The sequence below is a fragment of the Grammomys surdaster genome, unplaced genomic scaffold (genome assembly GCF_004785775.1).
Source record: "Grammomys surdaster isolate TR1022 unplaced genomic scaffold, NIH_TR_1.0 125877, whole genome shotgun sequence".
NCBI lineage: Eukaryota > Metazoa > Chordata > Mammalia > Rodentia > Muridae > Grammomys > Grammomys surdaster.
The window spans coordinates 646,975-714,220 of NW_021620702.1; the positions used below are offsets into that span (position 1 = coordinate 646,975).

Consider the following 67,246-nt stretch of genomic DNA (forward strand, 5'->3'; position numbering starts at 1 on the left):
CCCAGGTATTCACAGTGGGATCTGTGTTGTTGTCCACGTTAGCTCCTTCACTGACAAGAACCGAGAGAAAATGCCCGGTCTCTTGCTGGACTGCATTAGGCCACATCCCTCTCAGGCTTTCCCTGGACAGTGGTTCAAGCAGAAAAGCAGGAAAGAGAGAGAGAGAGAGAGACCTGTTAAGGGGGAGAGGATGCTGAGAGGATGTGCAATGGAGAAGCATGGGTTGGATTGGCTGGACGTGGGGGTGGGGCCAGCTTCGTGGAACTATAAACCAAAGTGTGTGCAATGCTGTCTGTTCCTACACAGAGGCTGGGTCAGGCTGCCTCCTCACACCCTCTTTCTCTTTCTTCCCCAGTTTCTAAGAGGGACTGAGGCCTCTTCTCTCAGCATGCTGCAAACCTGTGGCCTCTGACACTAACTCCCTCCCCAGCCCGTGTTGTTGGACTGTTTGATGTCTCCTCCGTACTCTTTGTACTCTGTATCTATATATCAGAAGCTGCTGCTATGTCTCTCCTCTCTGTCCTACCCTCTAAGTATCTGATGATGTATTTAGCAGTTTTTAGGCATAATCTTCCTTCCTTGTTGGGCATTAGGGAGGAGGGAAATGTTTCTTCTTTCTTCCATATACTCGTTTCTTACACCGAGTGATGTCAGTCACTGAGTAGAGGTCATAAAAGATAAAGGAAACATGGGAGCAGGAGGCTGCCCTCCTCTCTCACGAACACACATGTACACGTGCACACACATACACACACACACACACAGTGTATATACAAAGCCTTAAGCAGAAGAATGTCTTAGCATCTACGAAAAGAGAGAAACAGACCTCCCCCTTTACACGGAGCACAGAGGAGGACCTAGTGGAAGGTTCACAACATAACCCCCCGCCCTGCACACACACACACACCCCTCACCCGAGTCAGCAGACTGCAGGTGGTCTCCTCCATCCTGTGAAGTCTGCCTTTTGCTCCCTTCTTCCCCGAGTTTGAGAGCTCGGTGGATTGTTTGAGGGACTATTTCCCTTTCTGGCCCAAACCTCATTTGATACTTTCCACTACAGATATCACAACCAGAACTTAGAGTTGGTTTAAAGCATCTTCTGAAAAGTTGAGAAGGCAGATTACTGAGAAACAGCTGCTTATCTCTCTGTGTGTGCCAATACTTATAAGCAGGCGGGGTCAGGATGGTTGGTTCCCTGGGTCTGGGTAGAGAGCAGGCTGGGGGACTACCGTGTGCTACTCTGTCACAGAACCCTCAGGTTGAAGCTAAGAGCTCATTCTTTCTCCCATATTGGGCTGCATGTGCTTCCCTTCTCTGACTTTGGTTTGGGGCTTCCAGTTTATTGGCATAATAGCTGTTTCTAGATGCCTTCCTTTCAAAATGGACTCTGGCTTGTCCCCGGTATACCTTCCTCCCCCTAATAGAGTTCCTTCTGTAATCTCCATCTGGTCCCAAGTGCACTTTAAGACAAGGGTGGAGGGGCAGGAGGGAGCATGGCAACAGGCAGCGTCCCTGACACATGGAAAAGCTCTGCTTTTGATCCCAGCACTGCAAATGCAAAAGCAAAAGCTGGGCTCACACTTTCGAATGTTGCTCTCAGGAAGCTGAGGTATTGGACTAAATAGTTAGAGCTTGTGCTATGACGGGAGGAAACCCTATCTCAAAATGAAAGGAAGGAAGGAAAGAGAAAAAGAGAGAGAAAGGGAGGGAAGAAGGAAAGGAAGGATGGACACACGAACAGGACAGATTTTTTCCCCCTGAGCTGACAGGGCCTAAGAGCTGGAACCTAATGCTCTCCCTGTGGCTATCTCAGCCCAGGTCCCCTCCAGCCCAGTAATAAAGAGAACGTTGCTTTAGTTCGGATGGTCCTTCCCGGCCATCTGCTAAGGTAGTTTTCCAGGTAACTGCAGGGATGAAGGTCAGTACTCAGCCTAAGCCAAGAAACACAGCCGAGTATCCAGATACCCAGTCTTACCCAGGATGGGAGACCAGGACTCTCCAACAGCGTGCAGCCTGCTGTCCAGACCCATCTAGGCCTAGGAGGAAAACTCCCTGTAGGTGACAGCTGGTATGTATGGGCTGTAGTGCCTGTGGCTCCCTCAAGGGAACGTTTCCTCTCTTTAGGGAGAGATAGAGATGAAGACAGTATCAGACTGGCATGGGAGAACTCCCAAGTGTTGATTTTCAAACACTCTGGAATAAATCTGATATAGGATGATGTAAACAGAACCTAGGGCTTTGACCGTGGCTCAGTGGTACCGGATGAAGACACGTAGTGTGATGAGTCTCAGGGTTCAGTCTGTCTCTGGAACTGCATAAAACACAAAACAACCAAAATGATAAAGTAATTCAGAGCTAAGAATGTTATAATTTCTTTGTTTTCATATACCCTGCCCAGTGGAAAATGCTTAATTAGTTGGAGGGCCCTGAGATAGCCCTAAGAGCTTAGAACTCACTTATTTGCAAGAGGGGTCCAATATGCTCCCCCAACACCCTAAAAACCACAACTCAAAAGAAAGGTCAGGAGGTGCAGACAAATCGCACCACCTCAGATGCAGCGGGCAAGGAAGAAAGGAAGCGTCCTCTGTGGTTCATGCCGGCAGGACTCCTGAGAATCTGAGGGAGTTTGCATGATCTTGCCACCAAATGATTCTTTCAAAGTACAAGTAAGGAGATGGTGGAGGTGTACAGCAGAACAGACAAGGAAGGAGGTGGCAGTGGGAAAGGCCATTTGCTATGCTAAAGAAACAGCCCTTCACCAGAAGGTTCTCACCACACTCTCCCCCCATATGTTCACTACATCCCTTTCAGAGAGCCAGGCCACCACGAGGGCCCCTGGCCCGCCCACTTACATCTGCCAAAATGAAATGTTGCATGCCGGCGTGGAAGACAAACCAAACTGCACAAATCCCAGTGTGTATTTACTTGGTGGACACAAATACCTTTAAAATAAAATAAATTCGATGACGACTTGCTGTTGCTTTTTATTTATTTTCCAAAGGGCTTTTTGCTAGTTTTTTGTTGTTGTTCTTGATACATGTTTGGCCCGCACTTAATGTATGTGCACCATGTATGTGTCTGCTGCCCTCAAGAGGCTGGAATAGGACACCAAATCCTCAGGAACTGGAGTTACAGACGGCATGATATGGGTGATGAAAATTGAGCCCAGATCCTCTCTCTACAAGGGGAGTGCTCCTGTCACTAACCCAGGGTGGTGGTTTGAATGAGAATGGATGGGCCTTACAAGCTCATAGGTTTGAATACTCGCCCCCCCCCCATCTGTGGAACTGCTTGGGAAGCATTAGGAGGCATGGCACTGGAGGAGCTGTGCCATTGGGGGCTGTCTCTAAAGTTTCAAAAACACACAGCATTCCGTTAGCTCTCTCTGCCTCATGATGTGGATGTGATGTGAACTCTAACCTGCTGTTGCTGGAACAGGCCTCCCTGCCCGCTGCCACAGTCCCTGCCATGATGGTCATGGACTCTAAACCTCCAGAACTGTAAACCCCAAATTAAATGTTTCTGTACAGATTGCCTTGGTTGGGGTATTTTGTTACAGTAATGAAAAAAGTAAAACGCTCAGTTTTTATCTGTTGAGACAAGGTCTCATGGAGCCCAGCGGCCTCAAACTCAGTATCAGAATCTGTCCTTGATCTCCTGACCCTCCTCCCAAGTGCTCAGATGACGGGGACCTGCCACCATGCCCAGTTGAAGATCTTTCTCTTCCCAACTCCCTCCTTTCAAACTTAGTACTTAATATATAAATCACACATATGTGTTCGCAGACATATATTCACACATACGTCTATCCTTGCAGACATGTATGTATCTAAATATGTAAATATACAGTCATCTTTATATCCTTGTAGATGTTTTTCTACATATTCCTAAAATATGGGACATTTTCCCCTTTGACCATACATTCTGGAGATCTTTGCATGTCAATATGTGTGTATCCATTTAACTTGCTGAAAAGTATATAGATGGGGCTGGAGAGATGGCTCAGTGGTTAAGAGCACTGACTGCACTATCAGAGGTCCTGAGTTCAAATCCCAGCAACCACATGGTGGCTCACAACCATCTGTAATGGGATCCGATGCCCTCTTCTGGTGTGTCTGATGACAGCTACAGGGTACTCATACATAAAAATAAATGCTTTTTTTTTTAAAGCATGTAAATGTTTATTTATACCAGAGTTTATTCAACCATCCCACTCTTGGTGGACATGCAGGCTGGTTATGAACTTTAAGAGAACATGTATCCTATTCTCTTCATATTCTTGCCCAGACCCTCATGGTACCTATGCCAGACAGTTTCCTCCCACCCCCATCCCCAGTGTCTCTATGCTCCCATTGACAACAGTTTGATTCTGCTGCACCACCATCAGCTAGCACGGTCATTTTTCCAATCTCCACCATTACCTCTGCTCCTCTCTTAAGGCATCTGTGCCTGAGGAAACTGTACGATCAGAACGTTGGGGTCACCGAGGGAGGAAACTGTATAGTCAGAACGTTTGGACCACTGAGTATGAGTTTACAAATTCATCTGGCCCTTGGTACAGCCCCACCCCCACCCTTACTCCCCCCAATTTGTTCCTATTCAGTTGCCCTGCCTGCTGACCAGAGCAACTGGCCCAGATCCTAATTCTTCTAGACCTCTTCAACACTCTTTGTGGAGACAACCTTGCTTCTTGTTTAAAGGAAAAATCAAGGAAATCAAATGTGAAGTCCCCCTGTTACATGATACTTACTGGAGAGACATGAGCAAGTGTCTACTTACCCCAAATAAGGGGATCCATGACAATGAAGTAGGGATACTACCAGTGTGTGACTTGGCAGACCCATGCATTTACTGGGGTACTTTAGTGAGTGAGAGCTTACTTACAGGAGCAGAAATGACTGAGAGACAGCGGCATCACCAGAGCCCACTGTAGCTCATGAAACCTGGAAGCAGCTCTACCTCTCTCTTTCAAGCAATTCATTTGTTCTGAGCCTCTTCGGGCAGCTCAGGGGTCTGTGCTCTCTCAAGGCAGCTCGGCCCATCTGACTCTCTCAGCACTCCTTATTGCTTACATATATGCTTGAGGAGGGAAGGACCAAGTGTACCTGCTCAGTTTGAGGGACTTCCTGAGCCTAACAGGTTTCCCCGTGAGATGGAATCTTTACCTCCGTATAGAATGAGCATCCTGTCTGAAGGAGCTTTTCCCAGATGGAAGGTTTTTCTCTTGTGCACACAGATCTCCATGATCACACCTTCAGGTGTTTTGTTGCTATTTCCTTCAAATCTCTCTTTGAGAGAGGAAGGAAGATAATCAGTAATTTGTCAGGCTCAGAACGCTATAAGGAAAGCCTGGCATTTGGGAGGCAGAGGCAGGTGGATCTCTGACCAGGCCAGCCTGATCTACAGAGTGAAGTCTAAGACAGCCAGGGCTATGTAGAGAGACCCCACCTCACAACAAACAAACAAAAATAAAAGAAAACAACAACAACAAAAAAGAAAACTAAGGGAAGGTACAAGACTCAGGAATCTCAGAAAATTATGAGTTGCCAGGTTCCAAGTTTGTGTCAGCAAGAGAAATTGCCCTGGGAGAGGGGACCTTAAGAGAGTTGCCTGCAGGGACCTCCAGAGGTACAGCCTATGAGCAGCCACTGCTTGGCTCCTGGGTGATACATTTGTCTTTGAGTCACTCCTGCACCCTCTCACCCCTACTTCTATAAGCAACTCCTACCCCTACTTCAGTGAGCAACCTCTCACCCCTTTTTCACTAAGCAACCCTTACCCCTACTTCAGTGAGCAACCTCTCACCCCTACTTCTGTAAGCTGTGCCCCTCCCCCAACCCATTAGCTCACCAAGCTAGACTCAGGCGGAATTGTTTCTTTAATTGATCTAGAGTGAACAGGCATCCCTTCACATCCTGAAAGGCAGCATAACAGGTGCCCAGCAGGGACCAGCAGGGCCAAAGATCAGCTGAGGGGCAGTTACAGAGTCCCAGTGAGGGGTGGTAAAGCTGCAGCCACGGATGATGTCTGAGGTGGAAGAGCTGGGAGAAGATGCTGAAGTGGTTACCTTTCCCGTGTTTGGGGGGATATGCTTCATGCCGTAATGACACTTGTACGCTTTCTTGTTTTGGTTTGTGCTTTGTTTTGTTTATTCGAGACAAGGTTTCTCTGTGTAGCCCTGGCTGTCCTGGAACTCACTCTGTAGACCAGGCTGGCCTCGAACTCAGAAATCCACCTGCCTCTGCCCCCCAAGTGCTGGGATTAAAGGCGTGCGCCACCACCGCCTGGCACTTGTACACTTTCTGTTATCTTGGTTGTTACACAACCAAGGCTGAGGTGCCATGGGGGTGGGGGTGCGGTCTCATGGACGCTGTCTTCCTCCTTGATGGGGGGGGGAAGCTCTACATGAGAATAGGGATGCCCTCAAAATAGCTGAGGTAACCTGTATTGTCATCCCTGAATCCCTGAAGCAGCGGGAGAGAGAAGAATGGTAAGCAGCTGTTGTCTGGTTGCTTGGTTTTTGTCGTGGATGGTTAGTCACCAGATACAGTTCAGCTGTCTACCCAGAAAGAACTTACCATGTAAGGGGGTTAATTATGAGAGCAGGGTGGGGGTAGACTATAGATGTCATACTCTGCTGAGCTCTGATGAGGCAGGAAAAGTGGATAAAGGGAAGGAAAAATAGGGGTGTTGGCTTGCCATTCCTTATAGACGGTGAGCTGTAAAGAGAAGGAGAAAGACATTAAATCTGCAATAAAGGGCTGGAGAGATGGCTCAGAGGTTAAGAACACCAGCTAGTCTTCCAGACATCCTGAGTTCAATTCCCAGCAACCAAATGGTGGCTTATAACCTTATATAATGAGATCTAGTGTACCCTTCTGGCCAGCATACATGCATGCAGACAAAACAATGTATATGCAATAAATACATAAATCTAAAAACTAAATTCTGCACCAAAGAGCTTTTCCTGGGATAAAAAAAAAATTCTTAGAGCCTTGAGGGGAGAATTAAAAGTGAGGAAGGAGGGATAGAAGATGTCCCTGGCCAGATGCTTAATGCCAAAGAAGAGGAATCTATGGGTCAGGGTGAAATGGGGCCCTTAATAATGGTCGAGTTCAAGAAACTGGAGATCAAGGTATGCCGTGCAGCTGAACTGCTGGCATTGGTACAGACCTGTAAACAAGAAACGAAAACGTGACCCACAGCCTGGCTGGGGAAGCTGAGGGACACCTGGGAAGCGGCAATCTGAGGGCCGTGGAAGTGAAGAGTCTGAATATAACTACCCAGCACTGCCTGAGATGGAAACTGCATTGTCTGAGGTGATAGAAGAACCCATGTTTAGTGGGAGGGCTATCATCAGCTGAGGTCCCCATGAATATCAGAGAACAATTAGAAGGACAGGCATTCCTGTGAACCTTTGACAAGCAGTAGTATGTATGTGTGTGGATGTATATGTATATATGTATATATACATACATATATATATATGTATGTATATATACATATATATTCACATAGTTACATCTAATACATACTAATGTAATATATAAAATATATGATAGATATGTCATATATATATATACATACATATATATATGTGTGTATGTGTGTGTTTACTCAGCACAGCTGTATCCACTGGAAGCATCTACAGTCATGAAGCCAGCACAGCTGTTGGTCAGCATTCTAGCCATGCTGAGCCGGATGCTGTGATTGCTGTCATTCTGTCCCTCGCCTTTAGGCTTTGGTCTCTTCTCTGCGTATTGTCTTCTTGGGGAGTTTCTGCGTTATGATTCATTTTAAGTCTCAGTCTTTTTAGGAAAGTCCTAAACTTACTGTCTCTTCTGTTTTTAGGGAGATAACTTTATCTGGCCCTGTTTGGAAGTCTTCCTTATGCCCTGGCGTTAGTGATGAGAAGCTCACAGAGAAACACAAAGCTAGGAATTTCTAAATGAGGCCATGACCCCAGGAATCTTCTTGGGGTATCCACGGCTAAGCAAACTCAGTGTCATTGGAATAGGGTAAACTTAGAAATGGTTGACGGACTCTGACTGGCCAGGAGAATTAGTAACAGATTCAAAACCTCTTTTTACAATACGCTTAGAGTTCTCTGAAAATGTAAAGACACTATATGGAGGCACACCCCTGGAGGAATAGAACTCAGTCAATATGATCATAGACTAAAATAACTTTTTCCTACTTTACGGCAAGGATGATGAAAGAATACAGGTAAGAGGTGTTAGGTATTCGTCTGCTGTTATTAAAAAGAGTCGTTCAGATATTTACGGGGAGGGGGTGCTCTACTACAAACTCTGCCAGCCTAAAAGCAAGCTGTCATATAATAAATGTGTTTGCTGTGTGTGGAGAGCTTTTGGGGCTACTTCTAGGAATTTGGTAAGATTTTTACTTTGGGCTAGGACAAGAAAGTAGGCTCAAGGTAAATACAGCTGAGGAATGTGTTCTTTGTATCTTGATGGGTCTTGTTAAGACCCTGAATATAATAATCATGGGACCTTTGTTCATGCCTTAGGATTGACCATATTCTTTGTATGTACCTAGAATGATATAAAAGCAGTCTGGAAAAAAAATAAACCCACTTCTGCCTCAAAACTTGCTAGGGCCATACTATAATGTTGTCTAATCGTCTTTTTTTTTTTTTCTTTAATCCTCCCTCCCTCCCTTGAGACCCTGTTGACTGACTGAGCTGGCTTGGTCAGCTGTGGCAGAAACATTCCTTACATTCTTTGAATTGGAATTATAGGGCTAGTAATAAAAATAATGTCTGTTCTATTTGTGCTTTCTAATTGTGACCCAACTTGTTACCCCAGACATGTAATGAAAAAACCAAACACATGTCCAGAGATAAAATGATATAATCTGTACTTCTTAGAGAATCATTGGTCTCTCTTTGTTCTGTGAAACCCCTTTAAGTAAAGAAGCATCCTGATTGCTTGTCAGTCAGATCTTCAAGATTCCCCGGACTGCAGCGCCTGACTCACTCTTCCCTCTCAGACTCCTCATCTCCTTCGGGAAAACTCAGTCGACCCTGGGGCTGGGCCCTAGCATTTACTTACTTAAACTTTTGGAGACGGAGACTGGCTGTCATTATGTAGGGCTGGGTGGCCTGAAACTCACTTTGTAGAACAGACTTGAAGTCACAGAGATCTGCCTTGCTCTGCTTCCTGAGTGTCACGAGACAGGAGCATGCCAGTGAGTGCGAATGGCTTATACTGATAAGTTATTCTCCACTGGTTAAAATGAGCCAATTCGAGCCAGTTGGGAAGTGAACTCAGGATCTCTGGAAGAGTAGCCAATGCTCTTAACTGCTGAGCCAAAGAGAATCTTTTATAAGCATTGCCTGTCAATAAAAAAGCCAATGGCCAATGAGCAGAGGCAGGAAATGGGAGGTGGGACACTGGCAGGAAGTGAGAGGATTCTGGGAAATAGTGAGAGAATAAAAGGAGATTGCGGAGTGAGGGAGGCAGGTGAAAGAAGCAGGATGAAAGGAGAGGTGACGAACCATGTGCAAGACATAGAATAGTTTGAACGGGTTCAATAAGTTACAAGCTAGTCAGGGAATGGGCTGAAGCTTGTGGCCAAGGCATTTATTATTAATTAGTCTCAGAGTCGTCATTCTGGGAGGAGGGGCTGGGAAACAGGAAAAATGGATTTTAAGGTTTGTTTTTTTGTTTTTTTTTTTTGTTTTTTTTTTACAGGAGACAGAGGGGAGGGGGACGAGAAAGAGAAAAACACACATGCAGAGAGAAGGAAGGGGAGAGAAGAGAAAGAGCGAGCGGGAGCACGCACGAGAAAGAGAGAGAGAGAGAGAGAGAGAGAGAGAGAGAGAGAGAGAGAGAGAGAGAGATTGAGAGCCAAAATGTCTGGACTATATAGGAAAGAGCCTCTGGGGGAAGGGCAGCCCAGCTCCTGGGCTGGAGAGTTATGCCGCGTAGGGACTGAGGGATGCTGGGAGAGCCTGGAGGTCAGGTTTGCTTTGGTATGTAAAATATTCATACCAAAAAGGCGCTTTAGCCCCTCATCCCAGGGTCTGAACCAAATAGGACTCGTATGTAAGTTGGGCTTATAAAGTGCTAAAGCAGTTTTTTTAAGGAAGAGAGGAAAGGAGTTGCAGTATTTAATCCCTGCACTTGGGAAATAGAAGCAAAGGGATCTCTGTGAGTTCAAGGCCAACCAGGTCTACATAGAGAACTCTAGACCATTTAGTGAGACCTATTTCAAAAAGGGTTGTGGGAAGGGGTGGTGGAGAAAAAGTAGACAAGGGGGTTTGGATTGGTTTCTCACTTAGGGTTTTATTGCTGTGGACAGACACCATGGCCAAGGCAACTCTTATAAGAACAACATATAATTTGGCTGGCTTACAGGTTCAGAGGTTCAGTCCATTATCATCAAGGTGGGAGCATGGCAGCATCCCTGCAGGCATGGTACAGCCATAGCTTTGAGTTCAAGAATTTGTTCCAAAGGCAAACAGGAGAAGACTGGCTTCTAGGTAGCTAGGACTAGGGTCTTTTTTGTTTTGTTTTTGGTTTTTGTTTTGTTTTGAGACAGGGTTTCTCTGTGTAGTCCTGGCTGTCCTGGAACTCACTCTGTAGGCCAGGCTGGCCTCGAACTCAGAAATCCACCTGCCTCTGCCTCCCATGTGCTGAGATTAAAGGCGAGCGCCACCACTGCCCGGCTAGGACTAGGATCTTAACGCCCATGTGCAGAGTGACACACTTCCTCCAACAAGGCCTCACCTCCAAATAGTGTCACTCCCTGAGCCAAGCATATTCAAACCATCACATCTGCCCTTGTCACTTAGGGAAATATAGCTAGATGTGTGTGGATCTACCATTCCTGGGGGAGAAAACTGATCAGAAGCCAAAGTCAGCACTGTGAGACTCTAAGGATATAAAATTGAGCAACAGTTTACCAAGGGATGCTTTCTAGGCGTGGTGGAAACTGCTTGCTAAGCCTGGGACCCCTTCAGCAGCCAGATGTGGCTCATGGAGAGGCAGGCCATGGCCACCGAGCTGGAGAGCCGGCTCTGGTCGCAGGCATGGCAGCAGCAGACCTCCAGGACGAGGTCAGATGACTCATAGGAAAGGACTAGATTGTGAGGGGCTACACAGAGAAATGTCCTGCATCCACGCCACTGTACCCAGCACTTCCGTTTTGATGAAGATTCGTTCACGATACACTGGTCCTTGTTGACATTTTTGAAGTCTCTCCTTAGCCACCTAAGACCAACTGGCATTCCCTCAGAACAGATGGTGGTGGGCCTTCAGAGAACTTGCCTATCCTCTTTAGAAAGATTCTGTTATGCAATGCTACCCCTGGGCGTAGTACAGATTTGGAAAGCATCTTAGAAGAGTTAAAGCCACGGTTAAAGAACTTAAAGGAAAGTCTCCTGCATGGGTGATGTCTTGGTAAGATTACTACTATTGCTGTGATAAGAAACACCATGACCAGAAGCAGCTTGGGGAGAAAAGGGCTATGTGGCTTACATATCCTGAATCACAGTCTATCGTGGGAAGCGAAGGAAAGAACTCAAACCAGGCAGAGATCTAGAAGCAGGAGCTGATGCAGAGGCCATGGACAAGTACTGCTTGCTCATCATGGCTTGCTCAGTTTGCTTTCTTATAGAATCCAGGACCATTAGCTCAGGGATGGTACCACCCACCATGGGCTGGGGCCTCCCCCATCATCAATTATAAAATGCCTTACGGGCCCCGCCTACAGTTTGGTCTTATGGAGGCATTTTCTCAGCTGAGGTTCTCTTCTCTCAGATGATCCTACCTTGTGTCATTGACATGAAATCAGCCAGGATGGGTAGAAAAGGTTATTCCCAGAATCAATAAGGTTAGTGAATAATATCCCAGTGATAGGAATGAGATAGTTTCTTATAAATTGAGGCCAAACTTAAATGCCAGAAGATGTCAAGATCCTGCTATTGGAGACACTGAATTCTTTGTCTATAGGGCACAGGGAAGCCCAATTGGGACTGATAGGGATGTGTCTTCCCTGACAGCTGGCTTTCACAGTGCCAAAAGGCACTATGCATTCTCTGGGGGTATGATTCTTACCAGCAGTTCTGCTCAGTTATGGATCCTGTGTTCTTATGTTACCAACATCCCAGGAAAGATGTACCCACTGGAGCAACAGTTGTGTAACTAAGTGCTTTCCTAAGGGAGTGAATTAAGCTTCGGTGCTGTAAGCCAGGCAAAGATCTGTGGCCGAAACTTTCAGCCTTCTTAGAGGGAAACTTCCCTTTCCCCCAGTGGCCACTGTGGAGAGTCATAATAGACCAAGCTTTGAGACTGCTGAAGTGGCCCAATGCTCAGTGGTAAATGGGAGGGAAAAAATCACACATCGGTATCACCCCTTCCCAAGACTCGGGCAACATCACAGAAAAGAGGGAAGCAAGGATCTAAGAGTCAGAGGAAGGATGAGGTGTTGTGTAACTATTTCCTCTGAAGGAAGGAGGGGGGCTCCTAAGACTGGAAGTTCCTAAAACTTACAAGATTCAGGGATCACAGAAAGTTCTGATGTCTCCAGCTGCTCAAACAGTTCTGTAAGCCTTTAGCAAGAGCTGCAGGAGAAGAGAGTCTTCTGTTGAGCTGTTGCAAAGTGGGCAGGAGAGGAGAGATGTGGCTTCACCTGGGGATGGGCCTTCGGTGACACAGCTGGTGACACAGCTTGCTTGGAGTCTTTTATACTCCTTTAGGTAACTCCTCACTCCACCTCCTTCCGTTTGCTGTTTATATCTTGCCGGAAAAGTCACACAGCGGGACATATCCTTCCCTTCCCCTTACACACAAATGATGGCTCTCTTTTCTCTGGACGTATTTGTTTTTTGAGACAGGGTCTTACTGCGTGTCTCTGGCTGGCCTCAAACTCCCTATGCAGACCAGGCTGGACTTGAACTCAAAGATCCACCTGAGTCTACCTCTGTGTGAGATCCACCTGACTCTGTTTCTGTGTGCTGGAATTGAAGGTGTACGTTACCACCACGTGCACAGCTGAATTTATTTTCTTACAGCCAACTCTCCAGAAGCAAACTGCAACTTCCTGTCCTGGAACTAGCTAAACCCTGCTTTCTCTGCGTACAGTGTATCTAGAGTTGCCCTCAGTCAGGATGTGCCCAGTACACCTAACCCTACTGACCAAGCCAGCTCAATCAGTCAACTGAGTCTCAAAGGAAGGGAGTGAGGATTGAAAGGAAAAAAAAGACAATTAGACAACATTATAACATGACTCCAGGCAGTGCTGGGGCTAAAGCGGGTTTATTTTTCTCCAGCCTGCTTTTATACTATTCTAAGTACAAGCAAAGAATAAAGTCAGTTCTAAGGCATAAACAAAGTAGTTAAGGGACAAAGCATAAACAAAGATCCCGTGATTACTGTATCCAGAGAATTAAGACCCATCAAGATACAAAGAACACATTCCTCTACTGTTCCTCTTAAGCCTACTTTCTTGTCCTAGCCCAATGTCAAATTCATGCCAGATTACTAGAAGGTGGCCCCCAAAACTCTCCACACCCCACCTTTTCTGTCTGTGTGTCTATGGTTTCTTCAGTCTCTATCTGTCCTTTCTTCATCCCCACCCCAAGTTAGGTTTCCAGGACTAAGCTATGCAGGATGAAACAGGATCCCTGGCAAGTGGGGTTACAGGTGACTGTGAGCCGCTGTGTGGATGTTAGGAACCGAACCCAGGTCTTCTGGAAGAGCAGTTAGTGCTCTAACTGTTGAGCCATCTCTCTAGCTCTATTTTAACAGAGTCCATGGCAATCCTTAAACCTGTATTCCCAGCCTAGAGTGCTCTGCTAAACATTGGGCCCATATGTCCAGTTCCCTGGTGGTGCTCTTTTCCAATCACCACAGTCTCTTGGTGTAGCCACAGCCGGGGCTTTCAGTATCCTCCTTTCCTTCAAATTCCCTCAGTGAATTTTCCAAACTGACCTTGAGCTGTTTTTATTTAGTCATGTACTTCTATATTAAGGAACTGGCGACTGAGCCCAGGACTTGCACATGCTAGCCAAACACTGTAGCACTGAGGGACACTTCCGGCCTCAAACTATGTCCCTGTAGATGCCATTTCCTCCTCACTGGGTTAGCTCACCATCAGCACACGGATTTTGGCAGTGTTCGTCATCCACTGGAATGTCTGAACAAACACACTAGCAGTGTGAAGCGAAAAGGGTCTCCTGTACCCACCTCCCCTCTCTAACCTTATGTCTTCACACACTTGCTTTGAGCTGACAGTCACCTTACTACCTACAACCTAGGCAAACTAGGCTCCTTTTGGTCTTCATCTTTGTGCGCTGTTCTCTGCCTAGGAAGCCTTTTAACATCTTGCTCTGAACTTACCTTTCTATTTATTTATTTTGGTTTCTCGAGACAAGGTTTCTTTGTATAACCCTGGCTGTCCTGAAACTAGCTCTGTCGACCAGACTGACCTGGAACTCAGAGATCTACTTGCCTCTGCCTCTCAGAGTGCTGGATTAAAGTCGGGTGCCACCAAACCCTAATGGATTCAGCTTTCTACGCCTAGTCGAGAGGCTGGCTCCGCCCCCTCAGCCCGCGGCTGTCACCTGGCCGGGGTTGCCTCTTGGAAGGCACCCTGACCAATTACACCTCCCTTTATGAGTTATCACTCTTCAGCACACAGCTTTAGCACAGTCCTTATCTCTTAATACTGCAGCCTTCTCCTTTGCTAGTCGGTGCCTTTAGACTTTTAATTACTCTAGGGTGTAATTTTTTCTTTGCTTCAGTCAGAGGAGAATCAGCCTAAAAACGGTAGTGGGTTCAAGTTATGTCCTCAATAAATACTTGTTGAATAGATGAATTAATAAACGAATTCAAGCCGGGTGGTGGTGGCACACGCCTTTAATCCCAGCACTTGGGAGGCAGAGGCAGGCGGATTTCTGAGTTCTAGGTTAGCCTGGTCTACAGAGTGAGTTCCAGGACAGCCAGGGCTACACAGAGAAACCCTGTCTCGAAAAACCAAAAAAAAAAAGAGAGAGAGAGAGAGAGAGCGAGAGAGAGAAGAGAAAAAAAATAAACGAATTCAAAAGGAACTTGGGGCCATGACCAAAAATTTTATACTTCCAGGAGATAAAGAGGTGACTTAGCGGTTAAGAGCAATAGCTGCTCTTCCAGAGAACCATGTTCGACTCCCAGCACCCACATGGTGGCTCACAATCATCCACAACTCCAGTTTGGAGCACCTGAGGTCTTCCTCTGGCCTCCGGGGCACTGCACTTACACCGTGCCAGCCAAACACCTATATACATAAAACAATTAAATATATATACATGTATATATACATATGCATATTTATAAATACACATGTATTTAACACACACATATATATGTATATGTACATGTGCATATATATTTATATATACACATATATTTAATACATATATATGTATATATATATACATATATATTTAAATTTGACATGTCTCTTACTTTGCAGCCCCAACTTCACGGAGGAGCAATCCACACCTCCGTAATACCCATACTTGGTATGAGAATGAGGCAGGAGGATAGCAAGTTTGAAGCCAGTCTGGACTGGGCAAGGAGACCAGTCTCAGAGTCTCGGCGTCTGTCTATGGACAGAGCTCACTCACTAGAAACTGGACAGAACCGGAAACGGCGGATAGCGCCGCCCTGCACAGCGCCAACCCCGCATCCCTGCGAGCGCAACCCGCGCCAGGTGACCGCCGCGCTGCCGACGGGGCGGAGCCAACCTCGCCGGCCCCGCCCCGCCCCGTTCGCGCGCCGGGGGGAGGGCGGGCCTCCGGTCACGTGACGGCTGCGCAGGTGAGCACCGCTTCCGGGTCGGGCTTCGGAGTCGCGGCCGGCTCCCGCTTCCACTCGCTCGGGTGCGCGGGAGACTATGGCGTCCTCCTCCGTACCTCCCGCCACCGCACCCGCGGCAGCTGGAGGCCCCGGCCCGGGATTCGGCTTCGCCTCCAAAACCAAGAAGAAGCATTTCGTGCAGCAGAAAGTGAAGGTGTTCCGGGCCGCCGACCCGCTGGTGGGCGTGTTCCTGTGGGGCGTCGCCCACTCGGTAAGAACCGACCCGGACCCCGGCTCCTGCTCCTCGGCCTGAGGGTCTCCCGGGTCCTCGCGCTACCGCCTCTCCCCCGCCCGGCCTGCTTCCCAGCGCACCATTCCCGGGTGTCCCCAGGCTGGCTTCTGGTGTAGACTCTTGTCTCTCCCTACCCTTTACTCCTCCCCTAGAGTTCCATCTTCTCCACCTGAAATCCAGCTCTGTTCCTTGACTCCTTCCTGTCAGGTCCAGCCCCAGGCTACAGGGACTGGCCAGGATCCGGCTGCAGCCAGAGGGACATTAAGGGGAGTGGCTCTGAAGGGTTATTGGTGAGGTCTGGGTGCGACAGTGCGTGAAGCGTGTCTGGGTACTACTGCCTGGCCTAAGAAGTGGTTTGATTTCCTCTCCGCCTTGCTTTCGAGCCCCAGTCCTTGACTTTCGAGCCTTGGCTTTTTTCTGGGAATGCCTCTAGGCTTTTTTGGTTCTTCTAATCCTGCTTACCCTTTCTAGAGATTCAGCATTTCAGAGACGTTACCCCACTCTGACCCTAGGGATGATGCACTCAGTGAGGTCGATATGCTAATATATGTCTTTGGGCTTAGCTGCGTCCCCATTGTTGGAGGGAATGATGGCATTTGGTATAAATGGAGACATCTGTAACCAGGGAAAGGCGGAGGAGCTGTGGTCGCAAGGACTTTAGAATCCAGAAGGGGCTCGGAGAGGTGAAGCTAAGACCAATGGGCCCAGTACACCTCCTGTCCTGAGGATATCGTAGAGGAGCCGGAGCTCGTGAGACATAGCTGGTTCTCTCCTTTAGATCGGGAGTAGCAGTGGTCTTGATCTTGACAGGGACTATTTTGGTTATCAACTAATTTGGGTTGTAGACATATGTTGTGGAGATGTAAGGGACTGAGGAAGAATGAAACATTCTTGTTTTCTGATTGGCACATCACTGGTGGGTCAGTTAGCTCCCTTCCGCCTTGGGTGCTCTCTCAGGGGTACTCTCTTTAGTGAGGATTCCGTGTAAAGCACTTGCTGTGGGTAAGACGAGTGGGGAGCAGATGACTCACACGTCCCTGTGGAACATGTACATACAGGGGAGGGGTTTCCTTTGGTACGAACTGGAGGAATTACCTGTAAGCCCCGCCTCACACTCTTTAGGTAAAATTTAGGCTGAAGTTCCGCTTTAGCGGCTACACCTCTATTTCCAGCCGCACACATGTACCTCAAGTGTGTAGGTCAGAGAAATTTCTTCAACATATGTCTTAGCGATGATTCAGCGAGCTTAGCAGGTGGCGAGGAACGGGCAGGAAAAGCTGAATTTCAGGCTGGGAATCTCAAGTAGTTTTTTTTTTTTTTTTTTTAATTTCTGAAGGAATATGTTCTGTCCTCTTTTTCTCCCGAGGACAAGAGCAGTTGCTTGCACTGCAGCACGTGGGATTTAGGTTAGACTGCAATCTGTAACCTTTGTCAAGTGGGCAAATGAGGACAGACATCATCTATCCATTTAAGAAGCCGTTCGGGACCACTGTGTGCCAAACACTGTAGTAGCTAAACCTCCGTAAGGTGCTGATTAGAAGGGGCCCTTGCCCTTGCAGAGCTCAGAGCTAGGAGAGGGACTTAATATAAGCTGGAGATTAGAGTTCTGTGCAGATGTACTGTTGGGGGGGGGGGCTGTAGTAATACAGATGAGAAAGGACGGATAAGAGTCTCCCCTGAGTTAGTGGGCTGCAAGGCTTGGGGACCCAGGGAGCTTATGCCCCCTGCATCCTGCCCCGTGTCCTTCCTGCTGTCGACTGACCTGCACCAAGGGAGCAGACACCTAAAGTGTACTTCGTCTCGGAGATCACTCCTTCTCCCTCCATCTTCGCTTAGGCAGGTAGCACCTACTGCTGAGAACTGGGTCAGAGTGATCCGGAAGTGTCCTTTCTGTAAAGAGCTACTCAGTCTGTAGGGACATTTCATTCTGCATTGCCGTCAGCCCCTTGGAGTTCCACTAACTCTCTGCACCTTAAAAATACATTTTTTTTAAGCATGCAACTGTCTTGGGGTTCTCTTCTTTTCTCTTCTTTTCTTTCTTCTTTCTCTCTCTCTCTCTCTTTTTTTTTTTTCTAGAATTTCTCACAGCTTTAAAAATAGTCCCGAGTTGCTTGCAAGGCTTGCCAAATATAAAATGGCTGTTGTGAGCATGAAGTTCCATGGGGGCGGGAGTGTGAGGAGCGTGAGGGAGGCTGACAGCAGTTCTTGGGCAGCAGATGGGGTAGGGCCTTTCTATCACTTCCTGCAGATGTGCAGCCGGTCTTGTGAGGGAGCTTTGGGATGCTCTTTCTCGACTCTCGCCCAGACCGGCCCTCCTTGTGCTTCACTAGATCAACGAGCTCAGCCAGGTACCGCCCCCAGTGATGCTGCTGCCGGATGACTTTAAAGCCAGCTCCAAGATCAAGGTCAACAATCACCTTTTCCATAGGTGAGTGGTCCTTAGCCTTCTCACGGAAATCTAGAACAGCAGAGGGCCGGTAGGGTGGGTAGGGAGATCGCCTCCTGAGGAGGAGGCGGGTTCAGTACCCAGCACCCACACAGTGAAAGGTGGAAGAGTTAACTGACGGCCATAGGATGACCTCTGACCTCCAGATGAGCTTTCCAGATGACCTTTCCACACTCACACAAACTTAAGTGTTCAAAGGAAGAAAAAGAAATAAGGCCTGGAGTGGTGGAACAAGCCTTCGATCTCAGCACTCAGAAGAGAGGCAAGCGGATCTCCGAAAGTCCAGCCAGGGCTCCATAGTGAGACCCTTTCTCAAAAAAAAAAAAAAAAAAAACCAAGAGAATAGCAAATAGTCTTAAATTTTTAAATGAGTTAAAGAGTTTAGGTTTAGAAGTCAAATGCAAAAATTCAGTTTTGCAAAAAAACAAAACACAAAAAAAAACAAATAAAAAGCCATCTGAGGGCTCAGCAGGAGAGGGCTGTTGCTTCCATGTTTAACAACCTGAGTTCAGTCTCTAGGACACACATGGTGGGATGAGGTGAACAGGTTCTGCAAGTTGTCTTCTGACCTCCATGCACACGTGTAAGCACGCACACGCACACGCACACGCACACGCACACGCACACACACACACACACGCACACACACGCACGAATAAATAGCTGGATGTGGTGGTGCACACCTTTAATCCCAGCACTTGGGGGGCAGAGGCGGGTGGATGGGCCTCTGACTTCCAGGTAGCTTGGTGTACATACTGAGCTACTGGCCTACATAGACTACACAGAGAGACCCTGTCTCAAAAATAACCAATTAAATAAATAATTAAAATTTTAAATTTGAATATTTCCAAAGTTACCTACATTCTTGTGTATATCTGCTGCCTTTCTTCTAGTTTGTTCCGTCGAATAAATACATTCAGAAGCTTCTGATAGGAATTCTGTGACCAAAAAAAATCGACCTCTAGTACCCCTCTAATATATTCAAAATACCAGTAAATACTAATATTTATTTGGTTGGTTTGTTCTTTGAGACAGGGTCTTTTTCTGTATAACACTGGCTGTCCTGGAGCTCACTCTGTAGACCAGACTGGCCTTGAACTCACAGAGATCCACCTTCCTCTGCCTCCCAGTACTGGGATTAAAGGTGTGTGCTACTACTACCTGGCTATTTTATGTTATTTCTACTGGGCTTGGGATTTAAGGAATGCTACTGTTTGGGTGTACAGTGAGTCCTGCTTTACTTACACCATTGACCAGCAAAGGGACTTAGGCAGGTCACTCGATCCCTCCGAGACACTTGCCCTTTCTGTGATGTGGTAACAGTATACCTTCCAAAGCAGCCAAAGGCTGAGGCCGGAGTATAAGGATTCAGGGCTAGCCTCTGCTGCATAACATTTTAGGGCTAAACCTGGGCTATATGACCCTGTCTCAAAAACCAAAACAACAAAGACAAATGAAGTTGTAGCTGGGGAAATGTCTCAGTCGAGAAGAGCATTTGTACAGCAAGCATTGAGACCTGAATCCCAGTAAACATAAAAAAGCAGGGTTGGCTACCTGTTCCCGTGATCCTAGCATTGGACAGTCAGAGGGAAGTGGAACCGGGAACTTGCTGGATCAGCGAGCTTATTAGACATGGTGGGCTTTGGGTTCAGTCTCAAAGCATAACGTAGGGGCAATAGAGGAAGACACTGGACATCCTCCTGTGGCCTCTGTATTCGAGCACACAGGTGTGTGCACCCATACAGTTACGTGCATGCACCACACATGATACCACACGTGCATACAGTTGAGCACACCCCACCCAAATAAATGCAGTAAGTACTTCACAGGGTTTCGTGAGACTTAAACCAGGCAGTAGTGTAAAGGTGCTCTATGAACAGGCAAGCTTCATATGAGTGTAAAGCGATACTGACTTCTCACCTTGGAAAACTTGTATTTCAGAGAAAATCTTCCCAGTCATTTCAAGTTCAAGGAGTACTGTCCCCAGGTCTTCAGGAACCTGCGTGATCGGTTTGCCATTGATGATCACGATTACTTGGTGAGAGTCTGTTGTGGGGTGAGGGTAGTCTCTGGCGACCAGAGTCTGTTGGCCATTATGATTAGAGAATTGAGAGCTTTGGGTATTACTGGTGTGTGTGTGTGTGTGTGTGTGTGTGTGTGTGTGTGTACATGTCTATGTGTCTGTGTCTATATCTGTGTGTCTGTACATGCCTGTGTATGTGTGCCTGTGTGCATGTCTGTATGTGTCTGTGTCTATCTGCCTATCCCTATGTGTGTGTGTGTATGTGCCTCTGTGTATCTGTATGTGTGCCTGTGTTTTCCTGTATGCCTCTGTGTGTGTGTGTGTGTGTGTGTGTGCGCGCGCGCGCGCGTGCCTGTGTGTTTCTGTATGTATCTGTGTCTGTGTGCCTGTGTGTATGCTTGTGTATGTGTTTGTGTGCCTGTGGATGTCTGTATGTGTCTGTGTGCCTGTGTCTGTATGCCTGTGTGTATGTGTCTGTGTACCTGGGTGTGTGCATGTGTGTGCGTGTGCGTGTGTGGTATGTGGCCATGGGCATCTTTTGAACTGTGGTGGATAGTCAAGCTGTCCTGGTGGGGCAGGATGTCCATACATTTAGATTTGACATTCAGTTGCACTCAGTCATGTGTGCTAACCAAATTAGGAACCCTCACTGAATCTCTTCCCTGAGGGTTTATTGCGTTATATTTACTTATTGTGCGTTTGGGTGGCTTAATGGATGTGCGTGTGTGGGAGTCAGGAAACCTTTCTGGAAGTCATTCTTTTCTTCTACCGAGTGTGTCATGGGGATTCAATCCCAATCGTCAGGCGTGGGGGTGAACACCTTTCCCACTGAGCCCTCTCAGCAGCCTGCTGCAGACTTTCATCTTCTTTGAGAAGGGGTTGTTTGGCCCTTTTCCCTGTATGTTTATATAGGATGGAAAGCGGTGATTCTAGCCTGCTCTTTGTCTGTCTCCAGGTATCCCTTACTCGAAGCCCCCCAAGTGAAACCGAAGGCAGTGATGGCCGCTTTCTTATCTCCTATGACCGCACTCTGGTCATCAAAGAAGTGTCCAGTGAGGACATTGCGGACATGCACAGCAACCTCTCCAACTACCACCAGGTCAGGCCTCCCCAGCCCTGCTGTCCCACTGTGTGCATGCAGCTGCCAGAGCCCACAGAGCTTTCCTGCTCTTTGCTGTAGGCCGTGTCTCTCTCCAGGAAGCCCTGCTCATCTTCTCATTGAACACAGGAAGTACTGTAACACAGAAGAGGCTCGCATGCCTGCTTGTGTTTGACTTGACAGAAATGGGAGGTGTCTCTCCCCACTGGGCTCACATTGTCTAAAACCAGTTTGTTTTGTATGCATGAGCATGGAGGTCAGAGGACAACTCTCTGGAGTTGGTCATCCTTCCATCATGTGGTTATTTAAAAACTTATTTTTACTTTATGTTTATGGGTGTTTTGCCTGCATGTATGTGGTACACCATGTCAAAGCACAGTACTGGTGGATCCCCTGGAACTGTAGTTATAGACAGCTGTAAGCTGCCACATAGGTGCTGGCAGTGAACCCACGACTCTGCAAGAGCAGCTGGTGGTATTAGCTGCTGAGCCATGGCTCTAGTCCCTAATATTTTTTAGTTAAAATTTTTATTTTTAAGCTGGGTGTGGTGATGCATACCTTTAAGCACAGGACTGGGGAGGCAGAGGCAGACAGATCTACCGAGGGAATTGCAGGACAGCCAGGACTACACAGAGAAACCCTGTCTTGATAAACCGTTATAAAATTTATTTATGGATGCACCTGCCACAGCGTACTGATGGCGATCGGGGTAGCTCCAGGAGCTGACTTTCTCCTTTCATCATCTGGCCCTAGGGACCGAGCAGACTGCAGGCTTAGAGACAACCACGTCGCCAACCCCAGAACTGGATTCTGAGTGGTTACAAGTAGAGGTTAATCACTGCGCAGGGTGGACAGGGTGGCAGAGAGAGAATTCTAGGCAGAGGGATGTGGTGTTTGTTAAAGCACAGTACTGTGAAGGTGTTTGGTAGTAGGAAATAGCAGGAATCCTAGTGTATCTGGGAGGCATGGTATTAGGGAAGTTAACCTAGAACCAGGTAATGAAAGGGCCTGTAAGTCAAATAGAAACCTGGGCCTCATCCTGGAGGTAGTTTTTAAGGAACTGAAGATACTGTTTAGAAATGAAGGGCTGGCGCCAGGCAGTGGTGGCGAACACCTTTAATCCCAGCACTCGGGAGGCAGAGGAAGGCGGATTTCTGAGTTTGAGGCTAGCCTGGTCTACAGAGTGAGTTCCAGGACAGCCAGGGCTACACAGAGAAACCCTGTCTTGAAAAACCAAAAAAAAAAAAAAAAAAAAGAAAGAAATGAAGGGCTGGACACTGACAACTACAACTGACACTGAGCATGTGTGAGGCCCTAAGTTCTGTTCTCGGTACCGTAAACAAAAGACAGAGAAAGGAAGGAAGAAACAAAGAAAGCAGGCAGGAATTGTGGGACCACCCCTCTGACAGTGTGTAGAGCGAGGTGTTAATTGTAGCAGTCTAGGTGAGAAGGCGGAGAGAATGGAAGGGCCAAGCGGCAGGCTGCAGGGCCTGTGAGGAGACATGTGATTGGGAAGCAACAAGGAAGCGGCTCTGGAGGGGGACGGGGCAGATCTGGACATGGCCGCTCCAGTTCATCCTGCTTCTGTTTCCTATGTCTGAGACGACTGGAGAATCCAGGAAAGAAGAATAGGTTAGGAGTCCTGCATCAGTAAGTGCTCACCAAAACCACTGATCCGCACTTAAAATCACTATGGTTTTGAAGAGAAAACTATGGAGAGAGACACACAAATACAAAGAAACAAAATCTTTCTTAAAAAATACAAACTTTAAGAAGCACGTAAAGTGTCCATGAAGGAGACTCACATGGATGGGCGTCTGGACTGCTGATGCCCTAGTGCATCCCGTGCAGGACGGAGGACAGAGGAGAGCACAGTGGGCTGAAGGAGAGGTTGGTCAGCAGGACCAAGTGCACAGATGGAGTAACCCAGCGACTACAGTCTATGTGTGTGGGGGGGTACCTGCACACAGACGTGTGCCACATGAGGCCAGGTGCCCTTGGAGGCCAGAAGACTCGGTCAGATGGAACCTGGGTCCTCTGGAAGAGCAGCCAGTACTCTTAACCACTGAGCCTTCTCGCCAGGTCTCTGCTGATGACTTTTGTAAGGTTATCTTTTAAGAAATTGGACAGAGAGAGCAGTTTTGTTTTTGTTTGTGACTGAGTCTCATGTAGCCCAGGGTACCTTTGAACTTGCTGTATAGCTGAGGATGACCTTGGACTTCAGGTCCTATGACCTCTGCCTCCTGAGTGCTGGGATTGTACAATGCAAGCCACACAAGGGCTTTCTGCCAGCTGTGCGCTATCCCCAGCCCAAGAGCAGTGTTTTATCTGAAGGGGATCAGGCCCAGGACAGGATGGCCTTGAATTCATATCTCTCTCTCCTCAACTGCCCCCACCCCGAGTTCTGGAATTACAGACATGTATCACCATACCCAGGTGAGGAGTTCACACTGTGGGCTGGGAATGGAGTTTTCCTGGTAGAGTGCTTGCCTACTATGCATGAAAACCAGCACCAAAGAGATCAGGCATGCTGCCACAAGCCTTGAATCCCAGCAACCCGGAGGGGGAGCAGGAGTTTGAAAAGTTCAAGTTTATCGTGGCTACAGAGTGAGTTTGAGACCAGCCTAGGCTACCTAAGACCCTGTGTCAAAAAGAGAAATAAATTCAAATTGCAAGCTAGGTACCTGTGATACTAGCACTTAGGGATGGAATGAGGAAGACCAAGTGTTTATTTGATTTATTTTTAGTAGTTAACAATTATTAATATTCTATTGTTATATTTTATGTGTATGGGTATTTTGCCTGCCTGTATGCCAGGCACATGTGTGTCATATGCATGCCTGGTGTCTGAAAAGGTCAGAAAAGACCTTTCTGTTTCCTGCAATTGGAGTCAAATATGGTTGTGAGCCACCATGTGGGTGCTGGGAATTGAACCTGGGTCCTCTGGAAGAGCCATCTCTCCACTCCAAGTGTTTAAAGTTAGCTTTATTAGAAGACAGCCTGGCAACATCTGACTCCGACTCAGGGAACAGAGCAGACATGGGCTAGAGCGTCAGCTCAGAGGTGAGCAGAACCTGCTTTCAGCGCTCCCAACTTTGGTGATGTCAGGTGGCTCACCCCTGCCTGGAGCTCTAGTTCCGAGGGATCCTCTCCTGGGGCATTTACACAGACACATAAAGATTTTTAAAAAGTCTTTGCTGGGTGTGGTGGTACACACCTTTAATCCTAGCATATGTGAGTTCAAGACCAGTCTGATCTTTAGATCATTTTCCAGGATAGACAGGGCTACATAGAAAAACTCTCTCAAAAAACCAAACCAAAATCAAGATAAAACAAAACCACTGAGAAATTTAAATAGCCTGGAAGTGGTGGTACATGCCTTTAGTCCCAGAACCTGGGAGGTAGAGGCAGGGGATCTCTGTGAGTTTAAGGCCAACCAGTCTACAGAATGAGTTCCAGGACAGCCAGGGGTATACTAGGAAACCTATCTAAAAACAAAAAGCAAAACAAAACAAAGGCTGGACATATGGCTCAGTGGTTAAGAGCACTGTCTGGTCCTCCAGAGGTCCTGAGTTCAGTTCTCAGCAACCACATGGTGACTCACGACCATCTGTAATGGGATCTGATGCCCTCTTCTGTCACGCAGGCACACATGGAAATAGAGTGCTCATATATATAAACAAGTAAACCTTTTGAAGAAAAAATAATCCAAATTGATGCAGATCTCCCTGTAGACATCTATAGTACAGAAACCTAGCCCACCAAGAAGTAAATCTAAGTTTAGCCCTGGTTCTGTGACTTGCTTGCACAGAGACTAAAATAAGAGTAACAGTACCTACCTCCTTCTTGAAAAATTATAAAGGTAGCTGGGTAAAGTGGCTCATTCCTGTAATCATGACACTTTGAAAGGAGAGCTAGGAGGGTCAGGAGTTCAAGACCAACCCCAGCTATGTGAGACTCAGTTTCAGACAGCAAACAGAAGAAATGAAAAGGTGGTTTAAAGTTAAGAGATAGTTGCAGGCAGAAGTCAGGGGGTTTCTTGACTTTGCCACCTCTGAGGGTTTTGCCTGGCTGGGGTGGAAGCACCCGGATCCCTGCCCCTGTGCCGAGTTGTCTCTCAGCTCGCCTTTCTTCACCCCTTGCTCTTGTTCTCTTCCCTAGTACATAGTGAAGTGTCATGGTAACACGCTCCTGCCGCAGTTCCTGGGCATGTACCGCGTCAGTGTGGAGAATGAGGACAGTTACATGCTCGTGATGCGTAATATGTTCAGTCATCGCCTTCCCGTGCACAGGAAGTACGACCTCAAGGTAAGAACGGGGTAACCTGGGCTAACGAAAGTCTGCTCATGGACTCATTCTCATGGTGGTAGGCTTGGCAGGGCACTGGGTAACCTAAAGGAGCGGTCCCTGAGGGCCTGTCGGCTGCCCCGCTAGCCACTGCTTCTCACTTAGTGTCCTCTCTCTCCACAGGGCTCTCTCGTGTCCCGGGAAGCCAGCGATAAGGAGAAGGTACTGTTCCTTTGAGGTGATAACTGCAGGGATAAGGATGGGTGAACGGGGTCTCCGTAGGATAAAGAGGCGGCTCTCCATACTGGGCACAGGTTGCCAGACACTTATTCTACCTTAGACTACTGAAAAGGAACTAGATGGTAAACTACCGATGTTAGGGCAGCAGGGACAGCTGCCATCGGCGCAGGCTCGTCTGTGTGGCCGGCTGGACTGTGCTGAAGGTTTGGGGATAGGCAGGAATACCAGGCTCACAGAGCCACGTGCTCATTCCCACACCTCATCCTGGGCGCTTGTGTTCCAGCAGCTATTTTGACTGAAGAGGAAGGAAGGAAAGTCAATATGGAGGGCATTGACTGCCATCCGTCTGTAAGCAGACAGCGGTGGGTGTAGTCTGAGGTACAGCTGACTGTGTGGGTCCAGGCATAAGGCAACTGCAGGGCTGCTGCTCTCTTCAAAGCCTCTGGGGTGGAGAGAGCCCTGGATGGAGGCAGGGATCTGATAGGAGATCCAGTCCCAGGACTCCCGTATTCCCGTGCTAGGTTAAAGAGCTGCCAACACTGAAGGACATGGACTTTCTCAACAAGAACCAGAAAGTGTACATTGGCGAGGAGGAGAAGAAAGTGTTCCTGGAGAAGCTGAAGAGAGATGTGGAGGTGAGCAGGGCGCTCCTCCAGTCCCAGACGTCGCCTTCCATCCGTGGGATGAGGTGGATCCGCCTTTATTCTCTTGGATGGGGGTTCTGAATGGAAGGTTGGGAATGAACCAGGAGAAACCCCTAGGCCCCTCGGTAGGTGGGCTGGGTGCTTTTGGTTCTAGGACTTGGGCACTGGTGCAGTGGGCCACCCGGAGATGCGTGGGTGGTCCCTGGGCTGGGGAGACCTGGACCTCTGACTTGTCTGTGGGCCTCAGTTCCTAGTGCAGCTGAAGATCATGGACTACAGCCTCCTGCTGGGCATCCACGACATCATCCGGGGCTCTGAGCCGGAGGAAGAGGGGCCGTCAGGGAGGAGGAGGCAGAGTGGGATGGAGACTGTAACCTGACTGGACCGCCTGCTCTGGTGGGCTCCTATGGCACCTCCCCTGAGGGCATTGGAGGCTACATTCATTCCCACCGGCCCCTGGGCCCAGGAGAATTTGAGTCCTTCATTGATGTCTATGCTATCCGGAGTGCAGAGGGTGAGAGAGAACCTGGGAATGTTAGGGGGGCGGGGTGGGGCGGTGGGGATCCTCCGGAGACAGAGATCAGGGTCGTCTCCTGGGGAAACGGAGCTGGGGCTGCTGTACCCTGTCCTCATTGCTAGCCTCTCTCCCCAGGGGCCCCCCAGAAGGAGGTGTATTTCATGGGCCTCATTGACATTCTGACACAGTACGATGCCAAGAAGAAAGCAGCTCATGCAGCCAAAACCGTCAAGCATGGGGTGAGAGTTCCTCACAGCCTTTCCTTTCTTGGCTTGACTGTTTCTCTGGAGAGAGAGCTTCTGGGGTCAGAGCAGTGGGGTGGCTGCTGAGGAAGGGGGTGGTGGGGTGAGGGAGGTGGTACTGCTCCTGTGACACTGGTCCATGTTTCCTCTCTTCCCACAGGCGGGGGCAGAGATCTCCACTGTCCATCCTGAGCAGTACGCTAAGCGGTTCCTGGATTTTATTGCCAACATCTTTGCCTAAGAGGCTGCCTGCCTCCAGGGTGATTGCTACTTTATGTTGGAGGTGGCGGGTTTGAGAGGCTTAGGGAGCTGGATTTGGCCATTACTTTCGTCTTTGCTAAATTCAGGCTGCAGGCTCCTTCCATCCAAATGACTTGGTTCTGGTGGATAGGGCTTTCCTGCCCCAGAAACACACTGTCCTTTCTCCCCTCGTCCAGTTCTCTGCCCTCCCTCCTTCCTCCCAGTAAATCCTCCTGCTTCATTAGAGTGTTACTGTCGACTCTCCTAAGTGCCTTGATCTTTGAAAAATATCTTGTTTCTATGAAATAGGAGGAGCTGGGGTTAGGGGTTGTTTGCCATCTTCGGGACCTGACTGGACAGTGGACATGGCTCAAGCAACTGCCCTGGATGCGCTTTGCTGTGTGGAAGAAACTGAATGTCTGGATTTTGCTGACACCTTGATGGGGCACTCTGTGGCATGCTTCCTTCCTGGTAAGCCCTGGAATGGAGGGCTTTCAGGGTGCTGCAGATGTGGGTGCAGGCATTCACATGTGGACAGTCTGGCCTGGAGGTCAGGTGGGGAGCGGTCAGCAGGCTGGCACCTCACAAGGCAGGACCTAAGCGGACTTTTGTGACTATGCAGAGGATGGAGAAGGTCCCTGTCGCACATTGACTGGTCCCATTTTCCCACCCCACCCCACCTTCTCCTCTTCCCATGAGCACTTCTGGGTGCAGGAGCCCAGAGGCCAGCGGTGCCCAAGCTTAGGTGCAGGTGTGAGACTGGTGCCGCACTTCCCCATGACCCTGTGCCTTGCTGGTGAGCAGGGAGAGCAGTAGAGGCCGGGAGGACAGGTCGCAGTGCAGGGTTCATTCCCTGTGTGACATCCTTTCTTCCTGTCCAGTTACTCCCGGCTCTCTAGCAGAGGGAGTAGCTCCATCTGGTCTGCTTCCATAACTCTGAGAGGATAGAGATCTCGAGTGCGGGAACCTCCCATCCCCAGGACGTGAATACCTAGCACTTTCTCCCTCCTTCTCAAACCCTTTTCGGGTTGGAGTTGTTATTCTGTCCCCTTCTGTCCCATCTTCCACTGCTAATGTGTCTCCCAGGGGACAGATGGCCATCTTTGTCATCTCCACTCTCCACCCCCAGAGAGGAGTCAGAGCCATAACTCAATCACCCAGACCCCTCCAAAGATAGCTGAATATTAATGCACGATATCCTCAGAATGTAGAGTTGCTGCTAGGCTGCTAGGCATAGTAGCTCGTGCCTGTAAATCCAGCACTCAGGAGGTTGTCAGAATTACTCAAGAGAGTTCAAGGCCAGCCCGGGATACTGAGTGAGACCTGGTCTCAGGAAAACTCAAAACAGGTTTGGGTTTGAGCACTGGAAATTTTAGCTGAGTTGGTAGTGTGCTCGCCCAGCTCGCTCGAAGCTCTGGGATCCACTCCCAGCACCACATAAGCCTGGTGCAGCCGTGCGCATCTGGACTCCTAGCCTTGGGAAATATCGGTAAGAAGGGGCGGGCATTCAAGATCATCCTCAGTCACTTGACTAGGCTGAAGCCAGCCAAGGAAACGTGAGACTATCTTGGGGAAAACGATTCTAAGATGAGATAGATTGTCTTTGACTCTGCCCAAAGCCTTTGGAAGCAAGACACCCACCCTTGCTGTTCTGCTCCCCTGCGGAGTTCCAAGCTCTGGAGGTGGGGTAGCCACTGAGGGCAAGAAGCTGCTTTGCTGTGTGACCATGAGACCCTCAGGGAGAAGCCCACCCTTCTTCCTCCACCAAAGGAGACAGCAAGAGTTGTGCCCATTTGGGGTGGGAGGGGCCTGGTGGGCCTCCCATCCCACAACCAACCTTTCCCTGTTGAATGCAATAAAGTGACACCAGCAGCTGTTCTTTTCAACTGGGTTTCTGACCATGAGGTTGTGGTCATGGGCAGTATCGCCATCTTCATTTATTGCTTCTGTTTTCCATTATCTTTGTTTTGTTAATATCTGTATTCACTCCCAATATCACAATAAAATAAATTATTTGATCTGAATCATTCACAGAAGTTTTTTTTTTCTTTTTGAAAACTCTAAGGAATCCATCCTGCGTTTAAAAGATGCAGAGACCAAGGGAAGGATATTGGCTCCTGAGCATGTGTGTGTCGGGGCAGGAGCATATTCTAAGATGACTGTGGACTTAGAGGTGTGGGGTGGACATGGGAGCGGAAACCATTCGCCAACCTTGTGGGAACTGAGCAGTAATGGCGGCCAGGGGGGAGTGGGACGATGCTCTGGTTCCTCCATCTGTTAACTTTAGTGAGCCTCTCGGGGTACCAGCTATGTGGGAAGGAATTCTCTGCTCACCCAGGCTTCCTGGGAAAGCTGTCTGCTTAGAGGACAGGAAGAGTACAGCAGGGTCCTGGGAAAGTGAAGGGGTGACCAGTCCTCCAGTTCTGGGGGAAGGGATGGAGAGGGGTGGATGACGTGGTTCTTGCTAGTCTGGGAGATTCAGTAGTCCAGGCTGAGGAGGTCTTTCGGCTGGTGGAAAAACCTGGCTTTCTGTGGCCCTAGGGAAGTGAGTTGGAGGAGGCGGAGACAGCCCTGGAGGGAAGCAGAGCAGAGCAGAGCTTTTTTTTTTTTCTTTGGGAATTTTTAACTCTACTTGAACCACGTACTTGACACTAACACCACCCCAAGCCATTTTTAAAGGATCTATCCACCTCACATTCTGCACCGACCTGTGTCCCTATTTGTGGAAAACTAGTCACCAGCTCCCATCTGGCAACAGGCTGCGCGGGGTGGGGGTAGGGGTGGGGGTCACTGGAGGTAACAGTCTGGAAGGAGGCAAGAGTTGAGGGAGGGGATTGAAGTAGTTTGGTCACAGGGTTTATTTTGTAGTACCGATGTTTTTCCTTTCTACTAAAACTTCCCATCCAACATTTTCCAGCGTAAGATTTAAAAAAAATTGCCCTCCCCTCCAAATCCATATACCCAACTGCTCCCATCCCTGGCAGTTCCTAAAGGTGCCACGCAGTTGGCTGGGAAAGAAGTGGGGAGAGGGCTCCTCCAGGAGGGGGAAGCCAAGAGAGTGGTGTTTCTGAGGGATTTAACCTCCTACCCTCGGCTACATGACGCCACCCCTCCCTCCAAAGACTGGAACTGCGCCTCCATTTTTGTTTTGGGGCAGAGGCAGGGGCTCCTGGGTAGGAGGGGGTCAAAGGAAACGTTGATGATCACCGCCAAGGGGAGGGGTGCTCCCCCCTCCTTTCTCTCAGTCTGCACCCCGGCATTCCCTTCCACCTTCTCGGGGTCTCCCCCCCCCCCCCCGCCCCTTGTTGCTAAGGCCCGGACCGTCATCCCAGCAACAGCCTCAGTCATGTGACCGGCAATGGCGGCGCTGACGAGAGGTAGGTGAGCCCGGCGCCCCCACACCCACCGCGTGCCCCCCAGGCCGGGTCCGCACCCTCACAAGCCCCCCGCTTCCCTCCGCCCCCTCCTCCGCCATTGGCCCCCCACGCGCGCGCGGCAGGAGAAGGGGGCGCCCTCGGGGCCGGGCCCATCATCTTTCCCGCACCTCCAGCCCTGGCCTCCATTTGGGGGTTCTAAGGGCCGCAGTCGGGTGGACACACACCCTCACCCGGCGGCGGGACTCCGGGGCTTCCTCCAGTAGGGATGCGGGAGTTGATTTCGGGTTGGATGGATCCGGGGGCAGTCCGGGGGGAAGGGTGGGGGTGCCTCAGTGGACACCCCCCAGGGGACCCCTGCCCTTTCTCGCCGTCCCTGCTAGCGGCCGCTGTCTGGAAGAAGAGGCTGGTCTGGTGTCCGGCTTGGTTTGCCCCAGAGGAATGCTAGACCCAGACTAAACTGTGGCCCCGCCTCCCTGTGCAGTGCCAGGAGGACTTGGAGCTAGGACACCTATATCCTGGGTTCTCTCTGGTGGGGAGGGGGCATGTCACCGTGCGCAGACAGACCATGAGGGTTGCGACTCTAGGTTTTCATCTCAAGCATCCTAGGATGGAGGCACAAACGGACAGCGGCTTCTTTTTGGATCACAAGGAATTGAGGTCACGTTAATGGCCCCTCTTCCTAATTGAGCTGCACTTTGTGTTGTGGGAAAAGGCCCTGGAGCTGACTGTGACAGGGCTCAGGGGAAAACCTCGGGTCCCTCTAGCTGAGCTCCTGCTTGATTTGCAGCTGACAACAGCTCTGCGGGCACGGGGTTTAAAGGTGACAATGAGAACTTTGTTATTGTGGGACTGCTAACACTTTGCTGGCATCCCTGATAGACTTCCGGCTCTCAAGGAAAGGTCCCTGTCAACAACAGGGACTTGAACTATTCGAGAACGTAAAGAAATGAGGCGAGGAGCATAGGAGATATTTCTGTCAGTGTAATCTGAGGGAGGTGGCATGTACGACCTTCATCCTGTAAGGCCCTTTTTTTTTCTCCTTCCTTTCTTTATCTGCACCTAGGTTCTCCCTCTGCACTGGGGGAAAAAGAGGAGTTAAACTGATGAAGTTCCTTGAGCACCTTGGAGAGGCTTCTGCAGGGGAGAAGAGGAAATAGAAGAGCGGTTTCTTTCTGGGCTGAGGAAATGCTATCATAACTCCTTACCTTCCTCGTCCCCAGCTCTGGCCAGCTGAAGGTGGAGGTGGAGGGACTTCTGCTACCTTCATCTCTGTGGTCTTTTCAGGTACCTGTGCTCAGGTTCCTCCCGTGTTCCAAGAAATCCCCATTGCCCAGTACCCCCAACCCAGGTTCCTGGCTGTTTCAAGGGCTCCTGAGTTGGAGCCTGTGGAGGTTGGGGAATAGGTTTCTTACTTTGTTTCCTTTCTCATCCCACCAGGCCACGTCGTCTCCAAGTATCAGGGGGGAAAGAGAGTGAGCCTGCATGCCAATTCTAAGCTCTTCCGGATCAAAGTAAGCAAATGGGGGGTGGGATGGGGTGGGGGTGAGGAGTCTCCTTTCCTTTGGAGGAACTTTTTTTTTTCCACCCTGAGGGGAAAGGGCAGGTAGTTGTGCTGGGGGTGGGGGTGGGGGGAATGAAAGAAGCAAGCAAGGCTGGTGCTTGACTTAGATAAGGATGAAATGTGGAAACTTGTTCCCAGAAGGTGCTGGGACTATGGGACAGAATCGAGAGATAGAAAACCAGTTTGCAGCCAGTGTTGGGGGTTGGCTTTGAGGAAAACAGAGGTAATTCGGGGTTTGGAAGGAGCCTGAAGTAGGGGGCACTTTTGTCTGTCAAATGGGGACTCCCCACTCTGAGTCCCTTTCACCCTGGGGGCAGTGTCGTTCGTCCTGTCCAGAATGGCAGCCTGTGGAGGCTCCTGCAAGAACAAAGTGACTGTCTCCAAGCCTGTGTGGGACTTCCTGAGCAAGGAGACCCCAGCCCGGCTGGCCCGGCTTCGGGAGGAGCACCGAGTGTCCATCCTCATAGATGGCGAGACTTCTGACATCTATGTGCTCCAGCTGTCCCCACAGGGTCCTCCCCCAGCCCCTCCCAATGGGCTCTACCTGGCCAGGAAGGCTCTCAAGGGGCTCCTGAAAGAGGCAGAGAAAGAGCTGAAGAAAGCTCAGAGGCAGGGGGAGCTCATGGGTTGCTTGGCTTTGGGGGGTGGCGGGGAGCACCCTGAGCTGCACCGCCCAGGCCCTCCTCCTCTCCGAGCAGCCCCACTCCTGCCCCCTGGGGCAAGAGGGCTCCCCCCTCCTCCTCCTCCCCTGCCCCCTCCACTCCCTCCTCGCCTCAGAGAGGACGCCGCCGAAGAGCAGGAAAGCACCTGCCCCATTTGCCTGGGGGAGATACAGAACGCCAAGACGCTGGAGAAGTGCAGGCACTCCTTCTGTGAGGGCTGCATCACTCGGGCCCTGCAGGTGAAAAAGGCCTGCCCCATGTGCGGCCGATTCTACGGGCAGCTGGTGGGCAACCAGCCCCAGAACGGGCGGATGCTGGTCTCCAAGGACGCCACCCTCCTGCTGCCCAGCTACGAGAAGTACGGCACCATTGTCATCCAATATGTCTTCCCGCCTGGCGTCCAGGGGGTAAGAGATCACAGTCCTTACCCGTTGGCTTCCTCCAAGTTCACTCTCTCTGATGTAAGGGGGGAAAAAAAAGGCTATGTAGAGAGTATGTTGTTAGACATGGTGCACTCTTGCTGCCTCCCAGCCTTATGACTTGGTGTTCTGGAGCTGTGGGGGAGGGGTCGTCTCCTTGAGGTCCCACTGTTTTATCTCCATGACCCAAAGGCAGATGTAAAACTCAGGTGTAGTGGATTTATGAGTTGCCAGCCTGGTCTACAGAGTGAGTTCCGGGACAGCCAGGGCTATACAGAGAAACCCTGTCTCGAAGAACCAAAAAACAAAAAATAAAAAAATAAAAAAATAAAAAAATAAAAACCTCAGGTGTAAGGGCTGGACTGTAGGTCAGTGATAATCTTTCTGGCATCCCTGAGTTCAGTCCTCACCCCCCCAGAAAGCCAAATGAAACAAGGGAAATACCTTAAAACCCGTTATGAGAGAAAGGAGTGACCGTGAACGAGTACCCTGACTCAAGTGTATGTGACAGACTCTTTGTGGAGGCAAAGCCTGGTGTCAGTGACCCAAGTGAAGGAAGACAAAGCAGGAAGGGACCTGGCCCTTCTAACCATTGAGAGTGCTGCTCTAACCATTGGAGGTGCTGCTCTAACCATTGGAAGTGCTGCTCTAACCATTGGGAGTGCTGCTCTAACCATTGGGAGTGCTGCTCTAACCATTGGGAGTGCTGCTCTGTTGTAGACTACTAAGAGACAGCGGAAGCTGAAGGCAGATGTCTTTCCTGCTGGACAAAGAGTCATGTCCAGCCGGCTCACTGGAACAGAGACACTCTGAGGAGGAAAAAAAAAAAAAAAAAAAAAAAAGGAGACAAGAGGCCCAGTAGTATTTTAGGAAGAGTAGGGAATGAAAAAAGATACATCTTTCTTAGTTGTAGCAGTTTTGCTGATTTATCTGGAAAGTAACTTCCATCACTTCTGAGAGTGTCCCTGAATTGAGACGTAGCGGATTAACAATAAGGACTGTGTCCAGAAACAGCCTCTTACTACCCAGGCCCCCAAACCATCCTCTCCCTGAAGGGCTGTCTGGCTGTCTGTCTGTCAGTCTGCTGGGAATGACTGACGGACCCCTCACTGGTATCCAGGCCCTTGAGACAGCCAGCTGCTCTCTGCCTCTTCCTTTCAGGCTGAACACCCCAACCCAGGAGTTCGGTACCCTGGTACCACACGGGTGGCCTACCTCCCGGACTGCCCCGAGGGCAACAAGGTGCTGACCCTGTTCCGAAAGGCATTTGACCAGCGTCTCACCTTCACGATCGGCACGTCCATGACTACGGGGAGACCTAACGTCATCACTTGGAACGACATCCACCACAAGACCAGCTGCACAGGGGGACCCCAGCTGTGCGACTCCTCCTCATCTCCTTCTCCGTGGCTTCTCCCTTTCACCATTTCTAATTTGGGGGAGCCATCCACCCTCTCAGTCTGTTTTCATCCTGGTCCTGATGCATTCAGCTTATCACCTCTCCTCCACCTTCCTCCCCCCCCCCCACAAAAAAAAAACATACTCTAGCTGGGTTATCTTGTTTTTGGTGGTCCCTCCTCATGGGGAAGTGGGAGGGGAGTCTGAATTTGGCCCCAACTGAGTCACTCAAAATGAGGGTGGGTGAGGACGATCAAGTCCAAACAACTAACTCTGACCCTCATTTCTCTTTGCCCCAGGTTTGGGTATCCTGACCCAACCTACCTGACTAGGGTGCAAGAGGAGCTGAGAGCCAAGGGGATCACAGACGACTGAAGGACAGCTCTTTTGCCAAGGACCCCCTGCTGTCCTCTACTAGGATCCAACGGAAGCCTCTGCTCCTCTCTCTCTGGCCCCCACACCACCCATGAGGGGATATGTCTGACTGGGGTGGAAACTCAGAGGTTAAGGGGGACTGTCCCTTCCCCTGCCCTCCACTGGCCAAGTGCTTCAGTGCCCTTTGAGCCACTCCCCTCTGGCAGAGGCTGGTTTCCAAGGCTCCTCTCCCTGCACTCCGTGTACATATTCTCTCTGCCCCTGCTTCTCCAGCGTCCTTGGCTTTTTCCTGGTATGTACCGCGCTCCAGGGACTAAGCTGAGAAAGGACCTGGGTAGGAAGGACGGGCTCTCTCGAACTCCAGTCCCTGAGTACTGTCTCACCTTGGACTGATATTAGCTGCCTCCCCCAGCCAGCTGTGTATTAAGATAACAGTAGTCCTACCTTAACGGATCCTTTCTCTCCTGTGTCTGTCTCTGTCAGTCTGTCTTTCTCTCGCTCTTCTCTGCCCCTGTAAGGAGCCTCCTCACCTCCCCCTCTCCCAAATCTGGAATTGCTGCCAGACTGTAGCTTTTAATTTAATAAAAATAAAGTGAAATATGCAACTCTATGCCACACCCGTTTTCTGTTCCTTGGACAGGGTGGGGGTGGGGTGTGGAGCGGGACCGCTGAGGAGATGGGGCAATGGGGAATCCTTGGATGCCTCGATGGGCCCTTTCTCCCAGGAGCCGCTCCTCCGGCAGAACTAATGCTGGGCGCTGTAATAGTCCTGCAAAGCCCTAGGCCACACTTGGATTGATGGGACCGGGATTAAGAGGGGTTGGTTTGTCGTTCAGCTACGTTTGTGGAGAAAGGAACAACCCTACCCCTTTTGAGAAGTTTGGCTGCGGTGGGAGCCGGGGCGGAGCCGGGCAGGGGGGCGGATTCGGCAGTAGCAACTCCCCGGACGCACGCAGGCCTCGGAGCCCCCCAGCTTCCGTGGCCCCTCGGCCCTGAAACTTGAAGCAGGGTAGGGGTCCAGCATGAAGCCCCCGGACCGCCCCACCCCTGGCCGCACTGACCGGATACTAGGGGTCATGGGGGGCATGCTGCGCGCATGCGCCGTACCGGGGCAGGAGGGGGTAAGAAGGGGGGGACCGCGGGTGGGGTCGGGGGTCTTTAGAGGACTTTAGGAGAATTGCACTCCTCGACTCAGTTTTCCCGCAAACAAAAGTTATACGGATCAGTCGCAAGGATCCAAAAATTCAGTTATGAGGGCCATAGGCCAAGTTCTTGTTGACCCTTTCAGGATAATGTGCATTTTGACAGGAGGGAGAGAGGAACGGGGAGGTCGAGGCAGCTTAGGAAAGGGTCCTTACAGTGACTCTGTCTCGGCAGCCCCCGGAGAGAGATCCCTTAGAGCCTGGGAGTACCAAGACAGAGAGTGATTCTACCGAGGAGGAGCAAACAGGGGAGCGCGAACGTGAGGTCCTCGCCTGGGCTCCGCAGCCCGGTAAGAAGCTGGGCTTGGGTGGGGCACAATTTGCCATCCTGCGCAAAGTGGTGACTTCAGATAGATTCTGTTCATATTAGTATAGAGGCTTGCACTTACTTTGTATGGGACCATTAAATCGCAGCCACCACACTTCTAGACCGATATGTGTCCCCACTTCGGCGGGTCCCAAGACCCCGAAGGCAGAGTGGTGTGTCCCCGCGCCCCACCCCTGGCCCTGGGCCAGGCCAGGCGCCCGGACTTCGCCTTAATTGGTGATTAGTTTTAGCTGGAGTGGTGGGGCCTGGCTGAAAGAAGGGTCGGGGGAGAGGGCGGCACCTGGGCTGTGTTCCCTACAAAGTGTTCCCCAATCACGCATGTCCTGCTTGGGGCGTGGGGGAGAGACAGCCAGAACCTCAGAACCTTTCACACTAACCAAGGCCCTGTCCCACGAATCCTTCATCTCAGAGGCCAATGGGCGAGCGAGGCAGACCCCACCTCCAGGCTTCTCGCGCGTCCAGCCCTGCGCCCCGCAGTTGCAGCTGGGATGCTAGAGGGAGCCCAGGCCTGGGAGGAGGGGCGGAGGTCTAGGGACGCGGACTGCGAGCGTGAAGGTGCTTGGGGGAGGGGGTTGGGGGAGCGCGGAGGGGCGGAGCCGAGCCGCAGAGGCCCCGCCCCACGGCAGCACCGCGGCCTGGCCTGTTATTCCGCTCGCCGCTCGGCCGGGACCCGCGCGGCTCCAGTGGCTCCGGGAGTCACCCCCGCTCCTCCCTGCCCGGGCCTAGAGCCACCCCTAAGCCGAGGCCGGAGACGGAGCTGGAGCGGCTGTCGCATCCCGGCCGGGCCTCCCCCATCATCCCTTCCTTTGGCTGGACATCTGGACCCTGGGCCCCGCACCGCCGGGGTTCCGGAAACCCTCCCCGCCCAACTCCGTGGCCCAGCCCCGCACGGCCCTCCCTCCAGACTCCCCTTCCTCGACTTCCGTCTACTCCTGGACCCCCGCCTCCCATCGCTTTTCTCCCCCCCTTCCCCAAGCCTGGACCCCGGAGGGAGGGAGGGGGGTGTGCGCCCTGCGCCCTCCCCGCCCCGCCCCCCGTGATTCCCCCTGCATGGCCGGCCCGGGTGGGGGGTGCGGGGGGCCCCGGGCGCCATGCGGGGGGGTCACAAAGGGGGTCGCTGTGCCTGTCCCCGTGTGATTCGAAAAGTCCTGGCAAAATGCGGCTGCTGCTTCTCCCGAGGGGGACGTGGTGAGTGCGAGGTCTGTCGGGGCCAGCATTGAGTTGGGGGGCATCTTTAGCTGGGGTTCAGGGCATCTGCTTACTCTGGCCCTAGGGCTTTAGAGCTGGAGCCTGTACGTGTGTTTTCCAGAAAAGTGATTTAACAGAGAATTTCTAAGGTCCCTTCCACTTCTAGATTTGTGCTGATTCAAGTTGAGGACGCTGAGGAAGGGTCAGAGGACCCGTTTCTTTCCTATAAGGAGCTAGCCAGGAGGGAAAATTCTCTTGTGATAGTCTTAGGCCCAGAACCTTGTATCTTCCCTCAGATCACTGGGCTGAAAGTCTCCTGAAAAGGGAGCAAAGGACTGGGAGTGGGGCGAGGGGGTATCTACCTGTAAGGGGTTTTATAAGAACTCAAATTGCAGCTCTTCCCAATTGCTGGCCAAAGATAACCCCGCTGAGCTGTCCTCACTGCTGGGTTGGATATGTGCATGTGCTGAAGAGGTGGGCTGTCCAAAAACAATATATATAGTAATTTCTGGAGTAGGAGGGGAGGGGCCTGGGGGTGGCAGACAGCTACAGTCTTTTGTTCTCACCCCTCTCAGGGAGAATGGTCTGTACCTATCAGAAGGGGGAGTGTTACAGGGAAGCAGATGGCTACCCCCAGTTTCCAGTGTTTGCCCAGATGGCTGCCCCCACCCCCATATCTGTGCTATGCTCAGGGTATGGGAAATCTCCACATGGAGCCGAAGGAGCACAGGCCTAGGAACCAGGTGTTTACCGTCCTTCCTCCCCAGGGTGCCCTTGCAAAGATTTCTATCCTGGCCAACTCAAATGAGGATGGCAAATGAGGGGACCCTGGGAGACAGGGTCTGAACATCATGGAGAAGACACCATGGGGGTTCCCTAGGACCCCAGAGCTAGGCCAGAGTCCATCCACTCCTGTCGTTTTTCTTCCCGTCAGAATCCTACTCTATTGCTGGCAGTGAGGGGAGCATGTCAGCATCTGCTGTCTCCGGGCTGGCGGCCATGTCTGGTCCCAGCTCTGGCCTCAGCTCTCATCCGTGTTCTCCGATCCCCCCTGGACCAGTAACTGGCCTGAGGAGATGGTTGGATCATTCTAAACATTGTCTCAGTGTGGAAACTGAGGCAGAGAGTGGTCAGACCGGACAATGTGAGGTGAGCAGGGAGTGCCACAGAAGATGCTGGGAAAGACGGCAAGTTGGGGGTCACTGGTCACTGGGGAACCCATCTACTGTTCATGACCTCAGTCACTGGATCTCTGTCTGGCCTTGATCTCCCTCTTTCCAGAACTGGATGCTGGAGCCAACTTTAACCACAGGACAGGAGCTGCCAGAATTGACCTTACTGACCACATTGCTGGAGGGTTCCGGAGACAAGACACAGGTGAAGGAATAGAACTGGGCATGTGACATACACCAGTTTGGGCCAACCTCAGCTACAGATCAAGTCCCATGCTCTCTTATGCTATGTGAGATCATGTCTCAAAATCAGTCACACTGGGACTAGAGGCCTGGCTCACTGGCTAAGCACACTTGGTACTCTTTCAGAGGACCCAGCTTCAGTTCCTAGCACCCACGTCACATGACTCACAACTACCTGTATCTTCAGCTGTAAAGCACCCAGCACCCTCTTCTGGTCTCTGTGGGTACCTGTACACATGGCCGCCATAATGTAAAAATGAAAATTAATAATAATAATCATACCGTCTTCAATCTCAACACTCTGGAGGCAGAGGCAGGTGGATGTCTCTATAGGCTCAAGGTCAGCGAGTTCCAGGACAGCCAGAACTACATAGAGAGACCCTGTCTCAACACAAACAAGTCTGAAAAAGTCAAACAAATAGATCTCACTGAAAGGCATTCCTCTGTTTGCTCATCTCTTACCTTCCAGCCAGCTGTAGAGGAAACTTTGTCTCAAGCTCCCAAGAATGAGGAAGAGCAGAGGAAGACCGCCCTGGAAAGGAGTATGTAAGTTCACAGGGCACTTGGGTTGCTGAACTTCCCCAAGAGTCCTCACATTTTACTGCTCTCTGAGGTGGCTGTGGGGATGGTCTTTTAGTGCAGGGAGAACTGGCTAAACTAATGATGTAGCCACACTCTGAAGTGAAGGGATCCTTGTGTTCTCTAGGTTTGTCCTGAGTGAGCTGGTGGAAACAGAAAGAATGTATGTGGACGACTTGGGACAGATTGTAGAGGTAGTGTTCATTTCTCCTCCCCAGCCATGGCCCACTGACCTTTTCCCTCTGCCTGGGGATATTTTTAAGAGAGGTTGCTCCTCTGGGCCACTTTACAAATTCCCTCTACTTCTGGACTTTGTGCAGGGTCAACCCATGGCCGAGTTTACGTAATCATAGTCCTATCTCATCCCTCCCACAGGGTTATATGGCTACTATGGCTACTCAGGGGGTCCCCGAGAGTCTCCGAGGTCGTGACAGGATTGTGTTTGGGAACATTCAACAGATCTATGAGTGGCACCGAGAGTGAGTACTGGAGCCGAGCCAGGTGCCAGGGAAGGGCACTCTCTGGTAGTCTATCCTAGATTCCACATTCGAACCATGGGTCCACTGGGATTCGAGGAGCCGCTGTAGGAAGAGTGACTAGGGCATGTAGCTGAAAATCTGGGATGTGTGGAGATGAGCCCTCTGAGGAGTGTTTGAGGTGCTGTCTCTCTCACAACTCTTCCAGCTATTTCCTGCAGGAGCTGCAGCAGTGTTTGAAAGATCCTGATTGGTTGGCTCAGCTGTTCATCAAACATGTGAGGCTGGGCCTTAACAGGGGTGGGGCTTTGGATGAGTCTGGGGTCGGTGGAGATGGGTTCTCTCTTTTGTCACCATCCACCCTACTTTCTTCAACGTTATCCCTGCTAGGAGCGCAGACTGCATATGTATGTGGTGTACTGCCAGAATAAACCCAAGTCAGAACATGTGCTGTCAGAATTTGGGGACAGCTACTTTGAGGTCAGTGGCTGAGGTGCCTTGGGGGGAAGGACAGGGTTAGTGTGAACAGGTTTTTCATGCTACATGACTGCCCTGTCCCTGTCCCCAGGAGCTCAGGCAGCAGCTGGGACACCGACTGCAGCTCAACGACCTCCTCATTAAACCAGTGCAGCGAATCATGAAATACCAGTTGCTGCTGAAGGTAAGGACCACCTTAGTCCCTGGGGACAGGACTGCCCTTTTCCCTGGGGACACAGCTGGCTGGGGACAGGCTTTTCCTCGGTCATCTTTAGGGTCTGAGGGCTCTACAGAGCTTTCTTTTTGTTGTAGGATTTTCTAAAGTATTACAGAAGAGCTGGGATGGATACTGAGGAGCTGGAGGTGAGGTCCCCAGGACACCGTATCTGCCTCATTCTCTTCATCTTGTGGGTATCACAGTTTCTGGGTGGTTCGGGAATGCCTGGTTTTTAGGGAGAGGCCCCTGTCATGGTGATGTGTGGAGAGGCTCTCTCAAAAGGAGCTTCTCTGCCAGTAATGAATCTGTTTGTCCAACCATGCCTCTCTTCACCTGTATCCCAGCAAGCTGTGGAGGTCATGTGCTTTGTACCCAAGCGATGCAATGACATGATGTCCCTGGGGAGACTTCGGGGATTTGAGGTAGGAGAATGGGGCGGGACACAGGAATGAACTATCCCTGTGCTCAGGTCTTAGTACTCTGGATCCTTCTGAGTAATTACCTCCTTGGGCGTGTTGGGGTGGGGGAGGGGAGAGGAGCTGATGCGCTCTTTTCAAACTCTTGTTGCGCCTTCTCAGAGGCCTTGTCCTTCGGTTCCAGGGAAAACTGACTGCTCAGGGGAAGCTCTTGGGCCAGGACACGTTCTTGGTTACAGAGCCTGAAGCTGGGGGTCTGCTTTCTTCCCGGGGTCGGGAGAGGCGAGTCTTCCTGTTCGAGCAAATCGTCATCTTCAGTGAGGCCCTGGGAGGAGGAGGCCGAGGCGCGCAGCCTGGCTATGTGTACAAGAACAGCATCAAGGTGGGGCGGGGCATATGGAGGGAGCAGCCCCTTTGGGGTGGGTGGGGCGGGGCATATGGAGGGAGCAGCCCCTTTGGGGTGGGTGGGGCGGGGCATATGGAGGGAGCAGCTCCTTTGGGGTGGGTGGGGCGGGGCATATGGAGGGAGCAGACCCGATGGGGAGAGGTTCTTGGGGCTGGAGGAAGGGTCTGCAGAATCTGAGGGTTGTCTCTCTGCCAATCCAGGTGAGCTGCCTAGGGCTGGAGCGGAATCTCCAAGGCAACCCTTGCCGTTTTGCACTGACCTCTAGAGGGCCAGAAGGTGGAATCCAGCGCTATGTTCTGCAGGCTTCAGACCCTGCTGTCAGTCAAGCCTGGATCAAGCAAGTGGCCCAGATCCTGGAAAGCCAGCGTGACTTTCTCAATGGTGAAGCCCCCATCCTCCCTCTACAGAGGCCCCCAAAGCTATATGACTTCCTGTCTCCAACCCTTGCTTCTTCTTTGAGGCTGGCTTCTCTCCATTCTCCACCCACCCAGAACCCTCTAAAGTTCCACGTACCCGTACATTGTCCAAATGAGGAGAATGGGAAATAGGAAAGAGAGAAGGCAGAGGAAATGCTGTCTCTTCTGTAATACATCTCTGTTCCTTCCCTTGTCCCAGCGTTACAGTCACCCATTGAATACCAGAGACGGGAGAGCCAGACCAACAGCCTGGGACGGCCAGGGGGGCCTGGGGTAGGGAGCCCTTGGAGAATGCGGCCTGGAGACCTGGCCCAGGTCAGCATGCACACACCCATCAATGGCTCCCTCCCCTCCCTGCTACTTCTGCCCAGAGGGGAGGTGCCTAGAGCGCCGTTGCCCCTGGATACACAGGTATGAGGAATAGTTTCCTACTAGAGCGGAAAGGGGAGAGCATTTGTCCCCACCCCTACCTCCATCTCTTTTTTTCTACCACTATCCTTTTGTGTGATTTTTCCTAATTTTCATCCTTAACTTTCTTCTCCTTCATTCTGGAGCAAGAGGAGGGGCCTGACTAGGGTCTTTAGCTGGAGAGGTAGTAAGGGAAGGCTGGTAGCCTTGCCTGATCCTCTGACTTGAATCTTTCATCAGGTTCTCAGTGATACCCCCCAAATTCCTCATGACTCTCCAGCTCTTCCCACTGTGAACACTCCTCCCTGTCAGGCCAGGCTTGCCAAGCTGGATGAAGATGAGTTGTAACCCCGAAAGCCTCGGAGTGCTGTTGGCTCAGGCATGATTCCTCCAGGAATTTGAGGGGGAATCCTGGCAATGTGCCAGAATCCATTCTTCCCAGTGTGTGGAGGGTGGACGAGACTGGGAGAGAGTCCAACCTGGAGGGCAGTACCTAGACCTGAAAGGACTCCTTTCTGCCGGAGGAACACAGGATCCAGTCAGCTCCACTCCCAGCATGCACCACGACCAACCTCTTCAAATGGCGGATGTGTAGGGGCTTGGAGGGAGGGCGAGGGCAGGGACCGGATAGAAATTATTGGTTTGGGTTGTGATTTTGTTTTTCAATGTTTTCCTGTGAATAAAAGTTTTGCTATATCACTGAGGCTGCTGTCTCGGGAAGGAGGTGGCGAGGCTGCAGTGGGAATGGGTTGGTAAGGTGGCATAGAACAGGTCATCTGAGGAGGGCCCTGGTAATAAGAAGAGGTAGAAGCTGGATGTGGTGGTGCACACCTTTAGTTCCAGCACTCTGGAGGCAGAGGCAGGCAGATCTCTGAGTTCGAGGCCAGGCTGGTCTACAGAGTGAGGACCCTCCCTCAAAAACAGTAAAAGGAGAAGGCTAGAAGATAAGAGACTTCTGTCTTGCCGGGGGCGGTGGTGGTGCACCCCTTTAATCCCAGCACTTGGGAGGCAGAGGTAGGCGGATTTCTGAGTTCGAGGCCAGCCTGGTTTACAGAGTGAGTTCCAGGACAGCCAGAACTACACAGAGAAACCCTGTCTCAAAAAACCAAAAAAAAAAGAGAGAGAGAGACCTCTATCTTTGTCCTTTATCTGTAATCAATTGCAGCATCTCTTGGTCCAGTCCTCGGGCTTAGAGAAAACGCTAGAGTTATCTTAATATATTCTCCCCTTTATTCAGGCTTCTGGATTCTAGATCTACCTTTTGGTTCAAACTACACCAGAAGGCTCACCGTACTATGTCTCCCTACTACCCGCCCCAACACCTAGATCTAAAAGCACAAAGCACCCTGGGTACCTTTCCTCTGAGGTGTCCATGTTCTGCTGAAGAACGAGAGGATGGAGCAGCTCTGGAGCCTTCTTTGCCATCTTGAGGGGAAGGTCTGTGAACGCTGAGTAGGAATGGATTCTTTAAACCCAGAGTTAAGGTGGCCAGCTGAAGATGTCTTCGCTCCTCCCTGCTTCTGGCACAGCCTCTGGAACAGGGACAGCCAAGCATGCAGAGACCCAGCTGACCGCCTCTGGGTTCCTATGTATCTGTGTGTCCACCGTGCATCGGTCAGTCCCCTGGGCTCAGTCACATGCACTGGAGCTTCCTCAGCAGACAATAGACTACTGGGGTGGGGGTGAGGTCGGCAGATCTGGGAGCCTCCCTATGGGCTCCAGGTCTCCATGACTGACAATGAGGGGAGGGATCTTTAAGGGGGGTGAACAGGACGTGAGGCCCAGATAAGATTTCTGGGGAACAATAGGAGGAATTAGAGGAGAGGCCCACCCTCTCTGGACCCCACCCTCGGCTTTGGGGTCAGGGACTTGGTGGGGGGGGGGATCACAGAGTGATGGGGGATGCCAAAGTGTCTTTGAATGGATGACAGCAAACAGCAGAATCCTGAGGCTCAGAACCTTTGTGTCTCTTCAGGGACCACAGAGGTACATGCAGGGGGTGCATGGCCTCTTTGTGCCCCTTGGGTATCCAGGCCCATCAGCGCCAGTGGTAACGGGGTAGCCAAGGCAGCAATGGACAGCAGTTTCAGCAGCATGCAGAACACCCTTAGTTTAAGCACACCCTTTTGAATGCCTGCTTTGAGAATAAAATGGGATGTAAGGGACAGTATTACAGGACTTTGGGGCTCCTAACAAAGAAAATCAAATTTTCTTTGTTAGTTCAATATTTCCCCTAAACCAGGCCCGGCCACCCCTATTAGAGGGTAGAGTGTCCTCTGTCCCTGTCCCTGTCCACCATGTACTAGCTTATAAAACAGTAAAGCCTCTTATACTTTTCTTGGGGCAAGCTTGCCACACGAGGAATGGGATTTGAGTGGGGAATCCCAACTGGCTGTGAATTTTGTGTTCCAGTGGTGGTGGGGGATGCAGAGGCTCAAGGAAAAACCTGTGACCCAAAGGAACCAGCTCTGCCTTTGCTCAAAGTGCAGATGAAGAAAATACCCCCCCCCGGAAGTGGGGACCGTCACTGGAAGTGACTGTGGGTCTCTTATCTCCCTGTGGTTCCTCAAACCCTCGCAGCAGGTCCCCAGGCTCTCAGGCACTCAGAGGTAGGTAGCTAAGGATGTCTGAGGAAACGCCTAACACAGGGACTTTTTCCACCCAAGCTCGACCCAAGGAGGTACTCTAGAGAGTACTCCCTACAGGTCCGGATTGGACCCTGCTTTATAGAGGCGGGCTCAGGGCTGATGGCGCAGAGGGTATTTAAAACCAGGAGATGCTGCAGGGAGCCAAAGACAAAATGAGTGGACCACTTGTCTCTGGGACCTGCTCAGATCCGGAGGAGGCTTCCGACCTTAAGTCTCCTCTGAGCTCAAGGTTCAGGGAACCTCTCACCCACGCTCGGTTCCAGGAGCTCTTCGGGGGCGCAGAGCAGGAGCCTGAGCTACCAGCAGAGCCCTGCTTACCCTGGCTGTGCAGGCTGCGGAGGAGGCGAGCCAGCGCTTGTTCTGGGCCGGGAGCGTGGCGCGTGCTGCTAGCACGGCTGCCCCCGCTGCGTTGGCTGCCCCAATACCGCTGGCGAGCCTGGCTCCTCGGAGATGCTGTGGCCGGAATAACAGTGGGCGTTGTGCACGTGCCCCAGGGTAAGAGTCCCCAACTCTAGCCTGTTGGGATTCTAAGTTATGGGCGCATCCAGGGAAGGGCTTGGGGAGCTGAAGAGTCCTGCAGTGAGGAAGTGGACTCTTCCCTGCAGGTAGGAGGATCAGAGAGGGGGGAACTTGAGGTTCAGTTTGGGAAGACTGTGGAACGCCATAATTCCCCACCCCCAGCCCTCCTCATCTGTGCAATCCTGTGAGACACACTGGACTCTGTTCCACCTCAGAGACTTGGAGAGAGGCACAAAACCTGCCACCCAGGACTTGGGCAAGGATCTGTGACCTTGTCAGCCTCACGACCTCCCACTGAGGCCCATTAACCTTTTAGTTCCCTCAGGTGTCATGATTTAGATTTATAGTATCAGGTGCCAGCCCAAGAGTGTGGGGAAAGGCCGTGCAGTGGTGGCACAAGTCTTTACTCCCAGCACTTGGGAGGCAGAGGCAGGCAGATTTCTGAGTTCGAGGCCAGCCTGGTCTACAGAGTGAGTTTCAGGACAGCCAGGGCTACACAGAGAAACCCTGTCTTCAAAAACAAAAACAAAAACAAAAGCAAAAAATAAAGGGGGGGGGAGGCAGTATCTGGAGGTTGTGCACCCCCAACCCCCCACCCCTGATTCCTTTTACTTCCTGCCCTCCTCCCAGGCATGGCTTTTGCCCTCCTGACCTCGGTGCCCCCGGTGTTCGGACTCTACACTTCTTTCTTTCCCGTCCTCATCTACAGTTTGCTGGGCACTGGGAGACATCTGTCCACTGGTGAGTGACTGCCCATGACTTCTCTTTGGGATGAAAATAGGCAGGGGCTTGAGGCAGTTTTTCCTCCCTTGAGATAGGGTCTCACTGTATAGTCTTAGTTGGTCTGAAGCTCCCCACAGACCAGGTGGTCTCAAACTCAGAAATCTGCCTGCCTCTGCCACCTGAGTGCTGGGATTAAAAGCGTGGGCCAAACACAGCTTGGCAAGGCTGCTACTTGGAAGCTCAGGGGCTATGTTCCCCTCTGCCTCCTTCCCTCCCCTACTTGCCACCTCTCTTGGGATTCCCAACTGGCTTCCACCCTCTTTGCACAGAACTCTGTCACCTCCCCAGGCTTGCTGGAAGTGGGTACAGAGGCGGCAATTTACAAGGATCTCCTTGTCCCCTGTGACATTTGGTTAAAAGGAACAACTTGAAGGGACCTTGACCTTGAAGGGAAAGAGGTGCACAATCGTCCAGTGAGAGCATGTGGAGGGGGCCATTTTTGCCAGTGGGTACCCTCTTTTCCTCCTTGCCCACCGGTTCCGTGGGTGCACTCTTTTCTGCACCGGTTCCTGGCTTCTGCACGAGCTCGTGACCCCAAGGTCTTGAGTAGTCTCTAAGAGAGCGGATTGGACGCACCCGAGAATCCAGAACCATGGAGTCCGGGCTGCTGCTCTGTCCCAGGCTGCAGGACTGCTAATCTCTGCATTTGGCCCATGGCTGCAGGAACTTTCGCAGTACTCAGTCTAATGACTGGCTCTGTTGTCGAGAGGGTGGTGCCCGAACCCCTCGCGGGGAACCTCAGTGGAATCGAAAGGGAGCAATGGGAAGCTCGCAGAGTTGGGGCGGCAGCCGCTGTGGCCTTTGGGAGTGGGACACTGATGGTAAGCGCGGACCCGACCCGGTGAGGACCGTAGGGGATGGCTTTACTGAAAAGGACCAGAACAATTGGGCCAGAGGATGAAGGGGAGGGTAAGAACACTCCTGAACTCGGGTTCCGGTTTGTTGGAGATTTCGCACCCCCGACCCCACCTCCTGCCGCCTTCTCTCCAGCTGGGGATGTTCGTGCTGCAGCTTGGTGTCCTGTCCACCTTTTTATCCGAGCCTGTGGTCAAAGCGCTGACCAGCGGTGCCGCGCTGCACGTGCTGGTGTCGCAGCTGCCCAGCCTCTTGGGATTGTCTCTCCCACGCCAGATCGGCTGCTTTTCTCTCTTCAAGGTGGAGGAAAGAGATTTCTAAAAGTCATGGGAAAGGGGCGACTCTATAGGGACGGAGGGTAGGGGTGGGTATAGGCAACAGGGAAGGAATGTAAGGGACTATGGCACTGCGTGAGGGCGCTGGGGACGTAGAAGCTTTGACGGCACCTGGAGAGAGAGTTTTGCCCCGGTCTAGTGGGTTGGTATTGAGTCTCTCGGGGTCAGTTAACGGTGACACCTGGACTTTGCTCACTGTCCCTGCCCCAGACGCTGGCTGCGGTGCTCGGCGCGCTGTCCCAGAGCAGTCCTGCAGAACTGACCATCTCGGCGCTCAGCCTGGCGTTGCTAGTGCCGGTCAAGGAACTAAACGTGCGATTCCGGGACAGGCTACCCACTCCGATCCCAGGAGAAGTTGTCATGGTGAGGGCAGCTCTAGATCCCTGGGCTCTACTGTATTCGGATCCTTCCCAGCTAGTGGGATCTGGAGGCTGCCGCCGCCTCGTGGAATGCTGAGAAATCACAAGCAAGAGGGCGCAGCGACGCGTACTTTTCCAACCATCTTTCCAGAGCAGTTGACCCATCCGAAGCCCCCACCTGCACTGTCTCACTTCTCGAATCGAGCACCAGGGGCCTCTTTCCTCCTCTCTTTCCTTCCCACTGCACGTTTTCTCTCCTTGGGGGGCTCTTACTGTAGTTCCTTTCATTGCCCACCTAGATAACTCCTCCTGTGTGTAACTGAGTGTCATAGCTCTCCTCAGGCAACTCAAAAGTGCTCAGACCTAGTCCCGCCTCTCCGCTTAGAATGGCTCAAGTGGCTCAAGTGTGTCTTTTGTGTCCATCAATCCCAAAGGACCTCCTCTTAGGTCCTTTGTCTATCTCTCCGGGCAAACACCGCCTCTTCCTCCATTGTAGGTGAGTTAGTCTGTGGTCTCACCAGCTGCTACAGTCTTGAGAGCCCCGCCCCCACACTAGGATTCTCTTTCACGTTAAGCCTCTTCTAGCCTCTGCCAAAGCCCCCAGCTCTTTCTAGGCCCTAACGTGTTACTGTCTTCAGGTGCTTCTGGCAACGGTACTGTGCTTCACCTCTTCCCTGGACACAAGATACAATGTCCAGGTAGTGGGATTATTGCCTGGAGGGTAAGAGAAAGACTTCTCCATCTTCTTTCAAGATACCCCTCCTTCGCCCCGCCCTTTCCTGTTTTCTCTGCTTTGTTCCCTGAAGCGCCCCACTGACCCATCCTTATTGTGGCTCCCTCCCTCCGTAGATTTCCCCAACCCTTCCTCCCCGCCCTGGATGAGCTGCCCAGGATACTGGCTGACTCGCTGTCCATCTCACTGGTTACTTTTGCTGTGTCCACCTCTCTGGCCTCCATCTATGCAGACAAGTACAGCTACACTATTGACCCAAACCAGGTGTGACTTGTTTGTGAATGTCATCCCTTTTCAGAATTAACCTCCTAACCTCACTCTCCCATGCCTATGTCTTCCTCATCTTCATCCCAGTGCTTCCTTCCAGGAACTCCTGGCCCACGGTGTCTCCAACCTCATTTCCTCTCTCTTCTCTTGCTTTCCCAACTCGGCCACACTGGCTACAACCAGCTTATTAGTGGATGCTGGTGGGAATACACAGGTAAGGCTATCCTTAGGTGAGGAGAAAGGACGGGATATTCAGCATGGGTGGCAGAAGAGAGTGGGTAACAGGTGTATACCCCAGTAGCATCTATGTATCCGAGGATGGGATGGGAGAAGGGATTATGGGATGGGGGAAGGGTTAGACAATAACGGAACTTCATGAGGACCTCCATCGGCTGTAAACACTGACAAAAGCTACGATGCTGATGCCGCAGATGTGATTAAAAATAAGAACAGTTAACAGCTGGATGTTGGCCCAGTGGTGGTGGCGCACGCCTTTAATCCCAGCACTTGGGAGGCAGAGGCAGGCGGATTTCTGAGTTCCAGGACAGCCAGGGCTACACAGAGAAACCCTGTCTCGAAAAACAACAACAACAAAAAACAACAACAAAAAAAGGAAAAACAGAAAAAAAAGAAAAAACAAAAAAACAAAAAACAAAACAAAAAAATCCAGCTGGATGTCGTATCACACACCCAGAGTTATGGAACTAGGAAGGCTGACTGAACAGAGAGGTATTTGTGGCTCAAGGAAGACTGGGGTACATAGAGACTGTCAAAATTGCCGTTGTCATGGAGACGACTTAGTGGTTACAGCACAAACCTGAGCACAGGGGTTCAATCCTCCAGCTGCATGGGCATGGGGAGCTGTCCTGAAGGCAGGGATGGGGTGGGGTGCCCTGGAGCAAGTGGATTGACTAGGCTAGTCTGTATCAGCGAGCTCTGGGTTCAACTGAGAGACCCTGCCTCGATGAATAAGGTGGACTGTGATGAAGGAAGAGTCCCCGGTGTTGAATTCTACAAGGACTGGGACACAGGTGTGTTATCCTAGCACACACTTGTGCCTCTACACACACACACACACACACACACACACCTATAAATGTAGAAGATTAAAAAATGATGTTTCCCATAAGGATCTCAAAAACAGAATTCCAAAAAAAAGAAGAAAAAAAAAAGGAAAGGACTATTACACACCACTCCCACCTTTATATGTTTTGTTTCTCCTGTTATTTTGTTGATGTTCCAAGCAGATGGCTAGCCTTCTTCTCAAAGCATCAGTACCAAAGGACCTTTGCATGTGGAGGTGGGCTAGAAGAATAAGGAGGTTGGACTGCACACATCTGGGAGGGGTTGGCGAGTGATAGGCATTTAACTCGGGGGAGGGGTTAAACGTGACTGGGGGAGGGGCTAAACGTGACTGGGAGAGGGGCTAAACGTGACTGGCAGAACATCAAGAATGGGGTACGAAGGCCATGTGTCTGTGTGGAAGGAAATTTGGAAGGAGGAAGACTTCTGGAGAGGAGGGAGAGTTTTGAAGGAGGCGGGGACAGGCTGGCTGGCCAGGGAGAGCAACTCCTGTGCAGGTGGGGGTGGAGGAGAGCCTCCCTCTCTTGTCTATGTCTTTCCTTCCCTGCAGCTGGCGGGCCTCTTCTCCTGTGCAGTGGTTCTGGCGGTGCTGCTGTGGCTGGGGCCCTTCTTTTACTACCTGCCCCAGGTATGGAGGAGAAGAGGCGCTCACTCGCTTGAGTGGAACTGGCTGGCTTTGTTCCCGATGAAGGCCTATCTTTCTCTGTCTCAAGGCTGTCCTGGCTTGCATCAATATCTCCAGCATGCGCCAGATGTTCTTCCAGATGCAAGAACTTCCACAGCTATGGCACATCAGCCGTGTGGACTTTGTGAGAAATGGCGCTACGTCAGGTTGCCACCCCCCAAGCACCCCCTGGTTCTGCCATGGACCAAAGCTGACCACCCTAAATTCTTTAATCTGTGCAGTTTCCAACATACAGACCTTAGACAGACACCGGTGGGGGGGGGGGAGGAGAGGGTAGGATGGAGTTCACCATGCCTGAGTGTTTGTTTGGAGGTATTTGGGGGTGGTTCTGAAGATTGAACTCAGAACCTCATAAATATTAGAAGAGTTCCCTACCACTGAACTACACTCCAATCCAGACTCCTAGCCCGCCCAGGGTCCAATGTTACATTCGGTGTGTATCCTTAAGTGAGCTCTTCCACCTACCATGCTTCCTTTCTCCTGGGTCATCCTTGCTCGTATTTGTCCTTGAACCTGTGTTCCTTCTGGGGAATCCACCGATATCTATGTCCCTCAGGCTGTGTGGATGGTCACCTGGGTGGCTGTCGTGACCCTGAATGTTGACCTGGGCCTGGCTGTGGGTGTGGTCGTCTCTATGATGACAGTGGTCTGCCGAACTCAGAGGTGAGCACAGAGATGGGCACCCTTGAAATGAGGGAAGGGGGATAGATACCCTGGGGTAACTACAGCCAGGCCTGACTACCGAGGAAGGCTGAGACTCTGACTCTAGCTTCTTCCTTAGGGTGCAGTGCCTGCCACTTGGATTGGCTGAGGGGACAGAGCTCTACAGACCAATCAGAGAGAGCCGTAAGGTGGGTGGGATGTAGCCTAAGAAGGCAGGAGTGGTCAGACAGGCCCTTCCTGACAGTCTTACCCCTTAGCTCATCCAGGTTCCAGGCCTGTGTATCCTGAGTTATCCAGCGCCCCTCTACTTTGCAACCCGTGGGCAGTTCCACCGCATCTTGGAGTGGCATCTGGGGCTTGAAGAAAGAACTAAGGTGAGGATTTTGATAGAGGAGGAGTGTGGACGCTCTGGGATTGGGAGGACGGCAGGTTCTGAGGACGGCAACTGTGATCTTGTTATTCTCTATTTACAGCCAGGTAGTGTACCTGACAAAGATGAGGTGGGTTGACAGAGATTTGGTCTGAACTGTGGAATCGGCTGGCACATCTGCCTCCTCCCGTCTTAGGTGCTGAGCCCATCAGAGTGGTGATCCTAGACTTCAGCGGTATCGCTTTTGCAGATGCTGCAGGGGCCAGGGAAGTGGTCCAGGTGAGGGAGTGGTCAAGCTAAGGAAAAGCTCCCAGTCGCCCCAGTCATACCCTTGATTTGGGTTTAACCTCTCCATTTGATTCCTGCAGCTCACCAGGAGGTGCCAGGACAGTGGGATCTACCTTCTCCTGGCTCAGTGTAATGGTTCGTGGAGTGAAGAATAGAGGATCGGGAGGTTGGGGACTGACTGGACACTTGTAGGGTGGATTTGGAGGCCCCAGTGCCCTGCCACTTTCCCCACGCAGCCTTGGTGCTCGAGACCTTGACCAGGGCGGGACTCCTGGATAGCATGACTCCAGAACAACTCTTTGTGAGTGTCCAGGATGCAGCTGCGCATGCGCTGGAGAGGCTGGTAAGGGGGAGGAGCATCATGAGTAGGAGCCAGGAGGTGCTAGGCTTGGGTACTGAATAGATGAGGGGGGGGAGGGGGCTTAGGGGATTCGGAGAAAGGACTGAGGAAAATCAAGTGAGAAGTAGGGAGAAGCTACCTAGTGGATTGGAGGGCAGGAGGGGAGGGGCGGGCACAACCTTAATCCCCCAGCACATGGGAGACGGAGGCAGGAAGATTTTGTGAGTCTGAGGCCATCCTCATCTAGGACAGACAGTCAGAGCGACATAGCGAGACTCTACCTTAATAACCAAACCAACCAATCCATCAAACAAGCAAGCAAGCAAACAAACAAACAAACAAACATTCTAGCCAAGTTCAAGAGTGTGAGGCACCCTTTACCAAGGGTGAACTGAGCTAAGGTCCCCAAAGGGGTGATTTGCTCCCAGAACACTGGTGGGTCTCAGAGAATGTGGTACCTAATATTCCTAAACTGCCCACTTTTCTTCTCCAGAAACCTGCTGGCCCAAAGGTTTGCACAGTGTGGGTCTGACCACGGTCGCTTAGAGTGTGAGAGGCCCCAGCAGTATGCATGAGAGGAAGACCATGGTCCTTGAGCTTCACCTCAATGCAACGAACAGAATGAAGCTGAGAATATCCGAGGCCCATGAAGTGGGTCTAGGTGTCTACACGTGGAGCTTTCCAATCCCCCCACAAGCCCTGCCACACCCAAAGTACCACAGAGACACAAGTAAAAATGGCTTTCACCGTGTGTTCACCAGCCCCACGGAATTACAGTCACAGTGCTTTCTGTTGGGGGTATGTTGGAGCCGGTACACACGGTGCTGGATCCAGAGCTGGGGTGGGGTGCATGTCCCTGGGGTTGCAAATTGGGGTTTTCCCTGCCCACCTTAGGAGGTGAGCATGTTTCCACTTGAGGGTGTTAGAGTCCTTCTGGGCTCTTTGGCACTTGGCAAGTAAGTCTCCCCATTTCCTGCCCCATAGGAATGGGGTTAGGGGAGGACTTGGCACTGGCTGAGGGGGAGGATATGGCTCCATCAGGCCTCTGGTCACTCACAGAAAGAAAGGAAGGGTGTCACCAGGACAAGCCCCTGTTACGAATCGGATTGGTGGAGAGGGTCGGGAAGCCAGGGTGTTCATCCGTGGCGTGCTCAGGGGTTAGGGGGCAGTTGACGGAAATTCCTGGTAGGAACAAGGAGGCAGGCCCAGCCTGACAGTGTGAAGGCCCAAATCAGATGTCACTCGGCGGTCATGCACTGTAGCCGGTGTTTGAAGAAGAGTAGGCGATGTTTGGCCACCTGACTTTGGTCCAGTGATCCTGGGTAACGGTAACGGGCGTAAGTTTCAGCCCCTGGATCCTTTGATGTCCACGGCAGCTTCACCTTCGACGCGTGATCTACTACAACATCAGAGCAGGAACCAACACGAAGGGAACCGAGTCCATCCAGGAAGAATTCTGGGGCGAGGGTGGAGAGATCAATGGTTAAACAAAGTTCCCAAGTGGAGAGAAGGCCAGTTCCTACGCCGAATTGAAATACAGGGCTTGGAGGGCAGCTAAGCACTCTCGCTCTGATTTATTCTTGTGTGGAGTTCATTTCCATAAATATCAGTTCACTCCCTCTGAGTAGGGTCTGAACCTGGGGACGCGGCTGTCAGTGAGGTAAACCTTTGCGGTGGAGGGGAAATTCAAGGCTGACCAGCACCTGCGCTGTGTAAGTGGGATGTCGGGCAGAAGAAAGTGGAGGTTTCGGGTGCAGACCTTGGTCAATCTCTCTAAACAGCTCTAGCGCCCCCGCGCAGAGGTAGGTGGGAGGGTTCAGGCGGCAGCATCGCGACCCGCCCAGAGCTGCGCTCGGTCCTTCCCATTCCTACGCCCTGCCAGGAGGGGGCACCACTCACCCAGATGTGCCACCCGGTTGAGGCGTGGGTCAAAGCCCACCTGGCGCACTTTGTCTGTGCGCGCCAGGAAGAAGTTGACCACGCCGTCGGTGACCACGCAGCTTGGGAAGCCAACGAGCTCGTGGTGGAAGCCCTGCTTTTGCCGGAGGCAGTTCCCAAGGCCTGGGGCGCCCGGCTCCACACTCAACAGCTGCCTGTAGGTGGTAGCGTAGCCCGAGATCTCCCGCACCGCGCCCCCTACCTGCGGGGAGCCAGAGGATGCTCCAGCTAAGGCCAGGTCCCCGAGAGTAGGGCGCTTCCTTCCCGTGTCCCTGCCCCACCCTCGACCTATCGCACCTCACATGTCTTACACTACCCCCCAAACTCGCTTCACTCGAGGACGTTCCGCTCTCCCGTCTCCCACCCCACATCCGGCTCCCCTCCCCTACCAGGTCCAGGGGCGTCCTCTCTAGCACGTCCACAAGCTTCTCCAGCCGCGTGCGCGCCGTGAAGACAAAGTCGTCGTCCACCCACAGCACGTATTTGGTGGTTACTTGGGACACCGCCAGGTTCCGACCTGCGAACCAACCCTAGGAGAGTTGTATATGGTTGGGGAGTCTGTAGAAACAGGAAAACCCTGACACTATTTCCCTGACTCAAAAACAGCCTGTGTCCCGCTCTAGACTTTTGAGAGCTTTCCGATGACCGGAAACTAGGTTTTAAAAACCCCGGAGGTTCCCACTCCTCTTCCTAGACATTTTGAGTCCTTTGATTTCGAGTCCTTTGGGGGTCTTGTATTTCATTGCTTCGTGCATCCACCCATCCATCTGTCCATCGATTCACCGATCCATCCATCCATCCATCGTATTGCTATAGGTATTTAATCACCATTTCAAGAATGCGGAACGAATAAGATAGGCAGGATTCCTGATCTAGGAGCCCTTGTGATAGGCACACATTTGTTTGAGGCAGGAGGTCCTTAATCAGTACCCTGGCCGACTGAGGCACGCCCCCTTCCCAGAGTCCTCTGGCGCCCGGGCCCCCGCTTTGCGGGCAGCGCACCTTGCCGAAGGGCATGAAATAGTGTTCCACGTGGGGGTCGCTAATGCGCTCCGGCTTGTCGCTGTCGTCAGCTATGACTATGGTGACCGTAGGGTAAAAACGTCGGATGCTGGCGATGAGTGCCCGTAGACGATCATAACGAAGGAAGGTCTTGGTGGCAATGGTAACCAGTCCGCTGATGTTGTACTGGGCTGTAAGCAAGATGCAGGGGCCAGTGAGGGGCCGGGGGAGGCAGGGCAGAGTGGGAAAGAGAAATGGGAAAGCAGCCCCACCCCCAGGGCCAACCCCCTCTTTACTTCCCTAATCCCAGGAGCCTCACCTCCTTGGGGTAGGGACGATGGCGGGTACAGCCGGGGGTTGGGAGGATGTCTTATGCGGATGGTGAAGGCAACTTCATGTTCCTTGGTGGAGAACCGGACTGGGAAGAAAGGATGTGGAATTGGGCCCCTTAAGGCTAGAAGAGCAGTCTCCTTTCACCGGGCCAATATTTACACTCCTAATCTGTGTTCTGGCTTTCCAGACCTTGGTGGGCAAGAACATACAGTTCTGACTTCTGTGGGACTTCCACGCTGTTTTGTGGTGTTGGGAATTGAACTTAGAGCCTAACACGTGCTTGGCAAGCACTCTACCACCCAGCTGGGACCACCCAGCTCTACTCCCAGCACGGTCGTTTAAGGATGACCTTAAACTTCTTGAGCCTCCTGCCTCTGCCTAGTGAACGCGATTACAGGTGTCTCCTAAGGAGACATCATGTCGGGGGTCCCAGCATCTGTGCAGCGCTGGGGACTGAACCCGTGGTCCTGTGCATGCTAGGTAAGCATGCTACCCATTGAGCTACAGTTGCCACCCAGAAATTTAACAGTTTAGGATGTGGGAGCAAAGACAAGGAAATTCTCCCCACCCCCATCCCTTTTGGTTTCTTGAGTCTGAGTCTTGCTTTGTAGCCCTGGCTGTTTTGGTACTTATTGCATATAGCCCAGGCTTGCTCCAACATTAAGGCAGTTCTTCTACCTGCCTCAGTTTCCTGAGTGCTGGGATTATACAGGTGAGCATCACCACATGTAGATAAAAGCTAACTTTCAACTTTCATATATATATATATATATATATATATATATATATATATATGTATATATGTTTATATGCCATATATATGATGACAAGGTCTTGCTATGTAGCCTAGGCTACCCTTGAACTTTCTCTCCTCCTGCTTCTGTAACTTGGGTTTGGTGGCATACATCTATAATCCTGGGACTTGAGAGGTAGAAACAGGAGGAAAGGAGTTAAGCCTGGCTGAATAGTGAGTTTGAGGCCAGCCAGAGCTAAATAAACGAGATGGCTTCCAAAAAAAAAAAGAAAGAAAGAAAGAAAGAAAGAAAGAAAGAGAAAATGTGTTCTAAATAGATGAAGCCATTTAATCCTCGTGGTAACTCATTAAATAAATTCCTATTACAGGAGTCTAAGCTCAGGCACGGGAAAGTAAATTGTCCATAGTTCACAATGACGACGCTTAGCCTGAGTAAATAAGAAAAGTCTAGTGTTACAGTGTTGGTGTTAAATAAAATGGAGGCAAGGAACATTGTCTCAAGCAAACAGAGAACATTTGAGCCCAGATGCAAACATCAAGAGGGAGCCAACCATGAAAAAAAAAAAAATCTTGGGCAAGAACATTCCTGAAGATGGCAGATGCAAAGGCCCTAAGGTAGGAGCAGGCTCAGCAAAGCGAAGTTTGGAGAAAAGGAGGGAGGGAGAGGGAGCTTGGCAAGGTAAGTGTTGGGCTAGAAACGGCTCTGAACAGGTCACTTCCTGGAGCCGTGATGACTGACAGAAGTGGGAACGCTCTCCAGCTCTGGTTTCTCCCTGGCCTGTTTTGGCCCCAGATAAACAAAGGCTCCTCTGACTCCTGGCCCTGCTGGCCCACTTGCAACATTCATTGTGTGTCTAGGCTGTTCTGGCCATTGCCTGAGGGCCTCCCACGCTCTGTCATTTACTTTCTGGTTCCTTCTGTTCTTTTAGTCTGTCCCTCCCCTCCGTGGGCCTCCCACCTGTGTCTGCTGTGTTGGCCTGGTAGCTCCGGCTGCTGTAAGTCACCAGTTGCAGCTGCCGATTGAGTTTATCCAGAACTGGGCTGGAAAGGGTGAGATCCGGTTGCCCTTCTCCAGTGAGAGTCACCCCTGTCACTTCCCCTGCCACGTCCCAGGTGCCCAGGGAAGCGGTCAGGTTCACCTGGCAGAGGATGAGAGACAGCAGCCTTAGATCCCTGCTCTTGCCTTTTTGACCTTTGCATCCCTCGGGTGGATCTGGAACCCTTTAAGAATCACCTTCCATGCCCACGTGGTCTCTTTACTGTTTTCTCTCACCTGATATATCGCCTGAAGAGAAGTTTCTTGCAGACTTAGCCCTAGGAGGAAGAATAGGGAAGCCAGAATTACACAGTCTTGAATTCTTCCTCATTTTTCTCACCCTGTTCTACCCCATGCTGTACAGAACTTTATGTCTGACTCTCCCGTGGAGACCTCAGAGGGGCTGTGTACAACCTACAGAACTCAAGTGACTGCTTTTTAACTCCCTTCCCATCAAAAAGACATTCCTTCCGTGGCTTGTCCTGACTAGCTGGCTCTCAAAGAAGAGTTCTATCTCCATAAGCAATTCCTGACAACCTTAGAGTCCAGTCTCTCTGTCTCCACCTCAACCCCCGTTGTCAGACATCTCCACCTGCCAGTCTGTAGCTCTGCCACTCTCAGGGCCTGACTCATCCCCTACCCCAGACCTTCCTTCTTTACCTGGCACCAAGATGCTCCTGAGGGGCTGAACCTCCACGCCCTGCAGGGGATACTGTAAGGGGGAGTTGGCAGGGGCGATCAGCAACTGGTCAGCCAGGGACCGGCTCCTGTAGTGCAGAGGTTGACAAAGGAGTCAGTAGGAGAGGAGGTCTTTCTTCCAACGGGGTCACTATGACAACATTGGCCCTCCCCGGGAAGAGTCGGCTCTTCTTTTCTCACTGGTACCTTGCTAGGAAGGCCTGGTATTCCTGCTCCCTGGCGACAGAAACGGCCTTCAGCTCCTCAGCGTCAAAGGCTTTAGTGAGGTCAGTCGCCCGAACCTGTCTCAGGAACGGCAAGGCAAAGCGCCCCCCGCTGGACTCACAACTGCAGTTGTTCTGAGCCAGCAGCCTGAAGGAAGGAGGAGAAGCGGCTTCAGAGTCCAGGTACCTAAGCTCCATTTAACTCACAAAACGCAGAGCGCCCCACACTTCTATCCCTCAACTCTGCCCACAGACGAGACAGTTTATCCCTTAAATCTGAGCTTTACAGAGGTGCGGAGTAGGGCCAATTACTGGGATGTCTACGTAGCCGCCATCCAGGAACCCTTCTGGAATCTCAAGTCTAAATCAAGACAGCAGGCGGTCTCCGGGTGCTCTTTTGCCTGTACATCCTCCCACACCCCAGTGGCGGCGACAGGGTTGAGGAGGATAGATTTGCCGCGCCCGTGCTCCCCCTCACGTTCCCCCCCCTCCCGGTCCAGTTCATGCCTCGGTAGCCCTCTCCACCTCCCTGATAACTGCACCCAACCAGTCAGGAGAAAGCAGCATCCGAGTCCAGCACTGGAGGAAACAAAAGCTCCCGGCCACCCCTCCAGCATGCTCTGCGCTGTCGCCGCCGCCACGCCGCGGTCCGCACTCACCCCACCACTTGCTCTTTGATCCTGACCGGGATGTGTGCGTAGCGAGGCTCAGGGGCAAGGTCTAGCAGATCGAGCCTCTGGGGACCTTGTGGGGGCGACCACAATGCCAGAGGGTTCGGGAGACTTGGCGCGTCTCGGGTGCTGGCGTACAGGAGACCCAGCGAGGCGCAGGCGAGCAGCAGAACTAGCGCATAGAGGGCCCGGCGGTCCAGCCGCATCCTGAGGTGGGGGAGGGTGAGAGGTGACCAGGCGCTGAGGAAAGGTGAGGGCCTGGACTCTGGACCCCGCCGCCTCCGAGGCTTGCGCAGGTACCCAAGGCCATCCATCTCGGCTCGGCACGGCGCGCACCCCTTCCCTCATGCTCTCGGCCTCCTTTCTTCCGCCTCTCTCTCGCCTCTGGGTTTCCGCATACACCCAAGGCTTGGCGTGGTGACATGCAGTATCTTGGGTGTGCAGCCCTCGGGGACCCCACCCCCACCCCACGGGCAGCAGCCGGGCCAGGGTGCTGCGGAGGGGGCGGCTGTACTGCACCTGGCCGGTCAGGGAAAGCACGGTGTCGCGCCCGCGCTCGCGGGTGCCCGGCCTCGATGACCCTCGGGTGGCCTCGGTGCGCCTCGGGCACGATGCGCGGGGCCGGGAGGACGCCGCTCGTGCCCACACCTCGGCCGCCGGGCGCGCCAGCGCACTGACCTGTCTAACGTTCTAAGGCCGCGGCAGGATCGCGGTCCGGGCTATGCCCGGTTCTCCGCCCCGGCCTAGGGGTCCTCATGAGGCCGGCCACGGCCTGATGCGGGAGCTGGGCGGGAGCCCGACAGTGTCGGGGATCCGACTCCTCCCGCCTGCGGACTCCGGGGCTTTGTAGACCGCAGCGCGGGGGTGGTTCTGAACGTTTCCTGCCGGAGTGAACTGAATCGTAAATCCGCCGCGCCCCAGCGACAAAGCCGGGGAGCCCTGGCACCGCGTCGCGTTCGCAGGCAGCCAAGGGCTCAGGCCTCCGCCCGGCTCTCCCACCACAACGCCGCGCCTCTCCCGGGCTGGCTGCGGCACAGGCTCGGGCTCTGAGCGAGGATGACGAGCGCCGCGGCGCCCTCTGGCGGACGCGGAGACGATTGCTCAGGCGAGGAGCCCTCTCGGGAAGGTCCCCTTCTTCACATCCCTTCCTCGCAAACCGCGGTGTCTCAGAAGCCAGTTCCCGGTCCCCGCCATTTCCCCCATTCGTTCACAGTGTGGCCCCAGGAAGGGCGACTGGGTGCAGTGTGCGGTCTAACCTCATTTCAAGGAACACTTGGATGGGGAGGATGAAATAAATAAAACCAGCCAGCCCTGGAGATAAACACTGCCTAACGAGCAACAAAGACGGCCGCCTCCCTTTGACCCTTGGCTCCGAATTCCAGCAATCAACCGAGGCAAGCCGTTACTCAATGGCCTACTTCCCCTAACTGCTTCTCGGTGCAGATTTGAAGAGGAACCGCAGAAAGTGGCCAGATGAGCAGTGGTGTCGGCCATAGGTGGCTTGATTCCTGACACTGACCAGAATCAAAGTCACACCTGACTATCAAGTATTTTGTAAATCAATTTATTTCTATTTACATTGATATTCTACCTACACGTAGGTCTGTGAAGGGATATCCAGACACCCTGGAACTGGAATCACGGTTGTGATGCTACCACGTGGGTGCTGGGAATTGAACCCAGGTCCTTTGGAAGAACAGCCAGTGTTCTTATGTGTTGAACCATCTCTCCAATTAAATGTTTTATACAGACAGGTTTACTAATATTTCCCTTCACCTCTTGCTTAGGGGATCTCTTCCGACTGTAAAGAGAAAACAAAGGCCTTGATTTATTTTAAAGTTCTTTGTAATTCTACTTTTAGCATTTGATCTGAAGCTTTTGGTTTAAGGGTGAGATTTCCCTTTTCCCCAGCAGACACACACAATTCATTCAACAGTGCCTATTATTCCACCCCACCCCACCCTCAACACATTTTTTTTTCATCGTGTTCTACCTGCTCTTCAATTTTGATCCTTCTGAGAACCACAGGACTTTGATTCTGGCCAGTATCAAGAATCAAGCCACCTATGGCCGACACCACTGCCTATCTGGCCACTTTCTGCGATTCCTCTTCAAATCTGCACCGAGAAGCAGTTAGGGGAACTAGGCCATTGAGTAACGGCTTGCCTCGGTTGATTGCTGGAATTCGGAGCCAAGGGTCAAAGGGAGGCGGCTGTCTTCGTTGTTCATTAGGCAGTGTTTATTTAAAATGTCAAAAAAAAGTCTTAATTACTGTGTCCTAGAAAGCCGGGAAACAAAATGGTCTCCGTAACCTGTCAACACCTTGCCCAAGGATAGATACTACCGGAGTAGCTGGATGCTGTTATCCATATCAGATAACATGCTTTCACTTTCTTAATCAAGTTTGGTTGACCGAATTGTATCGGATCACAGGGAGGCGAGAGGTATGTAGGCAGAAAGTACGTCAGGAGGTATGCTTGCTTCCATCTGACCAAGGCATAAAGTATATAGCCTTGTGGGTTAGCCTATATAAACACCTGGCCAATGTAGGGAACCCTGGAATTGACTGGCCAGAGTCCATCATCCTGGCCGGTATTAAAGCTTGCTTCAAATTTGACTCCAAAATTGTGGCAATCATCTTATTCTTGGCTGGTAGAATCAAAGCAGGCGTGGTGCATGCCTGTAATCTTAACACTGTGGAGTCGGGAACTGGAGAATTAGCAGGTTTGAGTTAGGTCCGGGCTACGTAAGTGAGACCCTGTCAGAAAGCCAAGAGTTGGGTTGAGAAATATGGATTGGGGGTTAAGAGCCTTATGCCTTCTCCTAGAGGACCCGAGTTTGATTCGGTTCATGTTGGGTCGCTCACAATTGCACACTAGGAGATTTGGCGCCCTCTTCTGGCCTCCTCAGGCTCTCACACACATGTGGCACACACACACACACACACACACACACACACAGTGTTGAAGATTAACCTTCAGTGATAGAATGTTATTTTGAGATTTTACATATATCGTTTCCCTACACATGGAAATATCTCGTGAAGCGCACACACACACGAGTGTTCTTCATACATGTACACACATGTGTCTATGTGTCAGAATAGTTTTGTTAGGATGTGGTGGTTTGGATGAAGAGGCTTCCCAGTCGGCCGAGCTATCTGAACACTTGGTCTCCAGGTGATCTCACTGTTTGGGGAGGAGGCACGACCTTGCTGGAGGAAGCACCTCCTTAGGGGTGGGCTTCGAGAGTTCAGAGCCTCACTACGCTTCCAGCTCACTGTCTGCTTGGTTTTTGTCAGCTGAGGTGTGATCTCTCAGTCTCGATTCAAGAAGTCATTAAATGTTGTGAAGACAGTCTAGCCAGTAAAAGCACTTGCTACTCAAGTCTAACCACCTAAGTTAGATCCCCATGTGTTCTACACACAAACACACAAATAAGAAATAAGAAAAGAAACTCCTTGATCAGTGTGGTTGCGAAGAATTTGTGACAATTTCTAATCCTTCATGATCTCTAATGACCAAAATCTGTTTTTTAAAAACATAGTTTGTGGGCTCAGCGGTTAAGAGCACTGACTGCTCTTCCAGAGGACCTGAGTTCAATTCCCGGCAACCACATGGTGGCTCACAACCATCTGTAATGAGATCCGATGCCCTCTTCTGGTGTGTCTGAAGATAGTGACATACATAAAATAAATCTAAAAATAAAATAAAATAAAATAAAAAATACTTTTAGTATTATGTATTTATATTCAGTAATTATATGTATGAAAATATTTTTTTGATATCAAATTGCATGCTTCCTTGTCTTCTGGCAGTGCCACTGATGCACAGCCTAATACAGTCATCTATGTTTACTGTAACAAAAATGAGGATTAAAACAGTAAAAGATGCCCTGGGCCTGATGTCACAGGACTTTGATACCAGCTCCTTGGGAGGCCTGGGCGACAGAACTCTTTGAAGACAACCTGGACAATGAAGTGAGACCCTGTCTTTAAAATCAAAGCTAAGAGGAGACCAGTGTGTAGTCCTATGATTGAGCCCTTGCTGGGGGAGAGGTGGCCCAGTGGTTAGAGCGCTTGTGGCTCCCTGGAGTAGTGGTGCATACCTTTAATCCAAGCACTCAGAAAGCAGAGGCAGGAGCATCTCTGTGAGTTCAAACAGAGTGCTAGCTCTCTTACAGAGAATCTGAGTCTGGTTCCCCATGTGGTCATCCATGTGGTATTTCTCACAAATGCCTGTAACTACAGATCCAGCGGGACTCAGTGCCTTCTTTTGCATGTTTACATACCTCACACAGAGAGAGAGAGTGTGCGGGCACCTACACAATGCACACCCACCTAACCAGTTGTCATTTTCCTTAAGCCAATCCTAAGTGCTGCGCTAACCATTTGATCACAACCGATGTTTGGTTGCGGTCATTATTTAAAACGGCGTTTTCTTGGGCCCACCGTCTAAGCAGCGGCGGCTCTGCTGAGCTCTGTCGCCATGTTCTGCAACCAGAGGCCACGCGCGCGTGTGCACACCACAGCTTGGAACGGCCAGTCAGATGGTCGGAGACACCGGCCCTGCCACCCACGAGACATGAGCGTGGGAGATGGCTCTGCCAATCTTCCACACTGTCTCTGCGAGGCCGGGCTGAGCCCAGACCATCCCGCCATCCACGCGGGCCCAGTAGGAAATGAGACTGTAAAGCTTACATACTAATCAAAGGCTTTATATATTTGGTAATTCTTAATAACAATATGCCCACATAATTATAGATGTCTCCCAATTAACTAACCTAGATATAAGTTGTTACCTAGGACTGCTCCCGGTACTCGAGCGTGGTCATTCATGGCCTCTTACATCTCTGCCTCTCTCCATCACCCGCTTCTTCCTCCTCCTTTTCCTCTTCGTCCCTTACTCCTCCCACCTTAGCTCCTCCTACAGATGTTTCTACCTACGATCAAGGTGCTCCTGTTCCTTCTCTAAATGAGGAAACAGAAATTGCTTAGCTGAGAGGGCAAAATTAAGACTAAAACTTGAAGCCGGGCAGTGGTGGCGTATGCCTTTAATCCTAGCACTTGGGAGGCAGAGGCAGGTGAATTTCTGAGTTCGAGGCCAGCCTGGTCTACAGAGTGAGTTCCAGGACAGCCGGGACTATACAGAGATACTCTGTCTCAAAAAAAACAAAACAACCAGACAAAAAAAAGACTAAAACTCGACAGCGTCTATCCATGTAACCTGTGTATTATACTGCCTCCAAGGCTCAGGTACCACGAATGAATGCTGCCCGAAACAAAACCATATGTTCAGTTAAAACACAAATTTTGGATTTTTTTTTCCCTTGTAACTCAATTTCATGGCTCTCAAGTGTGAACTTTATGGAAAACAAGGTAAAAAAAGGTTGGACATACCTCTCAGTGATGAGCCCCTCAGCTGTGAGAGATAACTAGTAATATCAAAGACAATAAAATCTACATTTTTAATTTCACTATAAAAATGCTCTGAACCAGGTGTACTGGTTGCATTCCCAGCTACTCAAGAGACTAAGGAGGGTCACCTAACTCCGAGAGTTTAGAGACAGCCTGGGTAAATATATGCTTTAAAAAAATGCTCTTGAGGGAACTGGAAAGATGATTCCGCTGTTACGATCGCTGGCTGATCTCCCAGAGGACCTGGGTTTGATTCCCAGAACCCACATGGCCATTTATAAGACTTTATATCTCCAGGCCTGGGAGATCCAGTGCCCTCCTCTGACATCCTCACGTGCCAAGCTGCACAGACACACGTGAGCAAATCACTCACACACATAAAACGAACAAAAAAAAAAATTTTTTTTTTTGGTTTTTCGAGGCAGGGTGTCTCTGTATAGCCCTGGCTGTCCTGGAACTCACTTTGTAGACCAGGCTGGCCTCGAACTCAGAAATCCACCTGCCTCTGCCTCCCAAGTGCTGGGATTAAAGGTGTGCGCCACCACCCGGCTTTTTAAACAAAAATTTTTTAAAGGAGGGATTTTGTATTAGAGAAAATATAAGATTCTTATTAATAAAAAAAACAATAAGAAAGATCATGGAAGCTCTGTTGTTGTTCATCGCTCCTGGGCGTCCATGTTATTTAAGAATACTGACGCTTGTAAGAATAAAGGTAAGTTAGACATACCGCTCCTTTATAGACAAACTGACTCAAGATTTGGTAGCTACAGAGAGGAAGTATTATTTGAACGAAGATAAATAAAAACACAGATTACAAACACTGACATTTTCAGTTTTAGGCTTTCTTTTATATGTGATAAATTGTCATAAACAGGCTTTTAAAAAGAGTACTTACACTGGGCAGTGGTGGCGCACGCCTTTAATCCCAGCACTTGGGAGGCAGAGGCAGGTGGATTTTTTAGTTCGAGGCCAGCCTGGTCTACAGAGTGAGTTCTAGGACAGCCAGGCTTACACAGAGAAACCCTGTCTCGAAAAACAAAAAGAAAAAAAAAAAAAAAAAACCACTTACATTAAGTGTGTGTGTGTGTGTGTATACTCCTGTGGTACCTTCAACACTAGTGTGGAACTCACTGGGAATGTCTGTCTGTTTTCTCCCGGCTACTTTTGGGTTCCCAGGATGAACCTCAGATTGTCAGGCTTGGCAGGAAGTGCTTTACCCTAATGGGCCATGTCATTAGCCTAAGAGGTTTTATTTTACTTAATCTTAGTGCAGAGATCTGGGTATATTTTAGTGTAGTGCTTTGTCTGCATGTGTGTTTGTTCTCCACATGTGTGCCTGGTACCTGTAGAGACCAGAAGGTGTCAGATCCCCTGGAACTGGAGTTACAGACAGTCATGAGTCACCATGTGGGTTCTGGGAACCAAATCATCTTTCTAATCCCTGCGTTATCTTTCTCGTAAAGACAAGCAAGCTCTTTGGACTCATTCCAGGTTTTAGCCAACTGCTGAGACAGGAAAAGTTAAAGATGAACCTAGAATCACAGAAAATAATTAGTTAAAAAACAAAACTAAACAAGAGGGGCTGGGGAAGAGGCTGAGTGGATAGAGGCACTTGCTACTCTCGAGTAGGACTCTGGGCTGGTTAGTTCCCAGAACCCGTTGAGTTATCATTTGTACCTCTAGTTCCAGAGGGTCTGACGCTTTCTTCTGACCTCCTTGAACACCAGTCACGCATGTGGGTGTACATACTTATGTGCAAACAAACACTTATACATATAAAAATTCTTTAGAAGAAGGAGAAGTAGTAAGAAGAAGAGGAGGAGGGGAGGAGAAGGGGAGGATTGGAAGAGGAGGAGGAAAAGGAGAGGAGGAAGAGAAGGAGAAGCAGCAGCAGCAGAAGAAGAAATAGAAGCAGAGGAAGAAAGGTTGGTCTAGTGATGGCTTGGTTTGTTAAAGGCTCTTACAACCAAACCTGATGATGTCAGTTTGATGTCCAGGCCCCACTCAGTAGTGGAAGGTGAAAACCAACTCCTGCAAATTGTCCTCTGACTTCCACACACACATACATATACACACACATACTCAAACACATATACACAAGCTTAGTAACACA

At 51.0% G+C, this 67,246-nt stretch overlaps 6 protein-coding genes and 1 long non-coding RNA gene across 16 annotated transcripts in view; 5 read left to right on the top strand and 2 right to left on the bottom strand.

The window, feature by feature from the left end:
• Kif5a (kinesin family member 5A) overlaps positions 1-500 on the top strand; it is a 34,907-nt gene extending 34,407 nt beyond the window's left edge. The window contains exon 29 of the mRNA XM_028752110.1: positions 356-500. The gene's annotated coding sequence lies outside the window, so the exon portion shown is untranslated. The remainder of the gene's footprint in view (positions 1-355) is intronic.
• A 15,384-nt stretch (positions 501-15,884) lies between these two features.
• On the top strand, positions 15,885-29,857 carry Pip4k2c (phosphatidylinositol-5-phosphate 4-kinase type 2 gamma). Its single transcript, XM_028752070.1, is given in 11 exon segments — positions 15,885-16,074; positions 18,426-18,523; positions 20,483-20,579; positions 21,520-21,663; positions 25,825-25,971; positions 26,134-26,172; positions 26,712-26,825; positions 27,082-27,165; positions 27,168-27,348; positions 27,487-27,590; positions 27,754-29,857. Coding segments are annotated over 11 exon segments (1,263 nt in total). The 5' UTR covers positions 15,885-15,900; the 3' UTR covers positions 27,835-29,857.
• Positions 29,710-30,766, bottom strand: LOC114608134. Its single transcript, XR_003709307.1, has 2 exons — positions 30,542-30,766; positions 29,710-30,404 (listed from the first exon to the last, which is right to left on the bottom strand). It is a non-coding gene; the product is annotated as an uncharacterized LOC114608134 (long non-coding RNA).
• A 409-nt stretch (positions 30,767-31,175) lies between these two features.
• On the top strand, positions 31,176-36,240 carry Dtx3 (deltex E3 ubiquitin ligase 3). Of its 5 annotated transcripts, none has more exons than XM_028752075.1 (6): positions 31,176-31,210; positions 32,274-32,494; positions 32,648-32,721; positions 33,108-33,840; positions 35,014-35,231; positions 35,550-36,240. In XM_028752075.1, exons 3-6 carry the CDS (start codon positions 32,693-32,695, stop codon positions 35,623-35,625), a joined length of 1,056 nt encoding a protein of 351 aa, XP_028607908.1. In that variant the 5' UTR covers positions 31,176-31,210; positions 32,274-32,494; positions 32,648-32,692; the 3' UTR covers positions 35,626-36,240. The 5 variants fall into 5 exon arrangements, with proteins under 5 accessions (XP_028607908.1, XP_028607909.1, XP_028607907.1 ...); XM_028752076.1 differs by having other exon boundaries at positions 31,186-31,210; positions 33,089-33,840; XM_028752074.1 differs by having other exon boundaries at positions 31,186-31,210; positions 32,910-33,840; positions 35,014-36,240.
• A 404-nt stretch (positions 36,241-36,644) lies between these two features.
• Arhgef25 (Rho guanine nucleotide exchange factor 25) lies at positions 36,645-43,830 on the top strand. 3 transcript variants are annotated; one of them, XM_028752085.1, is made up of 16 exons: positions 36,645-36,746; positions 37,003-37,117; positions 39,278-39,492; positions 39,625-39,720; positions 40,228-40,304; positions 40,465-40,531; positions 40,713-40,816; positions 41,022-41,091; positions 41,204-41,293; positions 41,382-41,474; positions 41,603-41,653; positions 41,852-41,929; positions 42,108-42,305; positions 42,530-42,710; positions 42,945-43,156; positions 43,394-43,830. In XM_028752085.1, exons 1-16 carry the CDS (start codon positions 36,648-36,650, stop codon positions 43,499-43,501), a joined length of 1,854 nt encoding a protein of 617 aa, XP_028607918.1. In that variant the 5' UTR covers positions 36,645-36,647; the 3' UTR covers positions 43,502-43,830. The 3 variants fall into 3 exon arrangements, with proteins under 3 accessions (XP_028607918.1, XP_028607919.1, XP_028607920.1); XM_028752086.1 differs by lacking the exons at positions 36,645-36,746; positions 37,003-37,117 and adding an exon at positions 37,801-38,343; XM_028752087.1 differs by lacking the exons at positions 36,645-36,746; positions 37,003-37,117 and adding an exon at positions 38,900-39,086 and having other exon boundaries at positions 43,394-43,829.
• A 2,099-nt stretch (positions 43,831-45,929) lies between these two features.
• Positions 45,930-54,627, top strand: Slc26a10 (solute carrier family 26 member 10). The gene is made up of 18 exons (XM_028752058.1): positions 45,930-46,296; positions 46,951-47,061; positions 47,767-47,924; positions 48,094-48,258; positions 48,504-48,656; positions 49,291-49,373; positions 49,502-49,649; positions 49,753-49,866; positions 51,286-51,363; positions 51,449-51,544; positions 51,977-52,083; positions 52,202-52,271; positions 52,341-52,457; positions 52,557-52,560; positions 52,650-52,732; positions 52,822-52,876; positions 52,978-53,084; positions 53,575-54,627. Exons 1-18 carry the CDS (start codon positions 45,930-45,932, stop codon positions 53,611-53,613), a joined length of 2,055 nt encoding a protein of 684 aa, XP_028607891.1. The 3' UTR covers positions 53,614-54,627.
• On the bottom strand, positions 53,813-60,744 carry B4galnt1 (beta-1,4-N-acetyl-galactosaminyltransferase 1). 4 transcript variants are annotated; one of them, XM_028752056.1, is made up of 11 exons: positions 60,396-60,744; positions 59,706-59,924; positions 59,030-59,194; positions 58,805-58,911; positions 58,382-58,422; positions 58,067-58,247; positions 56,341-56,439; positions 56,022-56,212; positions 55,409-55,549; positions 54,981-55,221; positions 53,813-54,537 (listed from the first exon to the last, which is right to left on the bottom strand). In XM_028752056.1, the coding sequence occupies exons 2-11, from the start codon at positions 59,921-59,923 to the stop codon at positions 54,320-54,322; spliced, it is 1,602 nt and encodes a 533-aa protein (XP_028607889.1). In that variant the 5' UTR covers position 59,924; positions 60,396-60,744; the 3' UTR covers positions 53,813-54,319. The 4 variants fall into 4 exon arrangements, with proteins under 4 accessions (XP_028607889.1, XP_028607888.1, XP_028607887.1 ...); XM_028752055.1 differs by lacking the exon at positions 60,396-60,744 and adding an exon at positions 60,018-60,046; XM_028752054.1 differs by lacking the exon at positions 60,396-60,744 and having other exon boundaries at positions 59,706-60,191.
• Positions 60,745-67,246: the final 6,502 nt, after the last annotated feature.

Excerpts from the sequence above, each read along its gene's own strand:
- Dtx3 (XM_028752071.1), top strand. The coding sequence starts at position 32,693 with ATGCCAATTCTAAGCTCTTCCGGATCAAA. Across the intron at positions 32,722-33,107 it reads CTAAGCTCTTCCGGATCAAA|AATGGCAGCCTGTGGAGGCT; the intron begins GTAAGCAAATGG and ends CGTCCTGTCCAG. Across the intron at positions 33,841-35,013 it reads TCCCGCCTGGCGTCCAGGGG|GCTGAACACCCCAACCCAGG; the intron begins GTAAGAGATCAC and ends TCTTCCTTTCAG.
- Arhgef25 (XM_028752085.1), top strand. The coding sequence starts at position 36,648 with ATGAAGCCCCCGGACCGCCCCACCCCTGGCCGCACTGACCGGATACTA. Across the intron at positions 40,532-40,712 it reads ACTTGGGACAGATTGTAGAG|GGTTATATGGCTACTATGGC; the intron begins GTAGTGTTCATT and ends TCCCTCCCACAG. Across the intron at positions 41,654-41,851 it reads TGGATACTGAGGAGCTGGAG|CAAGCTGTGGAGGTCATGTG; the intron begins GTGAGGTCCCCA and ends CCTGTATCCCAG.
- Slc26a10 (XM_028752058.1), top strand. The coding sequence starts at position 45,930 with ATGCTGCAGGGAGCCAAAGACAAAATGAGTGGACCACTTGTCTCTGGG. Across the intron at positions 48,657-49,290 it reads TCCCAGGAGAAGTTGTCATG|GTGCTTCTGGCAACGGTACT; the intron begins GTGAGGGCAGCT and ends TACTGTCTTCAG. Across the intron at positions 49,867-51,285 it reads ATGCTGGTGGGAATACACAG|CTGGCGGGCCTCTTCTCCTG; the intron begins GTAAGGCTATCC and ends CCTTCCCTGCAG.
- B4galnt1 (XM_028752054.1), bottom strand. The coding sequence starts at position 60,031 with ATGGATGGCCTTGGGTACCTGCGCAAGCCTCGGAGGCGGCGGGGTCCA. Across the intron at positions 56,213-56,340 it reads ATCGTCCCTACCCCAAGGAG|CCCAGTACAACATCAGCGGA; the intron begins GTGAGGCTCCTG and ends TCTTGCTTACAG. Across the intron at positions 54,538-54,980 it reads CAACCGGGTGGCACATCTGG|AATTCTTCCTGGATGGACTC; the intron begins GTGAGTGGTGCC and ends CCCTCGCCCCAG.